Source organism: Lycium barbarum, chromosome 5, assembly GCF_019175385.1.
Source record: "Lycium barbarum isolate Lr01 chromosome 5, ASM1917538v2, whole genome shotgun sequence".
In the NCBI taxonomy this organism is placed as follows: Eukaryota; Viridiplantae; Streptophyta; class Magnoliopsida; order Solanales; family Solanaceae; genus Lycium; species Lycium barbarum.
In genome coordinates, this window is record NC_083341.1 from 5,844,577 (window position 1) to 5,916,665 (window position 72,089).

The 72,089-nt window shown below is 33.5% G+C and overlaps 3 protein-coding genes across 3 annotated transcripts; 2 read left to right on the forward strand and 1 right to left on the reverse strand.

Moving 5' to 3' along the window:
• The first annotated feature begins 14,915 nt into the window (after positions 1-14,915).
• LOC132642227 (F-box/kelch-repeat protein At2g43270-like) lies at positions 14,916-16,178 on the forward strand. The gene has a single exon (XM_060359485.1). The coding sequence runs from the start codon at positions 14,925-14,927 to the stop codon at positions 16,035-16,037; it is 1,113 nt and encodes a 370-aa protein (XP_060215468.1). The 5' UTR covers positions 14,916-14,924; the 3' UTR covers positions 16,038-16,178.
• A 20,531-nt stretch (positions 16,179-36,709) lies between these two features.
• Positions 36,710-40,901, reverse strand: LOC132640263 (uncharacterized). The gene is made up of 2 exons (XM_060356782.1): positions 40,592-40,901; positions 36,710-39,244 (listed from the first exon to the last, which is right to left on the reverse strand). The coding sequence occupies exon 2, from the start codon at positions 37,829-37,831 to the stop codon at positions 36,821-36,823; it is 1,011 nt and encodes a 336-aa protein (XP_060212765.1). The 5' UTR covers positions 37,832-39,244; positions 40,592-40,901; the 3' UTR covers positions 36,710-36,820.
• Positions 40,902-70,690: 29,789 nt separating this feature from the next.
• Positions 70,691-72,046, forward strand: LOC132642228 (F-box/kelch-repeat protein At3g23880-like). Its single transcript, XM_060359486.1, has one exon. It carries the CDS (start codon positions 70,701-70,703, stop codon positions 71,814-71,816), a length of 1,116 nt encoding a protein of 371 aa, XP_060215469.1. The 5' UTR covers positions 70,691-70,700; the 3' UTR covers positions 71,817-72,046.
• Positions 72,047-72,089: the final 43 nt, after the last annotated feature.

Sequence of the window (72,089 nt, forward strand, 5' to 3'; positions counted from 1 at the left end):
GATCTGAATATACCTAGGCTATGGCGAATGCACCTAATTAATATATATGATTGTGACTGACTTAAATATATATTGTGCACTACGGAAGTGGCGCCTGAGCTTCGTCGCGTTTGTTGGCTTGACATCTATGGAACGATAAACACAAAGCGACTTACCCGAAAGATTAGTTTTGCATCATATTTAGAGTTCAAGTTAACAGATAATCATTGCAAACTTGAAAAGTCGACGCATCAGTAAGATTTGTGAAGGAAAAGGCAGATGGCACTAGTGAGGAGGGTTACACTGTTTTCATCTCAAAGAAAAAAGGAGAGAGAGATAAAATGGAAGATTCTCACACCTTCAAAGCGATGAATGGATTTAAATAAAACTTGATGATTTTTTCAAACTTAGGTGAAAATGCATGGTGAAGTCGAAAAGAGGTTGATGGAGACAAGCAGCCCTGAATGGAAATCAGGCCTCATTGTTAAGGGCATTGATATTTGTCCAAATTAATATATAATTATTTCTATTTCACATGTTCGTTGTGTTTTTCACCTTCCCTTGAGCCGAGGGTCTTCGGAAGTCTCCCTACCTTCAAGGTAGGGATAAGGGTCTACGTATTTTTTCCTTCTAATGTTATCATGTTTTCTCAAGTCTCTCTCTCTATGCTTGCTAAAAGAGCCTCTTGTAATAAGTGCATGTTGTATGGTTGATTTTTTGTACCTTGTTTCGAAGTCAAAATAAGATGTTCCATCGATTTCTTCTTGTTAAATGACGTTCAGTCAAAATAAGTGCACGTCGTATGATTGAGTTAGATGAACATTAAAAACATAAGATAATGATTAACAACCCATGTAAATAATCCATAAATAATTTCACCAGAACCAAATCGAAAAGGATTTATTGATCATCATGTATCCAAACACAGACACATATATTACTTTTAAAAAAAGGAACATAGTGATAGCAACATATGTTACCAACACCTCTTCTTTAGTAACATAATAATAAGCAAGAGGCAAATTATTGTACGTAGTAGTTTTAATTAAGTCATGGTGCTATAACATATTCACCGTACCCGTTTTGCTCAGGATTTGAACCACTAGGAACATCATGAGCAGACACCATATATTGATGATTACTAGCATAATTAGTGGCTGATTTTTTGGGATTAACTCTAATTGTGGATCTTTCATTTGATGATAACGAACTAGCACGGAAATCGGTAGGACTAGCAGCTGAGATCATCCATGGATAATTCAAGAGTAGTCCTAGGAAGAAAAGAGGAAGAATAGTTGATTTTTCCATATTGATGAAAGTTGAATAATTAACCAAGGGAAACATGAAATCAACACCAAAATAACTTTAGGGGATCGATGAATATGATAAGTGAAGAAAGTGAATTATTGCTAGCTAGGTGAAAATGTTAGTGAAAAAAGACTCAAATTTATAGGACAAGAAAATCTATATGGTTAGTATGACAAGGACCGTAACTTACCAAGTCTTCAAAGCAATAAATATTGTGATTATGAAGAGTTGCAAAATTTTCTAATTAAGGAGAGATATGCATGAATATGGTCTGCATTCCTTTTATGGTATAAACTTATATACGTATTTCACTTGTTATACATAATTAAGTAATATGTATGCTCACTTTACTTTTTAACTATTGAAATTAAATTACTTAATTTGATATAAACATCGACGACAGATCGGGTAAGTAATTGCCTTCGTTTTAGCTTCCTATCTGGCTATTCTTGACATATGTATTCTAATCGGCAAAACTAACCACTTTCGAAAAGTGTACTGTAATTCGAAGTTGGTGTTCAAAAGTTTTGTAGATAACACTTGCATGAAGCTCATACTAAGTTTTGAGCTCATTTTTAGTTGAGTTGAAGGGTTGGTAGTCAAAATTTTGACTTGGTGCATCGAATAAGACGAGTTGAAGCGCGATAAAATTATGGGTATATCTCATGTATATATATGTATCCCGTCTATATATATGTATATATTTGCTCTGGACATCAGTGCATCTCTTGTATATCATGTATATTCCGTGATATCTACGAAATTCTTTTGTTTGATATATATGATATACACACTTGATATACATATACATTCTTGTATTGATGTTTTCCATGCCGATTCAGATCTGTAAATATCCAAACCGCCTTCAATCTTCCTCATTTTTTTGTAAATAACTTCACCTAGACATTTTCAATGAATTCCGACCACTCCCGCAGAAAATTTCTAGTAAATAGGATTGTTAGGTTAGTCGCTTCACTTGCAAACATAATTGTTAGTCTAGTCGCTTTATCATGCTTTTTTCCCTTTCGCTAGTTTCATTTTCATGTTGCTTTGAACTGCTTGCCCTTATCTGACCTTTCATGTTTTCTCTTGAGCCGAGGGTCTTTCGGAAACAATCTCCCTAGATTCCAAAATAAGGGTAAGGTCTGTGTACATTTTACCGTCCCCAGACCCCACATTGTGGATTTCACTGGGTATGTTGTTGTTGTTGTTTTAAAAATTCCAAAAAAGAATTTATATCTTGGAGAATCGATTAATTACAATATCTGATAATTAACTTAGCTATCATAATTATCATTGCACTGTTGTAAACTGTCCTAGTTTGATGCATTATTTTACTATAGTAGTAATTGTTTATCTTCTTCCCCGTTTTTCCATGACTTTAAGAACGTATACGTTCATACGTATGAACGTATGAGCTGGATCTGAATCTGTGATATTGCCTCATTCATAACAAGGTGTGTTTCGAAATGATCACCAAGTCATTTTCGATGATCAAAAGTCAATAATTTTATCCTTACAGACTTCTTTTTTCCTTTTGGTTATATTTATATTAGTCTCAAATTTCCAAATATGACATGCGTATTGACGTATAGGAACACATCAAATCTGTTTTAAATTCAGAGTCATTTCATCACGGTTGTTTATACATTCTTTTGAGTTAGAGTCTATTTTTGTTAGTATTAAGTATATATCATAACACTCCACTTCATTAATTGAACATACATTATTCAGTACTCATGATGACGTATCTTTTATACATTATAGGAGTAACTCTATGTATCTTGTATATAAACACATCCTACCCTAAGTTTTACTATAAAAACTTGACACACCAAGAACGCAGTTTCAACTAAATATTTCTTAAAGTAACAAGCAACTGCACAATTTTAATGTTCTTTTTTAGATTTAATATTTTTTCGCGCAACTTATGTGACACACTTGTCTTTTTAGCCTGCTTAAAAAGGAATGATACAATAGTAAATTTGAAAAGAATTAACTAAACATTTCTCATTTTATACTTAATAAGAATTTTTTATAACCATACATGATACTAACAGTTATGATATTTTTAAGGCCACAAGTTTCTCAAAATTTATAACTACACAAATGTTAATAGTATGTTTAAGGCCGTAAGTTGACAAGTCTTTATCCTTTTTTTAAATCTTTTATACCAATTCGAACTATGTCACATAAATTAGAACGAAGATAATCTTATTTTTCTTTAAATCATTTAATGGCTTTCGTCATACCGAATTGAGGTTAAGGCATTCCCCTAATTCAAGTCATTAGCATTCGGAATTACCATATTATTTGGTGCCTTGGTGGTATCTACTAAATTTTTTATTTTGCTTTATAACAATAAAATAATTTATTACTTCCTTATTTTCCAAGAGATCAAACACACTGGAAGCATATACAAAACCAATTTAGACCATATCACCTCATCCCGTTGAGTAACCATTTTGAAGATTTACTCTCTTGCCCAATTGTTATCATATTCTAATATCATACTCATTTATCTTTTGTTTCACCATACTCCACTTGTGGAATTACATTATATTTGCCTTCTGTTTCATTTTGATTTAGCCTTAGCCTATGCTCTTATTTTCATCATTAACATGTGGTGATTTCATGATATCTTTTTGTTTCTAACTTTCATTATACTCTCTTTTACTGGTTTTGAACTATATAAACCCTACTTTTTTCATGATAAACATTTTATATTCCTATATCCTAATTTATCCTTTCTTCCTTCTTGACACCCTCTTTTGTTTGCATCTAATTCTTTAGTTTTTCTTTTCTTTTTCCAAATGTCCATTTGATTTAATTCATTAAGATTATTCCCCATATCAATTTTGACCCGTTATTTCATAAAAAATTTAACACAAAATCAGCCTGAATAATGTTCAAATCCACATTGATAATAGGAGATTAAATTTAAATTGATCATGATCCGACTCTTTGGCAATTCTCACCACTTGAAATAGCTTTTGAGATTGAGTTAGACTTAAAGGTCCATTTTTGTTCACATTGTGTTAGAGTCAGGCTTATCCTAACTTTTTGTTAACGCAATGTTTGCCCCATGTTATATTGTTGACGCTCCAGTCCTGAACGTGTGAGAGGGTGTTGAAGTCCCACATTGATCATACGATGGTAAATTTGCCTCCTTGTATGATTCTGGCGCTTGGGCAATCCTTATCTTTCCTGCTAACTATTGAGGTTGAGTAAAGCTCAAGGTCAATTTTTCTTTACATAACATTTTTTTTATGGCTAAAAGAGATAAAATATTTAATAGAGCTCTGTAAAAATAATTTCTTATGGTCTTATAATTTTATAAATTAATAGATAAATATATAGAGTTGATCTAGTTCTGTTCTTTTTCTTAAATACCGAACCAAATGAAATACTGTTGATGTTTCTAAATTTAAGATTAAATTAAATCAGTCAAGGATGTGTCGATTCTTACGTCCAAGCCTAGCAACCGGTCCGATTTTACTGGTTCAAACCGGTAACTGGAACCGGTTTACCAGTTATGGTTAACCGTTAAAATATTACCGGTCCGGTTTTGTATTTTTGGGACCAGCTAACCGGTAAACCGGAACCGGACCGGTTAAACCGGTCAAAAAAGTTTTTTTTTTTTAAAGTAGTTGTTATTTAGTGGGCTGGACCGTTGGGCAACGGCTCCAAAGTCCCCTTTTGGCCCCCCAACCCCCCCCCCCCCCCCCCCAATTTTTTTTTTTTTTTTACACTTTAACTCATCGCCCATCCCTATATAAACCCCTCTCCATTTCCAATTTTAATCCACACCAATTCACTCTTCTCTTTCTCTCAATTATAGCTACTTTGCAACAATTAGTCACTTTAAATTTCTCTCAATTAAATATTATAAAGTTTTATTCTAGTTTTAATTATTAATTTTGCAATTATAATATTATTGGTGGAGTTGGTGATTTTGCAACAATCCGAAGTAGCTCTAAAGCTTTGGTGGGTTTGCAATTCTAGTCGCCTTCACTTTGTTGGAAATTAGTCCCGTAATTTGGTACCTTCGTTCCAACTCTATCTTTATTTTCCGCTATTTAATTTATGCAATTTAATTCTAGCAATTTATTTTCTTGTGATTTATTTGAGTGTGATTTAAATTAATTCTATTTAATAATGCCAGAAGAGATTGAGACGTGGTGGCGGTAGTAGCGGTATTGTTAGGGGTCGGTTTAATGAGGAAACATTTGTGAATGAAACACCTAATTTAGGTATTGATATTGGTGGAAATAATCCACTTTTAGATCATGAGGTAATGCAACAACATTATACCGACACTTTTAATGAAATTGATGATGATGATGATGAAACAGAAGCCCCCGAAAATCCCATAGGAGATACAGGTCCTGCACAATCACATACACAAGACAAACCACCAAGAACTCGTAAGCCAACCGCTAAAATTTGGAAATTTATGACTAAGAATAAGGAAAGACAAATAGCTAAATGTAATTTATGTAAACAAGAATTTGCTTTTAGGTAACAAACTAGTAAGGATGTTGGAACGGGTACACTAACGGGTCATATGAAAGCTAAACATAAGGATGTCTGGGGAGAGCAAACGGGTTCAAATGTGGGGGGGATTCAAATGACGATAGACCCACGAACCGGTAAATTTTTTTGCTATGACAAGAAAAAAGAGCGTGTAGAAATAGCTACAATGGTTGCTTTTGATCCTCTACCATTTTCCTTTCCTTCGGGTTTGGGGTTTGTTACTTATATTTAACGTTGTTATAATCTGTTATTTGAGGGTATTCCTAGAAGTACTTGTAGAGCGGATGTTATAGATTTGTATAAAAAAATATAGATTTTATTTGCGCCATGTATTTAATTCTTTAAATTGTAGTGTTTCTCTTACCGCCAATTTGGGTCTTAGTCTTAACAAGTTAGGTTTTTTTTTGCTATTACATGTCATTGGGTTGATGATAACTGGGTGATGCAAAAAAGAATTATAGCTTTTTTATATGATGAAGGGAAAGGTCGTCACGATGGAAATTTTTAGCGGATTCAATGTCTACTATTATGAGATTTTTTAACATTTATAGAAAAATACTTTGTATTGCTTTAGATAATGCTTCTAATAATACAAAGGCGGTTGGTCTTTTAAAAAGGGAATTAAACCCTCCGCTAAAAAATATTTTTCATGTGAGGTGTAGTTGTCACATTTTAAACTTGATTGTTAAAGATGGTCTTGAGTGTTTTGAAGATTCTATTCAAAAAGTTAGAAATGCGGTTGTTTTTCTTTTTTGTAATGCTAATAGGGCAAAAATGAGAGATTTTAAGAATTCTTGTGTGGAAAATGGCCTTAGACCTAAGAAAATTCAAGTAGAAGTTGACACTAGGTGGAACTACACTTACATTATGTTACAACAAGCATATGATTATAGGATTCCTATACAACAAGTTCACAACCATTTTAATACGGATAGTGATGATTGGTTAAAAGTTACCGATTGGGAAGATGTTAAGGAATGTGTTGAACTTTTAAAATTTTTATAATGCAACTCTTGCTTTTTCTAGATAATTCTATCCCACGGTAACCGGAATTTTAGCCTACTTAGCGGAAATAGCTAGAGTTTTACAAGAGTATAAAAATAAATCTGGTTATCAAGCGGCTATTTTTAATATGACAACAAATTTAATAAGTATTTTTTTCTCATTCAACTTTATTTATATTGGGTTCTCTTTTAAATCCTTATTTAAAAATGTTTTATACTAGAGCATTGGTTGGTCAAATTTATACCTTTTTAGAAATTGAAGAGGAAGTTGAAACATCTTTAATTGAAGCCGAGCTCGCGATTGATGCCGAGTTTAGAAAAGTTTTTAGTCGTTATTCTAATTTGGAAGAAAATGCTACACCCATTGCTCCACGCCCTACTACTTCTCAAAGTAGCAAAAAGGGCTTGTCGGGTTTGTCGCATTTAAAAGTTTTGCATTCACATCCAACTCCTTCTCATAATGCAAACTTTGATGAATATCACTTTTATTTGATGCAGCCAAATGTGGATATCAACCAACTAGATGATTTGGACGTCTTAGCATGGAGGAAGAAATACAAAGCGAGCCATCCGATACTTTCAAGAATGGCTCGAGATATCCTTACGGTTCAAATATCAACCGTGGCTTCGGAGAGTGCATTTAGCCAAGGAAGACAATAAATTGGAAACTATAGACACTCATTATCCGGATTTGGCTTGCAAGTACTGGTGTACATTCACGATTGGATTAGATCGGAGCAACACAACCAAAACTTAGAAGCAGTGGAAGGCGAAGAGGAAGAGATTGAAGATTTGATAGCAAGTGGAGTGGACCAAATGGAAGATTTTGAAGATATCTCCATGACCGAATATGATATGGCGGATATTAGCCAAATGATTGACACTTTTTGATTTTATTATTCTACTATTTCTTTGTAACTCATGTATTATTTGCAAGTTAAAAAAACTACAACTTGCAAATAAATGTTATCCATGAATGAATAAAATATATGGCTCATTGAGCTTTCTTCTATTTACTTGTGTTCATAGTTTTACTTATATTAAGTTAGGAATATACCTAGAATATACTTATAATATACATCTACTTAAATTAAAAACTAGAAAGTTATACACTTGAAAAATAACTAAAGTATACTAAGAATATACTTATAATATAAATATACTTAATTTATAAAATAGGAATTTATAAACTTAGAAAAAACTTAAGTTATAAATAACTTAAGTTATAATACATATAACTTAAACATTATATATATATATATATATATATATATATATATATATATATATATATATATATATATAACTTATAACTATATATATATAGTATACATATAACTTAAACACATATATATAAGTTATATAACCTAAGTATATTGATATATATAAGTATATTTTAGGTATATGTAGTATAACTTAAGCATATAACTTAATATATATAAAAAAAAAAGGGTTTTTTAATGTTTTGGATTGGTCTGGTTCCGATTTCCATGTTTGGAACCGGTAAACCCGAACCGGTTAAACCGGAACCGGCACCGGTTCCAGTTTTTAGACCAGAAACCGGCCGGTTTTATAACCAGTTACCGGTCCGGTTCCGGTTGAACCGGTTAACATGCTTACTTACGTCGGTATGATTTAATCTTTGGTTTAATTTGACTTTTTGAATTTCTTGAACACCTCTAAATTTACACTGGACCTACTGGAAGACTTGTCGAAAATAAAGCAACCATTTGAACAACCTTATTGAAAATTCTGCATTGGTAAACATGCTTACTTACGTCGGTATGATTTAATCTTTGGTTTAATTTGACTTTTTGAATTTCTTGAACACCTCTAAATTTACGCTGGACCTACTGGAAGACTTGTCGAAAATAAAGCAACCATTTGACCAACCTTATTGAAAATTCTGCATTGTTAAGAACCTTCTTGAAGTTATTTAACAATATAATAATTCATTTCAAAGCTGAAATCGATTAATAGATGCTCTGAACCTGATAAACCAATCTTTCACTCTCATTATCATAGGAAATTCACTGTGAAACCAGGTTGAATAGTTTTGGTTTAAGGATTTTTTGACCAAATCTAGCAAGTTGCCAACTAATGTCCATTTGTACTAATCTGTCATCAAGTACTTCACGTATATGAAAGTCACAAAGCCAGTTATGCTGTTAAGGACAGGCACTTACAATGAAAGAAGTTAAGCCTAGAGTTGGACCAATAGCTTGTTTGGTCAAAGCTTATTTTTTTCCAAAAGTGCTTATTTTTAAGGGAAAAGAGTAAAAAATATCCTTCTATTTTGTTTTAATGGATAAAAATATCCTCCGAACTAATTTTGAGTCATTTATGCTCCTGCTGTTATTACAGTTAACGAATATATCCTTCATTTAACAAATATATCCCAATAACACCATTGATTTCAGGCGATGGGTTGGGGCGAGTAAAATATGGGAGTGCGTCATTTTTTTGTGAAATCGCTTTATTTGAATCAATTTGGGAGTTTCCGTCAAATGAATGATATATTTGTTAACTTTCATAAAGTATGGGCATAAATGACCCCAAATTAGTTCGAAGGATATTTTTAGCCATTAAAACAAAATAGAGGGATATTTTTGACCCTTTGCTCCTTAAAAATAAACACTTTTGAAAAAAAATAAGCTGACCAAACAAGCTATTGGTCCAACTCATGTCTAGGCTTAACTTCTTTCATTGTAAGTGCCTGTCCTCAACAGCATAACTTGCTTTGTGACTTTCATAGACGTGAAGCACTTGATGACAGATTAGTACAAATGGACACTAGTTGGCAACGGGCTAGATTTGGTCAAAAAATCCTTAAATCAAAACTATTCAACCTGGTTTCACAGTGAATTTTCCTATGAAAATGACAGTGAAAGATTGGTTTATCAGGGAGGGGATTACTGCCATGTTGGCTGCCTAGGTGGACGACCACGTCAACAAATTTAACCCAGTTGGATTGCCATGTCAGCTCTAGTGACAAGGCTAACGTTTAAAAGACATTTGTGGTCCAAAACATAGATGGCAAGGGTATTTTTGGTACCAAAAACAAACGGAGGGTAAATGTGAGCTATTTCGAATAGTTCAAGAGTATTTTTAGCCCCTTTCCGAATTTAAAATAAAATGAAAAAGGGTCAAAACTGCCCCTGATCTGTTGAAATTGGTTGAAAATACCTTCCATAAACTCATCAAATTTAATGACCTATCCATCCCCAAAGAGCCAACCCATTCACATTGAAGAAGTGGAAGGAAGAGTAGTGAAAATCAAATTTTGCACCTACATACTGAACTGTCACTTGATTTGAATTTGACTCATTTTTACTTCCATGGACCACCATTGCTGCAGAGAAAAATATATCGTAGGTTTTGATTGTCTAGAAATGGCTTGCAATTATTGACTACCTTAGAGAACATTCTTGATATCACATTATGAAAAAGACAATTTAGGTTTTAATAGCAGAAACTGTACCTCAAAATATGAATTCTTGCCAAATCATTTTTCCTTTACTGTTTTCATCAAATCTAACAAGGAGAATTTGTTAAATATCTTATAGAGACAAAAAGTACTTATAGATCTATTTTTTATTTTATATAAATTATAAACTTATGGATCAAGTTTTACATTTTAAAAAGAATTGAAATCACAATTTGGGATCCCCGATCGTACTTTTTGCAGAATTTGGGATTTGAAATCATGATATGAAATTGAAATGAAAATTTTGTGCAAATTTCATAAACAAACACTAATTTGAAATCAAAATATGAAATCAGGCTCCCTAATCTTATGGAAAACGCCTACTAAGTAATTTTAACACGTCTGCAACAATATAAAAAGTGTCAGTATGTGTTCATAGAAGATAATTCGTTCATATAGGTACTGCTGTTTCACAGATAACAGTAATAGTAAAATAATGATTTGATTTTGGACTTTCCAAAATTCTGATCCAAAATAAACACGTAAAGACTATTTTGAAAATTATGTTCACACATGTGTCCCTATTATTAGTTTAACTAACGTGGTCTCACTATTTTAATTTAACTTTCTAGCAAGTCGACAGAGAAGCTTCATCAAAGGAGCAGCAACACAAACGTGGAGGTCAAGATTATTAATTCCTTATTTATATTTTAATTCTTCCTTATAATGGTTTTATTTGCATTTAATTTTTTTCTGATGAAGGTGACTTCATAGTTTAACATTAGAATCTGTATTTTAATTCAAATGCTTAATTTCTTAAGTAGTGGATTAATCGTATTAAAACATGTTATATAACTTAAAGATAAATAATTTTAACTTTTAATAAGTGGGCAAAGTGTATTGATGGTCCTGACTCCTTTTTCATGGTAAAACACTCACATAATCAAAGTGATGTGTATTGAAAATGATTAGTAAAAAGTTCAATGCGTAAAAAAAGTCTGTGAAAGAAAAGATGTGTTAAAAGAATTCTATTATGGGGGGCAAATTAATATGTTAAACTTTTTCACTTTATGAAAGGCCTGAATACTCTAGAAGAGTCAAAATATGCAATCATTTTTCCTTTTACCCGACACTTGATATTTGTATAATTGTATGTATTAAGATATTGGTCAATTCAGATTTACGTAGTGTAAGATTCATGTAAAAAAAAAAAAGGACTTCCAAATGAAAACATTTTTTTTAATATAAAAGACTTAAATTCAAAATTTCTAATTAAAGGTAGAGTAATTATACCTAGTTCTTGCTGGGTAAATATGCAATTACTTTTATTTAGTACCATTTGTAGAAGTACTTGTATCATTTTTAATATAAAAAATCGTGGTGGCGTTCGGCGCTCCATACTCGTGCATTAAGCAGGAATAACAAAAATGTCCTTACAGCGTGCAATCACGTGATAATATTAGGTCTATCAAACATTACATTTATTATTAATACTTACTTTAATATAATACAATACAATATGCTAATAATTCCAAACAAGTAAGCTAAAATTTGGGAGCTAACAACAGTGAATCATCCCTTATAAATACGTGAAAAGGTTTCTCAAATCACATTCCCCACTCATCAAAAAGGTTCAAACATGCCTAAAAAGATGCCATACATTCCAAGTGAAGTTATCTTTGAAATTCTCCTAAGATTGCTTGTAAAATCCTCTTATTAATACTTACTTTAATATAATACAATACAATATGCTAATAATTAAAAACAAGTAAGCTAAAATTTGGGAGCTAACAACAGTGAATCATCCTTTATAAATACGTTAAAAAGGTTTCTCAAATCACATTCCTCACTCATCAAAAAAGTACAAACATGCTTAAAAAAATGCCATACATTCCAAGTGAAGTTATCTTTGAAATTCTCCTCAGATTGCCTGTAAAATCCATTTTGAAATTCAAGTCTGTTTCAAAATCCTGGCTTTTTTTTACTATCATCCTCTCAATTCATCAATACTCATCTCAACTTTTCGTGAAAAGACTTCCCCCACAAACTCCTAATATTAGACTGTGACCAAATTTTATCTAAGAAAATATGCACCCTCTATTCCCCTGTTTCTTAAAAAAAAAAAAACTCTATCATCTGTGTTGATCTTGATTATGCTGTAAAATCCCCTGGTTGTAATATCTCAGTTTAAAATAAAACAAGAAAGGGTCAAAACTACCCCTGATCTATTGGATTTGGTTAAAAATGTCTTCCCCTAACTCATCAAATTAAATGACCTATCCATCCCTAAAGATAAAACCCATTCATATTTGAAAAGTAGTGAAAGGAAGAGTATCACAATGAAAGTTTGCACCTATACACTGAACTGTCACCTGATTTTTGTTTGACTACTTTTACTTCCATGGACCACATGGCTGCAGAGAAAAAGATATCCTAGGTTTTACTTGTCTATATATCCTAGGTTTTACTTGTCTAGATATGTCTTGCAATTATTGACCACCTTAGAGAACGTGCATGATTATGAAAAGGCACAAGATATCTTAGGTTTTAATGGCAGAAACTGTACCTCCAAACACTGTTTTAAAAGACGGGAGTGTGAGGCAGGAGCGTTTTACTTAATACGGGGCAAGGCATAAGCCTCGAGGCACGAGATGTAAGCTCCCTGAATCTTTAAATATTTAATTTATAATGTAATAAAATAGTATAATAACACAAAAATTATAAAGAATATATTAAAAACATGATTATGAAAAGGCACAAGATACCTTAGGTTTTAATAGCAGAAATTGTACCTCCAAATATGAATTCTTGTTAAGTTATTATTTTCTTTACTGTTTTTAGCAAATCTAATAGGCAGAATTCGTTAAATATTTATCGGAGACAAAAAATATATACTTTTGGTAAACTTAAATGACCAAAGTACTTTAAGGAACTACTTTAAAGTTTAAACTTACCCTAAACATAAGGGGACCATTTTTTCTAGAACAGAATTTTCAACGTTATTCTCTGGTAGAATCTTTTTTTCCTTATATTGTCTTTTTGTGCATTTTAATACTCCTTCCGGTCCAAAAAAAAATTGAGGATTTAGCCTCTAAAAGTTAGTCCAAAATAATTATGGTTTTTCGTCTATCAAGAAGGTATTTTTCATTCTATTTTTAAATTTACCCTTGACACATTCTTAATTCAATGAACAAATTTAATGCTCGTTATAATTTCAAAGTCTCTCTTAATTAAATGTATTTTAGTCACTACATCTCTTAATTTTTTAGAGTAAGTGAATTTCTTAATTTATGTACTCAGGTCTAAAACCTCAATTATTTTGCACCTGAGGGAGTAATAAGTATATTAACACATGTCTACAACAATATAAAATTTGTCGGCATGCGTCTACAATATAAGATAATGTGTGATTTCGTTCATATAGGTAGTGCTGTTTCATAAATAAATGACAATAACTCTAACAATAAAAGAAATGTTTTGATTTTGGACTTCTAGTAATTCTGATCCAAAATAAATACGTCGAAAATATTATAAAATTTTGTTCACATATCCATTGTGTCACAGTTATTAGTTTAACTAACTTGTTGTCACTATTTTAATATAATTTCTAGTAAGTCCACGGAGAAGCTTCATAAAGGAGCAGCAACACAAACGTGTCAAGATTATTAATTCCTTATCTATATTTTAATTCTTCCTTGTATATATTGATTTTATTTGTATTTAATCCTTTTCTGATGTAGGTGACTTCATAGTTTAACATTAGAGTTATTTTTTTTAATTCAAATGCTTAATTTCTTAAGTAGTGAGCTATTCGTATTTGGAACACATGTTATATAACTTTAAGATAAATAAATTTAACTTTTAATAAGTGGCCAAAGTGATTGATGGCCTGTACTCCTCTTTCATGATAAAACACCTGAGTGTCACATAATTAAAGTGATGTGTATTAAAAGTGATCAGAAAAAAAGTCAAATGTTTAAAAAAAACTCCGTCAAGAAAAGATGTGTTAAAAGAATTCTATTATGGGGGGGGTAAATTAGTATATTAAACTTTTTTACTTCATGAATGATGTATGAGGGCCTGATTATTACCCAAGAAAAAGAAAAGTAGGAGGCCTGAATCATCTAGAAGAGTCAAAATCTACAATCATTTTTTTGTTTTATTCTGGGCTTAATATTTGTATTAGGATGTTGGTCAATTCAGATTCACATAGTGTAAAATTCATGTAAAAATAATAATTTCAAATGAGTTTTTTTTCATATAAAAGACTCAAATTCCAGACTTCTAATTAAAAGTAGACAAATTATACCTAATTGTTGTTTGTTTATTTAGTACCATTTGTAGAGGTACTATCATTTTTGATATAAAAAAATTGTGGTGGCATTCGGCGCTCCATTCTCATGCAGTTAATAATTCACTTTATGAAATGATTTACGGCCACAAAAATATTCAAAATTTATTTTGAATCATAAATTTCAAAAGTCTTCACTATTTCTTAAAACAGAGGGTGTATTTATTATTAATACTTACTAATATAATGCAATATACTATGCTAATAATTCCAAAAAAGTAAGCTAAAATTTGGGAGCTAACAACAGTGAATCATCCCTTATAAATACGTTAAAAAGGTTTCTCAAATCACATTCCTCACTCATCAAAAAAGTACAAACATGCTTAAAATAATGCCGTACATTCCAAGTGAAGTTATCTTTGAAATTCTCCTAAGATTGCCTGTAAAATCCATTTTGAAATTCAAGTCTGTTTCAAAATCCTGGCTTTTTTTACTATCATCTCCTCAATTCATCAATACTCATCTCAACTTTTCAAGAAAAGATTTCCCCCACAAACTCCTAATATTAGACCGTGACCAAATTTTATCTAAGAAAAAATGTGCCCTCTATTCCCCTGTTTCTAAAAAAAACTCTGCCGTCTGTGTTGATCTTGATTATCCTGTAAAATCCCCTGGTTGTAATACTCCTCAGTTTATTGGTTCTTGTGATGGTTTGGTTTGTTTATTAGTCGAAAACTCGCTTATTTTGTGGAATCCCTCTACTAGAAAATGGAAAGAGATTCCAAAAGAAAAAACTCATCAGATAAGTCAAGATTATTATTGTACTTATGGGTTTGGTTATGACAAGTACAATGATGATTATAAGTTGGTTTTATTATATAGTTCTAAAATCAAGAATAGTGGAAGTGAAGTGAAGGTTTATAGTTTGAGGACTAATTCTTGGAAAAAGATTAAGGGGTTTGTTAGTGGTTATATTTATGGTAATTCTGGTGTTTTGTTGAATGGTATTGTTCATTGGGATACTCGTCCACATCATGATTTTAATGGTTGTTATAACTATATTGTATCGTTCGATTTGGAAACAGAGAAACAGGGGAAGATAGAGTTACCTAGCTATGAAAATGAAGATGTTCATTGGGATTTAATGTCTTCAAGAGATTCTTTATTTGGATTTTGCCATTGTGAATCTCAAGGAGAAGTAGATATATGGGTAATGAAGGAATATGGAGTTAAAGAATCTTGGACTAAATTCGCTTCGGTTGCCTACTATGTAATTCCGGGAATCTTTTATTTACCCCTGTATATAAATGAGGATGGTGAGGTACTACTTATAAACGGGCAAAGTTTGGTGCTTTTTAATACGAGAAATAACACGTTCAAGGATCTTCAGGTTCATGTACCCGATACTCAACTTAGAATTGATATGACTACCTATAACGAGACCCTTGTTTCACCGGTTTTTAATGATGAAGATGGATGCAGACTCTGGTAGGAAAAAGAAGAAATTTCTTGTAACGGAAAATCTCGGACATACTTTCGAAATTTCTCTTCTTTGTTGTTTAGAGAAGATTATAAGAGCTTTTGCAAGCTCTCTTGTGTGTTTCGTTCTAACTTTACCTATCAGAATTTTTTTTAATTTTTTTTTTGTACTTGATATGAATATCAATTCCAAATGCAATGAAATGTTTGGGATGTCACGTTCGATCTAGATATTTTTGTGTCTGGACCAGTAAATGTTTCAGTTCTGCAAGAAGCTATACTGAGGAATTTCTATGTTTACTTGTACATTTTAATTGAGTATGTATCTGGCATTGGTTGAGCTAGCAGAATTCTCTTTACTTGAGTATACAGGCCAATAAATCTTGGTGTATATCATTGGTCGGCTTGATCATGATTTGACCTTTTACTCCTTGGCCATTTCAACAATAAAAACCGCTTTCAGTCCTTGATTTGTACACTTAAGCACAACACAAGGAGGTCTCACTGACAGCTAGCACATAGCACAAAGTTCAGTGTTCAATTTAGAAGATATTTAAATGACTGAGAATTTGGAAGAGTGGCTGAATTTTTGGCTATCCTAGAGCCTTGTTCAGAATTATCAGATTCCACAGCTTCTCCGGCGACCACCGCCAACTCACTGGGCTCGATAGTGACTGCCGATCCATTAACGGCCTGAAATAATGGTGGACTATCAAGGTATGGGAGATTGGAGGCCAATAGCTTTCAACATCATTTGCCGGGACGAAATCCATCAGTGTTGCTTTCTGTGGTCGTCTTGGTGCTATTGAACTATGTTGTTTCTGTTGCTCAAAATGTCATTGGTACTCTCTCTTTCGACTTAATGGTTTGTATCCTCTTTTTCTTATGCTGTTAATTCATAAATTATTTCTGTATGATGGTACTTCTTGTAATATTTCTGTACTTGGGCAGGGAGAGTGCTTTGGGATACTGTGCAGACAGGCATTTGGTACTTGGCAAATATACATGGTATGGGTTTACACCCAACGTTTCTGATTATTCTACTGCTCCATAGCTTCATTTCTTGCTGATCTATATATTTTCAATTTTGGTACTTAAGCTGGCATGTGTGCGGTATATTATTTCGACACCAGTTCCTGCCTTGGCGTAACTGGTAAAGTTGCTGCCATGTGACTAGGAGGTCATGGGTTCGAGCCGTGGAAACAGTCTCTTGCAGAAATGCAAGGTAAGGCTGCGTACAATAGACCCTTGTGGTCCGGCCCTTCCTCGGACCCCGCGCATAGCGGGAGCTTAGTGCACCGGGCTGCCTTTTTTTTTTTTTTTTAAGTTTCTTCTCTGAAGGACATAGCATTTCATGAATATCCTCATAGTCAAGCTGCTTCCTAAACAAATTATGAGTCTTGTCTGCTATGCATTCCAAGCCATAGTACATATTGACAATGATCATAGTTCATGTAGCGGAGTTTTTGTAAGATTCTTACATAAGAGTTAACATTAGCATAACCAGATGCTTAAAAACTAACTTACAATGCCTATAAATGATATTCTTGTGCATGCCAGAAAATGCCTTTTTGAATCTCCTTTAGGTTCAAGGCTTCTTTCAAGAATAAATCCTTAAGCAATAATATAGTAGAGAAGTCTTCTTGAGCTTCTCTTGACAGAAAAGGATCGATGTCATAGTCTTAGATCTTTTTTGTGTGCATAGAAGATTCAATTGATAGATGCATCTAATTTTGATTTCACTAATAAAAAAAGAATCTGCTAGCTAAGTTTGTGGTACTAGAATAAAAGTCTATTCTTATTCAGAAGCTGAACATATTTCAAACTGTGCATTTAATTTGAAATTGAACATCAGATGTCTTTGGAACAATACATGTTTCAGCTCTGCAAGAATTTGTGCTGATGAATTCCTGTGTTTACTTTGTACATTTTAATTCAGTATGTGTCTTGCATTGATTGAGCTAGTAGAGTTCTCTTTACTTGAGGTTCGGGCCAATAAGTTTTGGTGAATAATCATTGTTTGTCGAGTAGATAGATGAAACCAACCTCTTGTAAGTTATAAATACATGTGGCAATTGGTATTGGAGCCAATTATTGTTTTTGTCCCCTAGTCTTCCTAGTCTATAACTTGAAAAAAACAATTGAAACACCATCGTTCTTGTGATATGGGAAGGGCTTGATCATGATTTGGTGCTATTTTTGTTTGTTCCCTAGTCTTCCTAGTCCTTGATTTGTACAATGTTTCACTGGGAACTGTTCAATTCAGAAGATATTTAAATGACCGATAATTTGGTATAGTGGCTGAATTTTTGGCTATCCTGGAGCCTTGTTCAGAACTATTAGATTCCATGGCTTCTCCAGCGACCACGCCAACTCACTGGGCTCGATAGTGACTGTCGACCCATTAAAAGCCTGATATAATGGTGGACTATCAAGGTATGGGAGATTGGAGGCCAATTGCTTTCAACATCATTTGCCAGTATGGAATCCATCACTGAACTCTCTGTTATTTCTGCTGCTCAAAATATCATCGGTACTCTCTTTTTTCGACTTCATGGTTCATATCCTCTTTTTCTTTTGCTGTTAATGCACAACTTATTTCTGTAGTATTAGTTTCTTATATGAGTACTTGTTATAACATCTCTCTAGTTGGGCATGGGGATTGCTTTGGGATATTGTGCGGACAGGCATTTGGTACATGGCAAATATACATGCTTGGGGTTTACACACGACAGTCCCGAGTATTCTACTACTCAGTGCCTTAATTCTCTTGTCGATCTATATGTTTGCAACTTTGGTACTTAAGAGGGCCACATATGTTGCTTTCGACACCAGTTTCTCCTTAACATTTCATTAATATCCTCATAGTCAATTAAGCTCCCACCTAAATAAATTATGAGTCTTGATGCGTTATGAACGATAGTACACATTGAGTTTATCATTCCTGACATCCACCCATTTCTTACAAGCAGAACAATGATAGTTGTTCATGTAACACGAGTTCATGTATGATTATTACATCAGAGGTACATTAGCATAACCGATGCTTCTAAAATATCATTTAAGCAAATTCTAGATGCCGCTTATTTTCTGAGATTCAACGATGATGAGACATAGGAGCAACCGCACAAGGGAGGAGAATTTAGAGGATCGGAAAGATGACTAGGCTGAGCGAGGATAAGATTATTTTTGTTTCCATTGCCTTTGCATATATTAAATGAGAAGAATTTTATCTAAACAAGAACCAAGAATATCTACTGCATGACCATCCTTGATAGGCTTTCGATAGCAGAAGGAAAAGATGTTAAGCTTCAACAAAAAATCATACCATATGGGTGGAGCTAGTCTCCAGCTAACAGGTTTCTCAAGGTTCTTCTATTTTGTTACAGTACTTATATATTTGAGTCTAATAGTCTATTGAGTCTAGCATTTGTGTAATTAGCTCTTGTTAGTTGCCAATACCGGTAGGAACAACAATTTAGTTTTTCCACCAATGGACTTCTCTGTTACTACTCCAGAGGAAACAGCGTGTGATGCGTTATTCTTGCATAATTAACTGCTTTTAGTTGCGAAGAACTGGATCCATTTCAGAATTACCCGGTCCAGGCCTTTGTCCTCAATCAAGGTACTGCTTCTCTTTGTGGTCTTTAAGTTCTTAATTATGTGGTAATTGTTATGTCTGTGAGACTGATGTAAGGACCAGCTCACATGATCGACTCCAGGAGTTAATTTAGCGTATTCCGCATATATATACATGACTTTCCTTCATAATTCTTGTTGTCTGATAACTGTAACTAACTTTTGGTTGCGAAGAGATGGACTTTAAAGCAAAGATAGCGGGCTATAATTTTAGCAGAATTATCACTTATATTCTTTTGGACGTGTTATGTAGGTTATATAGCATTTTTGTTATTGCACTTATAAAAGTTGCAGTGGTTTTGGTAACTTTCTTTGTGGGCTATATGTTTTGCAAAATCATCAGATAGCAATTTGCTTTCAGCTCTGGGATCTTCAGAGAAGCATTGGTAAATCTAAGTAATTGGTTTTGCATACGTGTCAAACTATTTCCTTATTAATTCATTAAAAAAAAAAGATATACTACCTTTTTATATTTGGAAAAGATTTAACTCTAAGTCCTCTTATTTTACACTTCATGGTATATTTTTATAACCATAGATATCTTATGGTATGTTCCAAAGATCCAAATATTTTTATTTCTTGTATTCAATAAAAATACGTCACATAAATTGAAATGGAAGGAGTTTGACTATTTAATTTGCAAATCCATTTGTAATTAGAGCAGAACTACTACTTAGGGGGATGGTCAAGGTCAGTGTTGCAGGCTGACTGAGTGGAGAAGCAACCATCAGTAATAAGGCACCAAAAAAAAAAAAAAGTTGTCCATATTATAATATCTCATCCCAGATTTTATATTCATATTGAAAAATGATGAGAAAGGGAGGCCAAACTTCAAAATAAGGGTGAAAAACGAAAACTTTCATCTTTGGTCCTAGTTGACTTGTATAAGGAAGGATAATATTAAGCATTTTTCAGTAATCTATATATCATATAAAGCTAGGCATAAACAAGGTGATGTGGCACCTCTCTATGATCATCATTTCTATTTATCTTTTTTCTCCTTTTTTTTGACCCTTTTCTCTCATTTTTTTTTACTATTTTGTTAAAAAAATCATCTTCATAACTCACATCTTCATAACTTCTATTTTAAATTGTTAATTAAGTATCCATAACTCCCAAGCCTTTCATATAATCATAACACCAAATGAATTAATGTGCAAATAGATGAGCACTTTATTTGTCCTCTAACGTGGAAATGTGACTTCAGATCTTCTGACCTTTCTTTGCTTATTAGAAAGTTCAGATTCTTTCCTTTTTTTTTATTTTAAAATTTTTTGAGATTCTCACTCTTAACTCATTTTTTAAAAAAAATTAAAACCTAACAGCCTATTAAACTCCAGCACGTTTGGTTTCTATAAGAAAACCAAAAAATCAGCCGTTTGCTTTCATATCAGTTACAAAATTGAAGTTCTTCAAATAAATTTCAAACCATTCAGTCATTCACCTCCCCTGTCCTATATATTTTCATAGCATGATAGGCTCCAAACTGAAATGAGGGGAGCTTTGGGTAAGCACCAAGCTGGGTACTATATCACTAAAGTTTATACATGCTTTCTCCATTTTCGTGGATTTTAGAGTTTCATCTCTCTGTCTCTTTTAGTTTCTGTACGTTTTTTCTCCTCTCAAGCAATATGATTTAGAGTCACAAGTATTCTGGAGTTGTTGTAAAATTACCCCAAGTTCATAATTTCTTGCACGAATGAAATGATTTTATTTCACACTAATGTTTAGTGCAAAAATTTGAAGAATGGGCAGAAAGAAATCAAATGACAGAACTCATTTACTGATGACACTAGCCATACATTGGATGTGGATTTGCCTCGGGACAATGTGTATTGAAAAGTCTCTAATGAAAGGAACTTCCATGAATCTCTGTCATATGATATCTACATAGTGATTGGGGAGACTATTATAGGGAAGGAAGAGCATATATATATATTTTGTTTATATTTGTTATCATTTGATCTTTCTTGATCATGTTTTACTTAGATTCACAATAAATAATTTCTGCAATCGGATTGACTTGTAAATTTATACTACTAATATTATTTTTAATTAATTTCTCGCCATGAAATAGTGTTTTTTTTTTTATATACTTTGGAAAGTACGAGGCATATTTTACACCTTGTCACTAGGTTAGTTAAGCATGATTTTAAGATGATTTTAAGTGCTACTATTGTTATTATTCTTTTAAGATAAGATGTTAATTGAAGGATAACTTGTACTCCCTCCGTTTCAATTTATATGGACCTATTTGACTGGGCACGATATTTAAGAAAGAGGGAAGACTTTTGAAACTTGTGGTTCAAAATAAGCCTTGAAAATTTGTGTGGCTGTAAATCATTCATAAAGTGAATTTGTTTCCAAATTAGGAAAGAGGTCATTCATTTTGGCACGAACTAAAAAGGAAATAAGTTCAAACAAATTGAAACAGAGAGAGTAGTATTTATTTGCATGTATCTATTTTAATTTCATTCATGCGTCATTTTTTTTATAGGTATAATTCATGCATTAGCTTTCAACAAAGTTGAAGTCTATATTAAGGGCATTATATTCGGCGTGAGAAGAAAACGAAAGGAAGAAAGAGAAAGAGAATGGGAGAAAAACAACCAATTTTTTTTTATTTTTTTTTTGTTTTTAATTTCTTTGTGTTTTTATCTAGCAATTGAAAGCCTTTTCTATGAATTTGAGATTTTGTTTTGGGCTAATTGGGTAGAAAGTTAAAGGAGAGAGATGTCAAACACTATGCCCTGGCTTTTATGTTTTTAGAAATTTTCATTCTTGCCCTGGTGTGAATGACCGAGTGAGATGAATCAAATAAAATTTAACCCAAGTACTATTAATTATTTTTGTGGAGTTTTCTTTGCCCAATACTTTTCTTTAGAAATATTAGTTGATCCTAGATGATTCTACATTACTATAAATAATTTATAAAATTTAGTTTGGATCGAATTGATCACTTTTTGGAAATTATTTTCAATAAAATTTGGTTTTTATAAATCTTTGTTTAATTTTTCTTCATCGTGCATATGCAATTAAACGTTTAATGCCTTTAGATGCAAATTTCTAATAACATTAATTTTATCTCATCTTATTTCACATTTATCTTATTATGAAGTGTGCCTGTCCTCCACTAAAGTTATGTTAGGTTTTTATAGATGGTTCTTTTATTCAAATCACAACTGATTTATATTAACTTTTTCACATCTCAATAAAAATTTCCGGTCAAATAATTTTTTATACACAACATTTTAATATTAATATTCATTCATATTTTGATTTATTTTTTAATGACCGTGCGAAGCGCGGACAAGTACACTAGTAAAGAGTAAATATAGTACTACTACTTTTCCCCTTATATATTAATAGTTCCAAAGCAGTGTGGAATCATCATCATTAGATTGTTTATAATCTATTGACAAAATTATGCTCGTTATTCGACCACTTCTCAGTCAACATAATTCTCACCATTTGAAATAGCTTTCGAGATTGAGTTAGATTTAAAGGTCCATTTTTGTTTTAGATTTAAAGGTCCATTTTTGCTCACATTGTGTTAGTCAGGCTTATCCTAATTTTTTGTTAATGCAATGTTTGCCTCATGTTATATTGTTGACGCTCCAGTCCTGAACGTGTGAGAGGGTGTTGAAGTCTCCACATTGATCATAAGTAGGGTTGTACATGAACCAGGTTGGTTCGGATTTTTCAAATACCAAACCAAACCAATTGTATCGGGTTTTTAAATCGATAAACCAAACCAAACCAACAAAAGTCGGGTTTTTCACTCTCGGTTTTTCTCGGATTTTTCGGGTTAGTCGGGTTTTTTCGGGGGTTTTTTTTTTTGGTTCAATACGAAGCATCTTATAATAGCATTTGCTTGACCAAAAATAAGCATCTTACCCTTCTATTTCTAAATATGTAAAATGAAAAATGTGTGGTGAATTCATTGACTCATTAAATAAAAAATTCATAACAATTGAATCAAATAAGTATAGAACATACATGTGATGTATAACTATAACAATCAAACAGAATGTAGTAACAAACAACTTCAATATTGTTCCGTAAAATGAGTTTTAGTTAGCTTTTAAACATTTACTTAAAAAGCCTATCGCTAAATGAACAAAAAGATTATAACTCAAACTTAGCTTTAAGAATTAATTATACACCACAAATACTTACAAGGAGGATCATACAAGAGGTGTTTGTTAGAGGTTCCCAGTGGACAACACTCACAAAAAAATTGGATGAGCTGATTTTCTAACCTTAGTCTACTAGTTTTATTTATTGTTTGAGTTGTTTTGATGTGATAAAGGCTAGTTTTGATCGCTGCTAGGCTGTTCTGCCATAGTAGTGTTTTGACATTGGACAACAATAGCTATTTGTAATGAAAAAGTCTCTTTTAATTGCCAAAAAAGAATTAATTATACAATCGGATGTGGTACCAATTCTTAAACGGATTGCATCACGAACGAAGCTGACTAATCAATGCTTAAAAGTGATAAAGTTATACACGTATTTATAAATTATATATGTATAAAAATATTTATAAATTGTATATATATAATCGGATCGGTTTGGTCTCGGTTTGACTTTTTTTAGTTAAAACCAAACCAAACCTATTATGATCGGGTTTTTTTATCCAACACCAAACCACTACTCGGGTTTTTTTTTCGGTTTGGTTCGATTTGTCGATTTTCTTTATACAGCCCTAATCATAAGAGTGTATATTTGCCTCCTTGTATGATTTTGGCGCATGGGCAATCCTCATCTCTCATGCTAACTATTGAGGTTGAGTAAAGCTCAAGTCAATGTTTGTTTACATAATTTCTTGTATGGCTAAAAGAGATAAAATATTTAATAGAGCTCTGTAAAAATAAATTTTTATGGTCATATAATTTTATAAATTAATAGATAAATATATAGAGTTGATCTAGTTCTGTCTCTTTTCTTAAATACCGAACCAAATGAAATACTGTTGATGTTTCTAAATTTAAGACTAAATTAAATCAGTCAAAGGATGTGTCGTTTCTTACGTCGGTACGATTTAATCTTTGGTTTAATTTGATTTTTTGAATTCTTGAACACCTCTAAATTTACGCTGGACCTACACTGGATGACTTGTCGAAAATCAAGCAACCATTTGAACAACGGAACCTTATTGAAAATTCTGCAATGCTAAGAGCCCTTTTGAAATTATTTGACAATATAATAATTGATTTCTGAAATCGACGAATACATGCTCTGAACCTAATAAACCAACCTTTCACTGTCATTTTCATAGGAAATCCACTGTGAAACCAGGTCGAATAATTTTGATCTAAGGATTTGACCAAATCTAGAAAGTTGCCAACGAGTGTCCAATTGTACTAACTTTGACGTCTATGAAAGTCACAAAGTAACACTATGTAGAAACTTTACTTGAAGAAGAAAAATTGAAAATTTTCTCTATATTGAATGAATAAATCTGTACAGGTGCTTCTCTATTTGTACAAATATAATCCGAGAAAAAGAAATAGAAAAATAAACTAATTTGTACACTTGTGCTCTTTTTATTGCTTACATCATAACAAACTTAATCATCACAATATTTCTTTCTATGTACAGTGTATTTCTTGTTGTACTATTTGTGGACATAGGCTAATTGTAATTAGGGGTGTACATAGATCGGGTTGGTTCGGGTTTTTTAAAGACCAAACCAAACCAATTGCATCGGGTTTTTAAATCTATAAACCAAACCAAACTAACAAAAGTCGGGTTTTTCAACCTCGGGTTTTCTCGATTTTTTCGGGTTGCTCGGGTTTTTCCGGTTTTTTCCGGTAAAGTCTTCATACTAACTTATACTTCAAATATTTCTTTAGTCCTAGTAAGATACAACGATCTAATTAAGATATTTATTAAGAAAATAACACAAAACGTGATGAGAGATGACATTGTACTAAAATATTCAACGAAAAAAATTAATGAAATTGCATAAAGTAAAATTATCACAATCTAAAAGTACTAAGTCATGCTACAATAAATACAACTAATTTATAAGGCATGTAAAAAATTATCATAATCAAAAAGTACTAAGTCATGCTAAAATAAGTACGGCTATTAAGTATTAATTACATGACTAAATATTAAAGAAAAATATAAAATTAAGTTATGCATTTTCACTTTCTAAACTAATATAAAACTAAAGAATAGATATCAAAATTATTGTCATTCCAGTGTTAGATATGAATTTCTTTTGTTAGCAATAGTATTGATTTGATTTTTGTTGAGTTTTATTTGAGCTACTAATATCATTGGGCTATAAAACTTATTAAACCATTCAAAAGTCTAATTCCAAGCTTGAAATAATATATTAAAAGACAAAAAAATATGAAAAAGTTAAAGAAACATTTATAAATTACATTATAAATAAATATTTCTATGTATAAAATGTGTTTGAAATTTTATAAATGTAATGTCGGGTTGGTTTGATTCGGTTTGACTTTTTTTAGTTAAAACCAAACCAAACCAATAGTATTCAGGGTTTTCATTTTAAAACCAAACCAAGTCAAACCAAACCACTAGTCGGATTTTTTTCTCGGTTTGGTTCGGATTATCGGTTTGGTGCGGTTTGTCGGTTTGCTTTGTACACCCCTAATTGTAATATTGGGCTTTGTCTGAATTTGTGTGTCGTGTTGGGTTGCATTTGTTGAATAAGCTAAAAGAGGCCCAAACTTTAATTTGCCTGATATTATGTAGTCCAAGTCCAAGTCAACATTGTTTTCCCTTGTAGATATCAAAGATTCCTCTTTTCCTTTCTTTTTCATTGAGTTCCTGCTTGTTCCCATAGCTGAGCTTGAATCCTTTGAATCCAAAACTCTAACACCCCCCCCCCCCCCCCCTCAAGTTGGAGGGGAACAAAGAGATTCCCAACTTTCCAAGAATCAATGCAAGCGAAGGACCCGACAAGGGTTTGGTAAATAAGTCAGCAAGTTGAGATTTTGATGGAACAAAATTAAGAGATATGAGTCCAGATAGAAATTGTTACCGGACGAAATGGCAATCGAGTTCTACGTGCTTCGTCCGTTCGTGAAAGATCGGATTTCGGGCGATGTGTATAGTCGCTTGGATATCGGAGAAAATTGGAACCGGAGTCGATGGTGTAATGGAGAGATTTGATAGAAGTCGAGTAAGCCAAGTAAGTTCTGCAACTAGACGGCGCATGGATCGATATTCAGCCTCCGCCAAAGACAATAAGATGAAGATTGTTTCTTCGATTTCCAACTGATCGGAGCACCACCCAAATTACTGAAGAAACCACTTATAGATCGTCGTGAGTCCTTGCAATATCCCCAATCGGCATCACAGAAGGCCAAAAGAGAAAAAAAAAAGTAGATGAGTTGAGAAAGAGAACTTGTTGAGGATTGTTTCTGAGATACTGAAGAACTCGAAGAGCAGCAGAAAAATGACCAACACAAGGACTTTGCATTTATTGGCTCAAAATCAGGACAGTGAATGAAAGATCCGGCCTTGTGTGAGTCAAATAGTTTAGTTTACCAACTAAGCGTCGATAAATAGTGGGAATGGCCAGAAGAGTGCCCCCATCTGCAGTTATCTTGAGTTGAGGATCAAGTGGAGAAGAGACCTTAGGAAGAACAACACAATCAAATTCCTCGAGTAAGTCCAATGTGAATTTTCTTTATGTAATGATGAATCATGTTGGTTCCCTTATAATTTCCATTCCCAGAAAGTAATGAATGTGGCCAAGGTCCTTGATTTTAAACTCAGAGTGGAGAAAATATTTTAATTCTGAAATTGCAACTGGATCATTACCAGTGATCAAGATGTCATCGACATAAACTGCTATAATAGTGACATTAGGACCTGAACACTTTAAAAATAGGGAATAGTCATTCAAAGAGGAACAAAATCCCTTGAAGCTAAGTGCACCAGCAAGCCGGGCATACCACTGCCTCGATGCCTGCTTTAGACCATAGAGAGATTTTCTCAATCGACAAACATGTTTAGGACTAGGAGGTGTAACACCTGCGGGGAATCTCATGTATAAGTACTCTAGCAGTTAACCATGTAAAAACACATTACTGACATCAAATTGAGAAACATCCCAATTCTTTTTAGCTGCAATAGTCAAGAGACACCTGATTGTGGTCATTTTCACAACAGGAGAAAATGTCTCGTTATAATCCACTCCTTCTCTTTGAATATCACCTCTAACAACTAACCTGGCTTTTAGCCTTTCAATTGAACCATCAGCATGTTGTTTAACCTTATATAACCATTTTGCAAGGCAAAGCCTTGTGTCCAAGGGGCAAAATGACCACATCCCAAGTGTGATTTGCCTCCAAAACTGCAATTTCAGAATCCATGGCCTTTTCCAACCCTCATGAGCACATGCTTGTGAATAGTGAGCAAGTTCAGTGATGATGGAAATAGAGGTAAGAAATGCTTGGTTGGTAGTAGAAAGATTAGTGAAAGGTATAGTAGGTGGAGTGGATGGACTGGAAAGACATGTAGTAGTGAGGTCAGTAAGAAAAACATTGTTGCATATAAAATCATGTAAATGACTAGGAAGAGTTCCTTTGTTAACTCTAGATGATATTCTAACAGGAATGGAGGGTTGAATAAAAGAAGATATAGGAAGAGGAAGAGGTGGTTGTGTGGAAGAACTAGAATCAGCATGCATAGTAGGGGAAGGAGATAAGTTAGTTGAACTAGATGGTGAAGAACTAGATGGTGAGGAAGATGTAAAAATGGAATGTGTAGAAGTTGGAGTAGGCAGAATAGGTGGAGATGAAAATAGAATGGCATTATCCTCAGGATGATCAGGAAAAATAGAGTGAATAGGTGGAAAAATAGAAGTCAGGATGTTAGAAGGAAATGAAACAAAAGGGAATATTTGTTCATGAAAGTGGACATCTGTGGAGGTGAAAATTTTCTTAGAAGCTAGATCCAAGACTTTATACCCTTTCTGCCCAGTAGGATAGCATAAAAAAATACATACAATTTCCTAGGCTTAAATTTATCTTTGTGATGTAGCATGGTGGATGCATAGCATAAATACCCAAAACTTCTAAGAGTGTGATAGGGTGATGACTGATGAAAGAGCATGTCATAAGGAGTTTAACCATTGAGAACTCTAGAAGGGAAAATGTTAATAAGAAAAGTGGCAGTCAAAATGCATTCCCCCCAATAACAAACAGGAACTTTAGATTGAAACATTAGCGCACTGGCAATTTCTAGCAAATGTCTATGCTTTCTTTCTACGATACCATTTTGTTATGGTGTCCCCACACAAGATGTTTGATGAATTATACCTTGTGATTGTAGAAACTGAGAAGTAGAGGAACATTTACCTAATTCTAAAGCATTATTGGATCGGATGGTTTTACATATATATATATATATATATATATATATATATATATATATGTGTATGTAAAATATTTGAACTGCCTCTCAACCATAGATAAGAAATATTTGACAACTGGAAAAGCATTACTTTTGGTAGCTAACAGATAAGTTCAGGTTCCCCTACTAAAATCATCAACTATAGTAAAAAAATACTTATAACCATTGCGAGTGGGAGTGTTGAAGGGACCCCAAGTGTCAATGTGAATTAAATCAAAATTGCTCTTTGTTTTGATGATATTAATAGGGAATGGGAGTCTGGATTGCCTAGCTAATGGGCAGACAGTACAAGAACATTCATTAGAGGAAGAAAAAGAGATAGAACTGATATGTTTCATTGCATTAAAAGGAAAATTCCCCAGCCTTACATGCCATAACATTATATCAAAAGGTGCTTTAATTGAAACAGGAACAAAAACAGAAGCTGAAACTGAGCTAGAAACATAACTCTTAGGTAATGAAACTACTAAATCTTTAGGTGGACTCTTAGGCCGGAGTGGAGTAGACTTCAAAGTGTAGAGACCTTGATTGACTTCACCAAAAACTTGTGGAGGGCTCTTCATGTAAGGGCCCTGCAAAATACATCCAGTTTCTATAAATGTGATGGCACATTTGAAAGTTTTACAGAGTTTATGCACAGAGAGTAGATTATACTTGAAGGATGGAATGTGTAGAACATTGTTTAAGACAAGACTTGAACTAAGAGAAATGTTGCTTGCATGAGTAACTATGACCTTAGAAGAATTAGGTAATTTCACAAGAACTGGCTTAGGTAATTTAGAAATAGAAAGGATGAGTTAGGATTAAAACACACATGCTGTGTTGCTCCTGAATCTATGATCCAGGAATCAAAGTTAGAATTATCCACTGAATAACATGAGTCTGAGTGTTCAAAAATTATACCAGTAGCTGAGTTTGCTGTGACTACAGAATTTCCTATTTGTCCATCCTGGAGTTGATTCAACATCTGCACCAACTGAGTATATTGTTGTGGTGAAAGTTGCTGAGCAAAATGTCCTCCTTCACTTACAACAGCTTAAGAACCTTCCTGGTTGTCTACAGAAACAGCAGAGTTGACTTTCACATTTCCTTGAAAATTTTTAGGCTTAGTGAACTGAAATCTGGTGGGTAAACTATAAGCCTGTAACATTTATCAATATTATGATTTGTCAATTTGCAATAGGTGCAGAATTTCTTTCCCTTAAATAGTTCATTTCCCTTAGGATTCCCAGATCTGTGCTTATTGAAATAGTTTCTAGTTGTATTTCTACCAACAAGGAAAGATGAACCATCTCCTAGAAATTGAGGATGGTGAATATCCCTTTGATTCTCATCCTGTAGTAAAAGGCATTTTTTCTGCAAGTCATCTCGAAGCTTTCAAACGCATCTAAGCAATTGGTATCCGCAAATCATAGGGGCTTTCAGGTAGTTTCTTTTGAAAAAAGTAGTCCAAAGTATGACTCCCTCTTATTGACCAGGCCCCCCTTTCTTGCCCGTTAGCGCTGTTTTTTTATTGCAGCTAGCGCGCTTGACTAATAAGATAGAAAGGGGCAGAATTGACACTTGGAAGAGGATTTATCATGAGAATATTGCTCCTAGCATGGGAATAGGTGTCATTCAATCCCATTAGAAATTGAATGAGTCTTTCATTCTCCTTAAACTGCACCATCTTAGTTTTTCCTTCACAAGTGCATACACAACTGCATAAGGTATTAATATTAAGAGCATCTAGTTCATCCCATAAACATTTTATTTTAGTAAAATATCCTGCAATAGCATTTGTTCCTTGCACTAAATCTGCTAATTTTTTCTGCAGATGATAAAGTTTTGCCCCATTGGGCTGACCAAACCTTTGTTCAAGGTCTGTCCAGAGATTTTTTGCTGTTTTGGAGTAAAGAACACTATCATCTATGTCCTTAGAGAGAGAATTCAGCAACCTAGATGTGACCATGTCATTGCATCCGTTCCAGATCTGAAAAGTAGGATCAGTGGAAGTTGGAGCAAGACAGGTGCCATCTATAAATCCTAGCTTATTATTAGCTGAGAGAGAGATGAGGATGGACCTTCTCCATCCAGGATAACCTCTTCCATTAAAAGAGGTATTGACCAGCACCATACCTATGCATCAGAAGCATAGAGATAAAAGGGACTGCTGGAATCACTGGCATTGTTACTGCCTCCAGCTCCAGTGGAAGAATCAGTTTGAGTCATGGCTCAAGTATATTGAGTGAAAGAGAAAACAGATTAAGTAGAAGAGCTATGGAAAAAATCCTTTTGCTCTGATACCATGTAGAAACTTTACTTGGAGAGAAAGAATTGAAAATTTTCTCTATATTGAATGAATAAATCTGTACAGTTGCTGCTCTATTTGTACAAGTATAATCCGAGAAAAAGAAATAGAAAAATAAACTAATTGTACACTTGTGCTCTTCCTATTGCTTACATCATCACAAACTTAATCATCACAATATTCCTTTCTATGTACAGCTGTGTATTTCTTGTTGTACTATTTGTGGACATAGGCTAATTATAATATTGGGCTTTGTCTGAATTTGTGTTTCATGTTGGGTTGCATTTGTTGAATAAGCTAAAAGAGGCCCAAACTTTAATTTGCCTAATGTTATATAGTCCAAGTCCAAGTCAACATTGTTTTCCCTCGTAGATATCAAAGATTCCTCTTTTCCTTTCTTCTTTATTGAGTTCATGCTTGTTGCCATAGCTGAGCTTGAATCCTTTTAATCCAAAACTCTAACACACTACAAGAAAGTATAGAAATAACAACAAAAAAATTAATATTTGGCAACAACTTAGTTTTATTGTTGGCAATTGAAATTTTTTGTTGCCAAACAATTTAAGTCCGTTGCCATAGTATTGATTATTGTTGCAAAAAGTACTTTTGGCAACAAACAAAAAAAGTTGTTGCACGCCGTTGCAATAACAACTTATGCAACAATATGTTTTTCTTGTTGCCAAAAGTACTTTTTACAAAAAAAATAAAAAATTGTCAAATATCTTTTTTCTTGTAGTGCTGCAAGTTGTGTTGTTTAGGACAGGCACTTACGATCAGGGGCGGAGCTACTCTTGCTTCAGGTTGTCAAGCGATCGACAGTCCTTTGCCGGTAAATTACATTGTATAGATAGGTAAATTTTTTATTTTATAGGTATATACATCATTGCTGACACCTCTTGGCACAAGCTGAAACTTCAATGCAGTGGTTAAGGGGTTGCAAAATTCCCCTTAGATTGCGAAACAAACAAAATATGAAGAAATAGGGATATTTTATTGATAACAGTGCGAGTATAATTCTATTTATTCTCTTGATTCTTCTCTCTCCTAAATTTACTTGAGGGCCGTTAGTTGTGTGTTTCTCGAGTGTAGGATGATTTGGACTTCCCTGTGATGTATTTGATTGCAGAGAATGTTGGTCAACAACTTTGAGAAAGATAGTATTTGATGCCTTAATCTCTTTGTGAATATCCAAGAATTTATGAGATATTCAAGATCTTGATTTCTTTATGAATACTCATGAGTTTATGGGATATTCGAGATGTCTTTTCAAGGGAATATGTCTTTATATAGGCGGAAGCTGAGGTTTAGGGTAAAGTAGCCTCCAAGAAATCCTAACGGGCCTTAGAGTTTGAAGATTGACTGGACTCGTCTTGTAGAGTCGGATAAAATTTCGATGTCTACAGTAATCTCTTCGTTATATTCCAGACAAAATCCTTATATTACTAATCTTTGTATTTGAATTTCTGAGTTAAACGACTCTTTAGAGATTATTACGTAGCTAAACCAAATAAGAAAGGTTTCAGATGGTCTAAAATTTTACTTTGAATTAAATAACCTGGGAGGATCACTTCCATAACAAGACTTATAGTTAAACCAATATTTTAAATAGTGACATTCTTCAAAAACTTTTATAAATTAGAGAAATTTTAGTTCTAGCTATTTGTTTTTTCACAAAGCTAATAAGGCAAGAGAGATATCCAACTAAATTAACAGTGGTGAACAGATCATAAAATTGAAATTATGATGTAAACTGGACTTCTTATCCGCCGAATTAAAGAAAGAATTTCTATATTAAGTAAGTTCTAGAAAGTCTTTCCATCAATAGTAAAATGACATGCTAAAAATATTTTATAAATAAAGTGTCATTCTATTTTGGTACCTACCAATGTTGACCTGTCATTTCATTAGCAAATTCACCGTGAGACCAGGTCGATTAATTTTGATTTTAGGTCTTCTTTTTGCAAATTTTCCAATTAGTTACCATTTTTGCACTAATCTGTCATCAATCCCCTACAAATGTGCCATCTGCGTATGAATACGTCAGAAAGGGGGGTGTGCTGACAACGACAGGAACCTATGAAGTAGTACGATACTATCTATATTTTGTTATGAAATAAAATTATGAAGTAAATACACAGAAGAAATATGTAGAGAGAGAATATGTAGAGAGATATCAGATTATCTTACTTCTGCTCTTTCAACATTGCATTTGTGCATCCTATTTATAGAGAAACAGGACATGAGATATTTTGAGATATTTTGGGATATTTTGAATATCCACTATTTGGGATATTTTTGACACTCCCCCTTGGATATCCATTAATAGATGATGTGTCTCGTTAAAACCTTATTAGGAAAAACCCTGTGGGAAAAAGTCCTAATGAAGGAAAAAGAGTGCGCATATCTAATAATACGCTTTGAGAGTTGCCTCATTAAAAACCTTACCAAGAAAACCCAATGGGACAAAACTTGGTTAAGGGAAAAAGAGTACAACACGTATTTCACTCCCCCTGACGAAGACCAAGATTCAGATGTCGGAGTCTTCGCATTCCAATCTTGAATATCATCTTCTCAAGAGTTGAAGTTGACAAAGATTTAGTGAACAAATCTGCAAGATTGTCACTTGAACGGATTTGTTGCACATCAATATCACCATTCTTCTGGAGATCATGTGTGAAAAATAACTTTGGTGAAATGTGCTTTGTTCTATCTCCTTTTATGAAACCTCCTTTTAATTGAGCTATGCATGCAGCATTATCTTCATATAATACTGTTGGTATTTTTGTATCACACTTCAAGCCACATCTTTCTCTGATGAAATGTATCACTGATCTCAACCACACACATTCTCTACTTGCTTCATGAATAGCGATTATCTCAGCATGATTTGAAGAAGTAGCAACAATGGACTGCTTGGTCGATCGCCATGATATAGCAGTACCTCCGCATGTAAACAGATAGCCCGTTTGAGATCGAGCTTTATGTGGATCAGATAAATAACCTGCATCTGCATAACCAACAAGATCTGTACTACCTTTGTTAGTATAAAACAGACCCATATCGCTAGTTCCCTTCAAATATCGTAATATATGCTTAATCCCGTTCCAATGCCTCCGTGTAGGAGAAGAGCTATATCTTGCTAGCAAATTAACAGAAAATGCTATGTCAGGTCTTGTAGCATTAGCAAGATACATAAGTGCACCTATTGTGCTAAGATATGGTACTTCAGGACCAAGTAGCTCTTCGTTTTCTTCCTGAGGTCGGAACGGATCTTTGCTCACTTCAAGTGAGCAAACAATCATAGGAGTACTTAAAGGATGCGAATTTTCCATGTAAAACCGATTTAAAACTTTCTCAGTATAGGCAGATTGATGGATAAAGATCCCTTTTGCGAAATGTTCAATTTGCAGACCAAGACAGAGTTTTGTCTTTCCGAGATCTTTCATCTCAAATTCTTTCTTCAAATATTCAATCGCCTTTTGGAACTCTTCTGGAGTTCCAATGAGGTTTATGTCATCAACATAAACAGCAAGTATTATGAACCCTGATTTTGTTTTCTTAATAAAAACACATGGACAAATGACATCATTTATATATCCTTCATTTATCAAGTACTCACTTAGGCGATTATACCACATACGCCCTGATTGTTTTAAACCATATAATGATCTTTGTAATCTGATTGAATACATTTCCCGAGACTTTAAACCAAATGCTTCAGGCATTTTATATCCTTCAGGAATTTTCATATAAATTTCATCAAGTAAGCCACATAGGCCGTGACAGCATCCATCAGTATAAATAATGTGACATCTTCTGTTGTTTGGACTGCTGGCCCAATAAACATTACGTCTACCAAGATGCATCATTTTACTTGGTAATTATTCTACGTCAACATGATTTAAGAGACGTAGAAATCAAATCCTCACAACCTTATACAATATTGCGCGCTATATTGTATATTGTCGAGAAGATATCATGTTGTATCGGTTCGCAATTCGACATAACTTACTGAGATCTCATCACTTCATTATTTTCAGGTACCTGAACCTCCCATAAGGTTTATGAAGTGTTATGTCGTAGCTCTTCAAGAGCACATTGCCTCCTTATTATGATCATTTGTTCCTCCCTTTTTCAAGGATTATTATATTTGGAACCGATTGGTCTACCATGCTCCATGCACGTTGTAGACTTTGTCCTTCAGGGACATTAAGAGCATATTTTGCAGATGAAATATGAAATAGTTGGGTCAGGAGGCATCCAATGCCAAACCAACTTAGATATAAACCAACATTATCAAGATGATTGTCTTGATTACATATTCTGAAAATTGTGCTTCCAACTCAATTATTTTGAGCAAGCAACTTTGTAAATGTCAAACTGCCAGTTGACAATAAACATACATGTGACCGTCTCATAGATGCATCTATTTAAGACATCACATTGCAGGTGAAGGGGCCCACACTCACCTTTTATATTTTTCAGAATTTTGGGGATTCAGTCCCAACATTAGCTGGTGTAATCAACTTATCATGAGAACAAGCAACACAAACAAATTCTTGAAGAATCTTCTAGTTCTTCAATATGTTTTTAATACTCAATTAGCACATCAGATTTAAATCAGGACGATCAAAATGGTCTTGTCAACTGATAAAATTATCTGTACCTGTAAACTTCAAGTTTACTATGACGAGTGCTATTTCTTTTAATAAACTTCTGGTTTGCTGTTGCATGAAATTTTATGTCAAAACTTCTGGTTTATTGTGACATGCGATCTCATCATGCTCGGGTAACGCTTTTGCACACGCGACCCTACCCGTAATAAGTTGGAGATATTCAATCTTCCAATCATCTGTAGTCTCAATATGATGACCATTTTTCTCGCTAGTAAACTTCAGGTTTATTATAATTTATTTTCCGATCGAAATAATTATGATCTGAGATGAATGTTACTATCATATATAAGTTTCTCGCTAGTAAACTTCAGGTTTACTATAATTTATTTTCCGATCGAAATAATTATGATCTAAGATGAATGTTACTATCATATATAAGCTCTTCGAGAGACATTAATTTGTTCACCATAATCATATATTATTTGGACACTGCTAGTGTCATGATACTTGTAAATAAATAATTAGCTCTTCTGGAGCCTTTGATCATTAATTTCTATTACCAAAAATTGTATTAATATTTCCCCTTTTTCTACGCAAGTAAGAAAAGTATTTCTCATCTTTGAATATAGCATGCGTTGTTCCACTATCAATTACACAAATATCTTCATGATTGGTCATTGATCCAAATAATATTTGAGGATTTTCCATATATTCTTCAAAACGAAAGAATAGGCAAAGTAAACACCGAAGTAGATATTTTGATTAGACAAAGTATTACACACACTTTATTACATATATATGGAAACATAACCACAATAGCTAATACAAACGACATGTATGAAATATCTAAGTTAATACAGATCCATCACCGATCAGATGGTCTATTTTTCCTTCAGGGAATTCAAAGAAATCTGCCACATCTAGATGCATAGGCTCAACATTATCTTCAGAAATAAAATTTGCTTCGGCATCCTTTTCTGCCCTTTTGAGGGAGGCTTGATATAGCTCAACAAGGTGCTTTGGCGTACGACAGGTACGTGACCAGTGCCCTTTTCCTCCACATCGGAAGCAATTATTTTCTGAATTTTTCTTTTGCACAACTTCATGCTTTTCATCCTTCCTTTTACACTGCTGGTGGTCAAGGGTATTATATGGTGCAAAACGAGAATCATGATTAAAATCCCTTCCTCGACCACGACCATGACCACGACTGGGGCCACGACCTCTTCCACGCCTAGAATGGCGAAAATTTGCCTCATTCACTTCAGGGAATGGGGCAGTACCAGTGGGTCGGCTTTTATGATTTTTCATCAATAATTCATTATGTTGTTCAACCACTAGAAGATGTGAGATTAAATCAGAATATTTTTTGAACTTCATCTCTCGGTATTGCTGCTGCAGGAGCATACTCGAGGCAGGAAAAGTGGAGAATGTTTTCTCCAGCATATCAAGATCAGTAATATTTTCACCACATAATTTCAATTGAGAAATAATTTTAAACATAGTAGAATTGTATGCCTTAACAGATTTAAAATCTTGGAACCTTAAATGGAGCCAATCAAAACGTGCTTGTGGAAGTATGACCATCTTCAGGTGATCATATCTATCTTTCAGATCATTCCACAGCGTAAGAGGATCTTTAACCGTGAGATATTCCATTTTTAAATTCTCATCAAGATGATGGCGGAGGAATATCATTGCCTTAGCACGGTTTTGGTTTGATGCCTCGTTTTTATCTTTGATGGTGTCTTCCAGACCCATTGCATTAAGGTGAATCTCGGCATCAAGAATCCAAGACATATAGCTATTGTCGGATATATCTAAGGCTACAAATTCACGTCTAGAAAGATTTGCCATTAGTAATGGAAAACAAAGAAATCAATACCTTCGAGGCTTGTAAAGTATTTGCTCGAGATAACAGAGTCTCGTGCTGATAACGTGTTATGAAATAAAACTATGAAGTAAATACACAGAAGAAACAAAATCAATTAGGACTTAAAGGGTTGTAATGTAGGCTTTTGGTTAAGGTAGGAACATAATTTGGAAATAGTGACTCAAAAACCTCCCTAAGCACTACAATTTTCAACAATCAAAGCACACTTCCTTTGAATTTTTTTTTCCACCCTTTTCTTCATTTTCCATTTCACCAACTAGTCTTCCCTTTATTCACAACTCTTCATTATTCCTTCCTTTTTTTTTTCTTTTTCAAAATAACAAGGAAGTTTCCAATTTTTTTTTTTTTTTTACTACTTCATTTTTTTTCTTTCACCTTAAAGTAACTCCCACATCACAACTTTTTTCAACTATCACCCCCAAACTTAGGCTTTTAGCCTACGTTTGCACTTTCAACGCACTTAAGGAGGTAGGGTACCAAAAGATGGATCAATGAAGAACAGAAGGTTAAAGCTTGTAATATGGTTGCCAAAGAAAAGGTTAAAGGCTCAAAAAGGGTTGACTAGGGAAAATATGCAAGGGTAGGAAATTTAAGGCAAAAACGATCCAAAGAAGGCCTAACATCATTTGTCAAACCAAGTGTAACCTAGAATTTCGCCTTGAAACACATTCCGGGCAAGTTCTAGACCACAAGTAATGTTAAAGAACTCACAAAAACTTCACCACGCATGGCACATGATAATCCAAGTAGAATATGTATCCAAAACCCAATTGAAACAAATGAACTAAAAGAAAATCACTTATAGCCTAAAGAGACTAATTAGTGAAAGTAAGAGCCAAAAATTGAGTCTAAAATTCACAACAAGAATCATTACTTCAATCTTTTTTTTTTTTTTTTTTAAATCAAGAATTCATATGCTAAGGTTTAACTAAGTTGGTACCAAGCAAGCCAAAATTGGCCAAGGAGCAAAAATCACATCCCAACACCATTCCTACAACTAAACTACGAAAAAAACTAAAGAAGCTAGTAATAAAAAAAAATCATACTAATATAAATGTCATAAAAAAAAATTACCAAAATAAAATCAATCTACCAAATTATCATCCATCATGACATATCACACCCCATCACAAAAATATCTATCAAAATAAAGTCTCCCCAACTTAAAATATTGCATTGTCCTCAATGTTACTATAGAATTAAAGCAAAAGTTAGGAGGAACTCCCTGAAAAAATGGTGTCATTGAGCTAGCAGCTATGCTACATCAAAAATCTCTTCCTCCATGACTTGATTTGTTCCTCCTAGAAATGCTTCTGATGAACTAGAAGTCTTTTTTTTTTTTTTTTTTTTTTTAACAAGTACCTGAGAACTTGCAACTGAGTAAAAAAAAATAACAAAAGAGATGTTGGGGTTCCCTTGTCAGTTAAGCACAAACACACTTCACCAAATATCAGATACAGTGCCCCTAAAACTTGAACTATCTGAACAACATTTAGACCATTTAAGTTCTCCCACAAAAGAGTCACAAAGAAACCATATTAAGCATGTTTAAACTACATAGAAGACTCCCCATATCAGGGTATTCTCCCAACAAAATCAATCATCAATAAAGCTCATTTAGTAAGTTTCATTGCGACATACCAAAGCACAAAAAGATGGAGTTACGTAGTCCATTCAAAGCAAGATAATGAGCACCCTTTTCATCAGCTCATTTTAGACCAAGTTCCAAACATAATGACACCATGAAAGCGTTTATGCACACGAGCTAGCTCCCAAATTGATTGAAACAAAATTCATGGTTGAATATTCACTCAAATCAATGGCAACTAATTCTGGGTCAAAAATGTTGTAAAAAAAAAAAAGATGATAATCCGATGAAGAATAACAGCAACACAAAGTATTGAATGCACCAAGTCATTTTCTTTATACCTAAAGTTCACTATCATACCCCATTTAACATTGTAAACAACTTCCATCATTATGCACCAAAGGAGTTTCAAAAATATTAAAGTCTCAACCCAGCAAGTTTAATCCATAAACACTAACCATAGAAAATATTGCAACAAGCCAAGCAAGGTTTAAGCTCACAAAATAAACTAAGCAGCACAATTGTTGAAAAACAGTTGGACTATCCCTCAGCCTATTCAGCTAGCAAATCATTTTTTTTTAAACACTTGGACACGCAGAATTCTTTAGGGGATAATATTGCAGTTACACAATGTATTAAACCGCTTGGCAGCTCACGTACACCCATTAAAATACCCGAGACAGTCGCATATGCAGTCCAAGGACATGATTGTACTCATTCGACACTAACGGATTGCTCAACTCGGGTGTAGACAAGTTTCAACTCAAGTAATCTGACCAAGCAGTCCAAGACCTGCCTAACTACCCAAAACTTACTCCTAATCGCGCTCGGTTACTCAGACTTCACCGCCGAATGAAATCGTCTCTCAGTCACTTTGTCGAACACCTTGCGGGCATCACCTTAACCAAGCTTTTTGTAACAATTAGACAATAGAATTACCCTCCCAATTTAATGGGAATTATAGTTCTATCCTATCTTCATCTCAATCAAACAACCAACACCAAAATTTTCAGAATTTGAGCTTTCAACTCAACACCAAACCAACCACATGAGAAGAAAAGCAGAAAGAGAAAAGAAAAAAAAATTGCCAAGAGAAAGCAAGGGAAAGAGAGAAGAAGAGGAGATAGAAGCGTACCTGGTAGCCGATGGTGTGAGAAGCGGCGTGTGCAGTGGGCGAGGGGTTGGGGGAACTGGGAGTGCGAAAATAAACTGGCAAGGGACTTTAGTTTTTAAGCTCAGGGCAGTATCTTGTGGTAACAAGGGTCTGGGAGTGGTCTTAAATATTCTAAGGCTTTAGTAGAAACATAGTAAACATTTACCTTAGGCTTACATAGACATTTATCTGGACCAAATACTAAGACACCCTATCTAAACCAAAAAATAAGGTGCTAGCTTCTTATAGCCAACTGTAAGCAAGCAATTTCTGTGTGCATATTTTGCACTGTCAAGCCACTTTAACACTAAATTAATTGCAAAAATTATGAAATTTGGTAGAATGATAAAAAATAATATGGTAAACTATTCTATAAAAAAAAAAATCCAAAATGAGTTAAAAGAAAGTTAAAACGATGGGTTGCCTCCCACCAAGCGCTTAATTTAAAGTCGCGGCATGACGTGAGTTAACCTTACCACTTTTCTCTCCACTTGGAGAATATGAATTTTCGCCCCAACTTTGAATCAAGTTTACGATGACGCTCATAGGGCGGTGGTAGAAAAACAAAGAGACCAACTATCCGGTATCGCATTTTGCACTTTTTGGCCTTTAAGTGAGGGATGTCATTTTGTCGTTTTGGCATGGCAAACTCCAAAATGAAAACGTCTTCGTCTACACCTCCAAAATTCTCCATAGGCTCGGTTAGTTCAACTTTCATTTCACTAACCAAGCATAATGTTAAAAATTGGTTGGAATGCGGTCTAAGGAGCTCCATTTTCGAATTCGCTCCATTTTTGACATGCTCACCCACAAATGAACTAGAGTCTTCCAAAACGATTTCATGAACTTTTTTATGCAACTCTAGTATCATTTCTTCAACTTCGGCATCATTCATTATTTTTGGGTTAGTCGGTTGGCAATTCACCATTAGCTCATGAAAATTAATTTTGACCTCTTCATCATTGGAAACCGACTCAAAACCACAATCCATGGCCTTTTGATATTGGGCATCACATGCCTCAATCTTTGCATTCAATTCGGCCTCCAATTTCCGGATAGTAATTTCAAGTAGCTCTACTTCTTGACTTTGCCCAACATGCATTTTTAGATATTCTTTCATCATCCGTGAAAATCCTTCACGGTGATCCCCATAGACTTCAAGTTGTTGAGCTTGATTCATTAGCCAATCTTGGCTCACAATATCCACTTTGTCAAGTTTTTCTTCAGGGTGAGAATCGTCCAAAGCTTGTAAAAATCCTAACATGGTGAAATCCATGTTTTGGATAGTTTCATCATCTCCATATTGAACTACTTCCCACCATTTGGCCACGATTTTTCCATATTTTTCATTTCTCCCCATAATGCCACTTAACATTTCCTCAATTTCCTCTTTTCGAGTATTGGAGATTTCTCCTTTATGACTTAGCTCATTTTCTTCAAGTTGAACCACTTCTTCAATTTCACAACTCTTGTTGTGGTCACAAGAATTTTCGGGCTCATCTTGTAAATTTGAAATCTCTTCTTCAACTACTTCATTTTGAGGAATAGGCACATCCATGGAAATTGAAAATTTTTCATCCTCAAGTGATTTGTTCATTTCTAAAATGGATTGCCCGATGAGTTCTCGCTCCTCCTCCCTTTCCCGGTCAAAGTATGCTTGGAGCAATTCCATGACACCTTCATATCCGGTACTTTGCCCTTCGTTTGCCATATCATTGTTCCTATCAAACTCAAAAGCACAACTAGTATTTTCATTAGAACAACTTGGGGGAGGGGAAAGAAAATAATTAGGACAATCACTCCAATGTCCATTTTGACCACCACATATATTACAAATATTCCCATCATAGGATTGAGACGGTGCACACATCTCTCTCCCGGGAGCATTTTCACAATCTTGCCAAAAGTGAGGTCCTCCACAATATGGACATGGGTCATCAAAGTATGAACAACTACCATCCAACCAATTTTCATTATATGATGCCATTTTTTTTTTTTAGCAAAAGCAAAAACTGGACAGTTTTGCAGAAGCAAAAACTGGACAGTTTTTCAGAAACTGGACAGTTTTGCAAAAACTGGACAGTTTTTCAGAAACTGGACAGTTTTGCAAAAACTGGACAGTTTTTTTTTTTTTTTTTTTTTTTTTTTTTATAAAGCAAAGAAAGTTTGGACCAAAGCAAGTTAGCTTAAATCCCAAACTAACCCAAATACGCCAAATTGTTCCCCGGCAACGGCGCCATTTTTTATAACGTCCAAATCCACCCTATTAATTAGAATGAGCACGGTCGTATGCAAATATAATTTACCCAACTATGAGTCGGGGTAAAATACCAACTTATCAGGTCCCCTGCAGGTCATGACTATTGGGGAAACAATACCATTTAGCATGTGTGTACACGGTTGAGATACTATCATTGTTGCATTGCATTTCATCGGACTTATATTATTCCTATTGATGGTTGTGGCTGGACTTATCTTATTTCTGTGTTGGCTAATTTCGGTTGATGACATTCTTTGGTTATGTGTTGTTGTGCCTATCTTATTGATTTTATGAACGTATGCATGATACTAATCTTAGTCTCCCTATGATATCTACCGATATATAGTGTTTGTACTGATACTACCTTGTTGCACTTTTTATTTGAGTGCAGATTGTATTCCAGAGACATCTTCCAGACCTCATATCTAGTGTGAAGGCAGTTTCCGATCAGATCCGAGGGTGAGCTCCTATGTAACATATCGTACCTTAAACTAAGTTATGTTCATGATTTGGGACTTAGGAAATCAGACGGATAGAAAATCAGACGGGAAGTATTGGAATTAAATTCGTCTCAGTTCAACAAAGTTCCATTTTATGTCCAGATATTCGGACCGTATATTATTATACGGCCCGTATTTTCAGATCGTGTTAGGTAGGTGGAAATTTTTTGCAACAATGTCAGAAAAACATTGTTGCATATAAAATCATTTAAATGACTAGGAAGAGTTCCTTTGTTAACTCTAGATGATTGTCTAACAGGAATGGAGGGTTGAATAGAAGACGATATAGGAAGAGGAGAAGGTGGTTGTGTGGAAGAACTGGAATCAGTATGCATAGTAGGAGAAGGAGATGGGTTAGTTGAACTAGATGGTGAAGAACTGGATGGTGAGGAAGATGTAGAAATGGAATGTGTAGAAGTTGGAGTAGGCAGAATGGGTGGAGATGAAAATATAATGGCATCATCCTCAGGATGATCAGGAAAAATAGAGTGAATAGGTGGAAAAATAGAAGTCAGGATGTTAGAAGGAAATGAAACAAAAGGGAATATTTGTTCATGAAAGTGGACATCTGTGGAGGTGAAAATTTTCTTAGAAGCTAGATCGAATATTTTATACCCTTTCTGCCCAGTAGGATAGCATAAAAAAATACATACAATTGTCTAGGCTTAAATTTATCTCTGTGATGTGGCATGGTGGATGCAGAGCATAAACACCCAAAACTTCTAAGAGTGATAGGGTGGTGACTGATGAAAGAGCATTTCATAAGGAGTTTGACCATTGAGAACTCTAGAAGGGAATATGTTAATAAGAAAAGTGGCAGTCAAAATGCATTCCCCCCAATAACAAACATGAACTTTAGATTGAAACATTAGGGCCCTAGCAATTTCTAGCAAATGTCTATGCTTTCTTTCTACGATACCATTTCGTTATGGTGTCCCCACACAAGATGTTTGATGAATTATACCTTGTGACTGTAGAAACTGAGAAGTAGAGGAACTTTTACCTAATTCTAAAGCAATATTGGATCTGATGGTTTTAACTTTTCCATTGAACTGCCTCTCAACCATAGATAAGATATTGAGGATGGTGAATCTCCCTTTAATTCTCATCATGTAGTAAAAGGGAGTATGCAGAATTGACACTTGGAAGAGGATTTATGTCACGACCCAACTAGGGGCCGCGACGGGTACCCGATACTTGTACCGAGCACCCCTTATCTCGTATCGTACTTTTACTACTAGGTGGGTCGTATAGACTATACCGTATCTTTTTTTTTCTGTTGCTTAACGCTAACATTAATGGCATAATTGTAGACATGGACTTATAAACTTTGCTAGCACATTATACAACGACGAGGACCACAAAAGTACAAAACATCTGACTGTACGTATCTGTCTACGAGCCTCTAAACAAAGTACATCTACATATACAAGAAGGACCGGTTCTACCGTGCCCGAATATGTACACAAAAGTAGTACCAAGAAACTGAGGCTCCGGAACAACTGGAGCGCTGCCACAGTACTGCTGATGGAGCTTCTAAGAGTCAAATCTGTCTACCTGTTGACCTGCGCGGCATGAAACGCAGCGTCCACAAGAAGGGACGTCAGTACGAGTAATGTACCGAGTATGTAAGGCATGAATAATAACATAAAAGAGATATAGCGCATGTCATGAAGTAGAAACACAACCTGTACATATAAGTGCACGTTGGCGGATACCATGCATGCTTAGCGCTGCGGAACGTGCAGCCCGATCCATATGTGCATATACTATAACGTATTGCTGCGGCACGTGCAGCCCGATCCATATACATATAATACTTTGCTTTCTTGGAAAACATTTCTTTTCATATATATATAACATAGAACATATCATATTGCCGAGGCGTCGGCTCCGATCCATTTAACCATATATCCCGCGTCCGGGCATCCCGCGTCCGGGACGATATCATGTACCATACTCCAACTGATCAGGTGGCTATGCGTCTATAGCGCCTTCTCTTTCCCAATCTTCCCCATATACATGTACATATACTTATCGTTCGATAAACGAAACAATTAAGAAAATCCGGGAATAACGGGCCCACCTCGGGTCAAATGAGGTGGCGTACACGATTTACATACGTTACATTTCATGACGTCACTTGTGAGAGTTTTAAGGTAGTCGGGTCCTATTTGTGCAAGTTCTAGATGTTTAGGCAATTTTTCAACATTTCATACAATATTTAATTCAATTCTACTGAATGAAAAAGGGGAAACTTTGGGTGCGGATTTCGGAGAATAGAGTTGTCCCCGAGGCTCGTATCCAACTTATTACGTTTAAGACATGCCATAGAAGGAAGGGTGAATCCTTACATACCTTTTCCGATTCATACACGTCTCCAAAATCAAGTTTCAAGTTCGCCAAAATCTACAATTTGGTCACAATTACCAAATGTTAATTGTAAGGCTTTAAGATTTCAATCTTAACCAATACTTGTCTACAAAAATTTGGGCAGCATCTCCCCTATAAATACACCATCCCCAAAATTCAACTTAGCCAATTTTTTAATCAACAACAATCCGGGAATTCAACCCGGCCAAACTATCAACACAATGACAACAACCATGACTACAAAACACAATATAACACAACTAGTCTTCTTTCCAACATAATGCAATAGCTTTCGTTCCAACTTCACATTTCCAAACCAATCTCAATATTTTTACATTCATTACTAATCAAGATCATTACAATCTAATTCGGAAGCATTTCATATCATTTCTACCAAATATTCACAAAACTTCTCATAACCACTTAACAACCAATCTTTCATGCCAATATGGACTATTATCCTTCCAAATTCACCAACTAACATAATAATTCACATTTAAAACTCCACTTCTATAATTACATAAAAACTTCATTAAAATCATATAATTTCCTATAACTATTCCCAATAATTTTCCATGCCAACTTGAACCATTTTCTTCCATTTCCAATATAAATTTCACCATAACCACAACTAGAATACAACATAAAATTCAACTCATATTATTTATACAACAATATACATATATGTCCACTTACATATATGCACACCCACTTTGTAAACTTCCATATTTCCATAAATTCTACTCATTTCTACATACTACAACATAAACCAACCTTCATAACATAATAAAAAGGGATTAATTCTTACCTTTTTCTACAATCTTCTTCACTTGACCAAGTTGTCAACTTGAAGAAACAAGTGTTCTTTCTTCCAAAATAATTACACCAAGTTGTAAAGGACCCTTTAATTGGTAGAAAATGATTTTTGAAAAAAAAAAATTTTTTTTTTTTTTTTGGTCTAGAGCTTGGCCGAAAATGACCTTCTTGTTCTTGCTCTTCTTTCTCTTGTTTCTCTCTTTCTCAATTGTCTTGAAACTTCTAAATGTTTCAAGACAATTTAATGATCCTTTATATTAATTATCACATGGGAAATTTATTAATTTTATGGGCTTGGGCCATAAGATGGCCGGCCACCCCTCTCCTTTGGGCCTTAATTCGTTTTTTATTTTTTGGGCCAACTCGGTTGATCCCGAGTTGGGCCTAGCCCACTGACCTTTCGACCTTAAAACGTCCATATCTCCATGTACCGATGTCACCTGGGAACCCACGACCTATGGTTGGAAAGCTAATTCAATTATCTACAACTTCTATTTCTTGGTATTTTCCAAATTCCAAACTTATAATACCGTTTTTGCCCCTATAAGTCAGATCACCCGAAAACGTTTTCTTAAAAATATTCGTTTGGAGGACTTCCACTTTGATTTGGCCCAAGGGTCCTTCTTGAGTTGTGTTTAACTTCACATATGTGATTCATATGAATTTTCAGATGTCCCAAAAAAAATCTCGATGTGTGGGCCCCACCTCAGCAAATAATCTGACGTTCAAAAATACGGGATATAACAATTTATCATGAGAATAATGCTCCTGGCATGGGAATAGGTGTCATTCAATCCCATTAGAAATTGAATGAGTCTTTCATTCTCCTTGAACTGCATCATCTTAGTTTTTCCTTCACAAGTGCATACACAAGTGCATACACAACTGCATAAGGCATTAATATTAAGAGCATCTAGTTCATCCCATAAACATTTTATTTTAGTAAAATATCCTGCAATATCATTTGTTCCTTGCACTAAATCTGCTAATTCTTTTTGCAGATGTTAAAGTTTTGCCCAATTGGGCTGACCAAACCTTTGTTCAAGGTCTGTCCAGAGATCTTTTGCTGTTTTGGAGTAAAGAACACTATCAGCTATGTCCTTAGAGAGAGAATTCAGCAACCAAGATGTGACCATGTCATTGCATCTATTCCAGATCTGAAAAGTAGGATCAGTGGAAGCTGGAGCAAGACATGTGCCATCTATAAATCCCAGCTTATTCTTAGCTGAGAGAGAGATGAGGATGGACCTTCTCCATCCAGGATGACCTCTTCCATTGAAAGAGATATTGACCAGCACCATACCTATGCATCAGAAGCATGGAGATAAAAGGGACTACTGGAATCACTGGCATTGTTACTGCCTCCAGCTCCAGTGGAAGAATCAGTTTGAGTCATGGCTCAAGTATATTGAGTGAAAGAGAAAACATATTAAGTAGAAGAGCTATGGAAAAAATCCTTTTTCTCTGATACCATGTAGAAACTTTACTTGGAGAGAAAGAATTGAAAATTTTCTCTATATTGAATGAATAAATATGTATAGTTGTTGCTCTATTTGTACAAGTATAATCCGAGAAAAAGAAATAGAAAAATAAACTAATTGTACACTTGTGCTCTTCCTATTGCTTACATCATCACAAACTTAATCATCACAATATTCCTTTCTATGTACAGCTGTGTATTTCTTGTTGTACTATTTGTGGACATGGGCTAATTATAATATTGGGATTTTTCTGAATTTGTGTTTCATGTTGGGTTGCATTTGTTGAATAAGCTAAAAGAGGCCCAAACTTTAATTTGCCTGATGTTATGTAGTCCAAGTCCAAGTCAACATTGTTTTCCCTCGTAGATATCAAAGATTCCTCTTTTCCTTTCTTCTTCATTGAGTTCATGCTTGTTGCCATAGCTGAGCTTGAATCCTTTGAATCCAAAACTCTAACACACTATAAGAAAGTATATAAATGACAACAAAAAATTTAATATCTGGCAACAACTTAGTTTTATTGTTGGCAAATGAACTTTTTTGTTGCCAAACAATTTAAGTCTGTTGCCACAGTATTGATTATTGTTGCAAAAAGTACTTTTGGCAACAAACAAAAAAAGTTGTTGCACGCTGTTGCAATAACAGCTTATGCAACATTTTTTTTTTTTGTTGTCAAAAGTACTTTTAAAAAAAAAAAATATTGTCAAATATCTTTTTTCTTGTAGTGCAAGTTGTGTTGTTTAGGACATGCACTTACAATCAGGGGCGGAGCTACTCTTGCTTAAGGTTGTCAAGCGATCGACAGTCCTTCGCCGGTAAATTACATTGTATAGATAGGTAAATATTTTATTTTATAGGTATATACATCATTGCTGACACCTCTTGGCATTTAAACTTCAATGTAATGGTTAAGGGGTTGCAAAATTCCCCTTAGATTGCGAAACAAACAAAATCTGAAGAAACAGGAATATTTTATTGATAACAGTGCGAGTATAATTCTATTTATTCTCTTGATTCTTCTCTCTCCTAAATTTACTCCGTGATTTGAGGGCCGTTAGTTGTGTGTTTCTCGAGTGTAGGATGATTTGGACCTCCCTGTGAAGTATTTGATTGCAGAGAATGTTGGTCAACAACTTTGAGAAAGATAGTATTTTCCTTCGTTATACAAAGTGTGATGAAGCTTATAATTTGGTAATTAAAAATAAAAAAAATAGATTTTATATATGCATCTTTTCTTCCTATAACAAATAAATATTATTTAAATGTCATTGCTGTTATAGGCGTTTAATAGTCATTCGTTATAGCATCCAAAAGATTTCGCTTCTTCGAACCCAACAATGCTATAGAGAGGCTTGACTGTTTAATTAAATGATGGCTCTAAGGGGTCGTTTGGCACGCGGACTAAATTATCTCGAGATTATAATTCGGGACTAATTTATCCCATCTCCATCCAAGGCTAGTGCGAAAAGGTGTGATATCCCATCCCAACGTTAGTGCGATATGGCGGGATATCTCATCCTTAAGATTGTGCTTCATTTTATACTTTGCTTGGTATAAGGTATAAATTTATACCTGGGATATCCCAGCTTATACCATGCACCAAACGACCCCTATAATAACCTTCGCAAAAAGAATAAATTGGAACTTTTCTAAAGTAACCTTCGCAAAAAGAATAAATTGGAACTTTTCTAAAGTAACCTTTGCAAAAAGAATAAATTGGAATTTTTACATGTAAATATTGGGCCCATGCTATGACTCGTCTAGTAATCTAATAACTAATGTGCGTTTTCACAACATTTATCGTAGGGACCGTGGACACATGATATAGGTTAGAATTAATGGCTACGATTTAATTGACTAAAAAAAGCTCTAATCATGATTTAAATAATTAGTATTTCATATATTTGCTTCCAAAAATTTTAGTAATCCCACAATCATAGCAACATATTATCTTGTCCATAAATATATTAAAGACCTCTCTCTCTTCCTACTTTTTTTCCCAGAACCGTTTTTATCTTCCAATTTTTTTCGAATTGATAACTTATAATTTGTTTTCCAGTTATAAATAAAATATACAAAACAAGAAGAAAAGTGAAGGAAAAGCTAATACGCAATTCATCAAGTTGCCCATTAGACAACATATAATAATTGAACGAAAAGAAGAATTTTGCAGAGAGAAAAGTGGCGTTCAAATGGAGGACTTTTTTCATAAATTGGCATGAGCAACCAAGATTTATTATTGGTTTTCCGAGATAATTAAATATGTGAGATAAAAGATTAACTCAAAATCGGGTAAATTGATGAGGAGCAAATAGTTATGTACTGAGTATGAAAAATCTGTAGGAAGAGAACAAAAATATATTAATATATTTATTTATGAACAAGTTATTAATTATCTAAATCATGATTAATTAGGGCCTTGATTTAGTCAATCAAATCTTAGCTATTAATTCTAACCTATGCCATATGTCCCTAATCCAAACTATAACTTGGGAGAAATGCGGAGAGAGAAATCGAGAGGAGCCGGATCTAAACTCTTCTTTCTACTACGTAATTTTCTTTTTCAACTCCTAGTTTTTTTATTCATCTCTGTTTATAAATGAGTATAGTGAAGTCTTATTGATAGCTGGAGTAAATTTCTCATTGGGTCACTCAATTATGTGGAATTATTTAGTAAAGTCACTTAACTCAGTTTTGTATCAATAAAATCATTCCATTTATGAATTTTATTTACAAAGTCACTCTATCTGAGTTTGTAATTTCCGGTCGTCAAAAAATCTTACTTGCAAAATAAGCTGATTTTTTATGCCCTGTAGATCTGGACCCACAAAGTCACTCCGAATAAATGGAAAACGTTTTCAATACAAGAAATAACATGTACAAGGATCTTCAGATTTATGTACCGAGCTAATACTCACCTTGGAATTGACTAGGGAGGACAACTTGGTTAAAGTCACGAAAATCACGAGAACGAGTAGAGCTAAAGTTTCACAAGTTCTTAATAGTCAAATGTTTTAGTCACTGCTTGGGAACTTGTAGATTTTCGAATTCAAGTATAAAATGTAAAAAGAAACTAAATTAAAATAAGAAAATGAGGCGATATTTTGGCATTGGTTGAGGAGGCCAACATCTAAGTTCCTTGAGTTACAAGAGGTTATTTTAGAGTTATTTGGATTTTTGAATTGAATACAGCCTAGAATGGTTTCCTGGCGCTAACCACCAATGTTTGAGTGTTGGTTTTGTGATTCCTATTAATCAAATTGTAATCTGGTTACATAAACTAAGAACAGTGTGTTTATTTCGAGCCCACAAAAAATTGTGTTTTCTTAAAGAATTTAATCCCCTCACAATTGCCAAAGGTTTGGATTAATTCTTCCCAGGATAGAACGAAATTCTATTCTGCAATACCGGCAATGGAAATTGCAGAATTTCAGCGAACCCAACGAATGGTAGTAATCACACGACACTTACTGATTTTTGGTTTTGAAAAGAATGCAGTATGAGGGGAAAGGAAATTGCGTTTTTCAGAGAACAAAAATGTTTTCAGTTTTTCAGTGTGTAAAAATGAGGCGAAGCCTCTGAAAATTTATAGCGAGTTATTTTGATCTGAACAGGTATGAAAGTGCCTGTTCGGTGAAGGAGATGACCGTTGGTCATCGTTATGTCCGTTGGAAAAAAAAAAATCGTTGGAAAAAAATAATTCCGCGAATTTAATGAATTAAGTTAATTTCGCGTGAATTAATTAATATCCGGATTAGAAACATTAAGTAACGAAAATGGAAATAAAATAAATTTGGTCCAAAAAGATTATCGATCAATCAGATCATTTGACCAAATCTGAATCCGAATCCGAATCCGAATTCGAATTCGAAGCCGAAGCCGAGCCGAGCGACGACGACGGCGCGAGGGGTGGTCCTCTTCTCAACCCTTTATAAGCTAGAGAATGTGTTGCTTAATATAAGCACACACATAACACTTTCAACCACCAATGTAGGAGAAGTGTTCACTTGAAAAGTTGTTTTTCAAACTTTCATTTCCCTCAATTTCTCAATTCATACTTCACCTTTAAAGTCCCTCACTTAATGCATTTGTGGACTTTAATCTTAATGCATTTGATATACTTCGTATCAAACTTAGAAACCATTAAAAAGCCTTTGCGCTTTATCCTTGTTCCTGAACATTGTCTTATCATGAGAATGGATTGAGTTTGACGACAATGTGGAAATGTCATTCATAACTTTGTTTGATCTCCTTGAACCTAGATCTTGGGATTTCCAGTCAGCTAGGCGGAGTTACCATTATTATGACTTGTTCTTGGCCATAATCCCACTCCCTTTGATGATTTATCAACCGCCTCTCTAGTTAGGCCTTTTATAAGTGGATCCGACACATTATCCTTTGACTTTACATAGTCAATTGTGATAATTCCACTAGAGAGTAATTGTCTAACGGTATTATGTCTTCGTCGTATGTGACGAGATTTTCCGTTATACATGACGCTTCCAGCCCTTCCTATTACAGCTTGACTATCACAATGTATGCATATAGGTGCCACTGGTTTAGGCCAAAACGGAATGTCTTCCAAGAAATTCCGTAGCCATTCAGCTTCCTCACCAGCTTTATCCAAATCTATAAATTCTGACTCCATTGTAGAGCGAGCGATACATGTCTGCTTGGATGATTTCCAAAACACTGCTCCTCCTCCAATGGTGAAAACGTATCCACTTGTGGATTTAACTTCAGATGATCCGGTAATCCAATTTGCATCACTATATCCTTCAATTATCGCAGGATATTTATTATAGTGCAAAGCATAGTCTTGGGTGTATTGTAAATACCCCAAAACTCTTTTCATTGCCATCCAATGAGTTTGGTCAGGATTACTTGTGTAACGACTCATTTTACTTATTGCACAAGCTATATCTGGTCGTGTACCGTTCATAATATACATCAAACTTCCCAACACTCGAGCATAGTCTAACTGAGACTTGCTTTGACCTTGGTTCTTTGTAAGAGCAAGGTTCACGTCAATCGGAGTCTTTGCAACGTTAAACTCCAGATACTTGAATTTTTCAAGTACCATCTTAGCATAGTGAGTTTGTAACAATGCTAGACCTTGTGGAGTTCTATGGATCTTAATTCCTAGAATTAAATCAGCAACTCCTAAGTCTTTCATATCAAACTTGCTAGCAAGCATACGCTTAGTAGCATTTATGTCGGCAATGTCTTTGCTCATTATCAACATATCATCAACATACAAGCAAACAATCACTAAGTGATTTGGAATGTTCTTAACATAAACACATTTATCACATTCATTAATTTAAAATCCATTTGCCAGCATTGTTTGGTCAAATTTTGCATGCCAATGTCTGGGTGTTTGCTTAAGTCCATAATGTGACTTAACAAGTCGACACACCTTCTTCTCTTTTCCGGGAGTTATGAACCCTTCGGGTTGATCCATATAGATTTCTTCCTCTAACTCTCCATTCAAGAAGGCAGTTTTCACGTCCATTTGATGGATATGGAGTCCGTACACCGCAACCAACGCTATCAACACCTGAATGGATGTTATCCTTGTCACCGGTGAGTATGTATCAAAATAATCAAGACCTTCTCGTTGTCTGAATCCTTTGACAACGAGTCTTGCCTTATATTTATCAATAGTGCCATCATCTTTCATTTTCTTCTTGAAAATCCATTTGGAGCCTAAAGGTTTGTTTCCGGAGAAAGATCAACCAATTCCCAAGTATGATTGTTTAATATGGATTCTATTTCACTATTGATTGCCTTTTTCCAATAATGTGGTTCGGAGGAAGACATTGCTTCCTTGAAAGCTTGAGGCTCATTCTCTACTAAGAATGTCAAAAAGTCTGGACCAAAGGAAGTCGATGTTCTTTGACGTTTGCTACGTCTTGGATTCTCTTTGTTAGGCATATTTTCCTTTGTTTCTTCCCGAGGTCGTTTAGGTCTTTTACTAGACGACTCACATTCTATTTTATACGGATAAATATTCTCAAAAATTTTAGCATTATCAGATTCCATTACTGTATTAACATGAATGTCGGGATTTTCTGATTTATGAACCAGAAAACGATACACTTTACTATTGGTGGCGTATCCTATAAAAACACAATCAATGGTTTTTGTTCCAATTTTTACCCTTTTGGGTTTAGGAATTTGTACCTTGGCTAAACACCCCCACACTTTGAAATATTTTAAGCTAGGCTTTCTACCTTTCCATTGTTCATATGGAATGGACTTTGTTTTGCTATGGGGCACTCGGTTGAGTATTCGGCTTGCTGTAAGGATAGCTTCGCCCCACAAGTTTTGCGGTAAACCAGAACTTATTAATAAGGCATTCATCATTTCCTTCAACGTTCGATTCTTTCTTTCCGCAATTCCATTGGATTGTAGGGTGTATGGGGCAGTAGTTTGATGAATAATTCCATATTCTAAGCATATTTCTTCAAAGGGAGATTCATACTCTCTACCCCTATCACTTCTAATCATTTTGATTTTCTTGTTCAGTTGTGTTTCGACTTCATTTTTGTATTTGTTTAAATGCATTAATAGCTTCATCTTTGCTATTAAGTAAATACACATAGCAATATCGAGTGTTATCGTCAATAAAAGTTATAAAGTACTTTTTCCCACCGTGTGATGGTGTTGACTTCATATCACAAATGTCGGTATGAATTAAGTCTAAAGGATTGGAATTCCTTTCAATAGACTTATAAGGATGCTTAGCATACTTGGATTCAACACATACTTGACATTTTGACTTATTGCATTCAAACTTCGGAAGTATTTCCAAGTTAATCATTTTTCGCAATGTTTTATAATTAACATGTCCCAAACGTGCATGCCATAAACTATTTGACTCAAGTAAATAAGATGAAGGAGAAATTTTATTCATATCAACTGAGATTACATTGAGTTTGAAAAGGCCCTCTGTGAGGTAGCCCTTTCCAACATACATATCGTTTTTACTAACAACAACCTTATCAGAAACAAAAACACATTTAAATCCATTCTTGACTAGTAGTGAAGTTGAGACTAAGTTCTTCCGCATTTCTGGAACATGAAGGACATTCTTGAGCGTCACAATCTTTCCAGACGTCATCTTCAAGGCAATGTTGCCTATTCCCTCGATTTTGGCAGTAGCAGAATTGGCCACGAAGATCGTCTCATTGGAGCCAACTGCATCATAAGAATAAAAGAATTCCTTGTTAGAACACACGTGGCGAGTAGCACCCGAGTCTATCCACCATTCTCGCGGGTTACCTACCAAGTTGCATTCGGACAACATGGCACATAGATTATCCACTTCATTATTCATTTCAGCCATATTGGCTTGACCTTTCTTCTTCTCCTTATCCTTTTTCGGAGCACGACAGTCTAAAGCCATGTGTCCAATTTTGCCGCAATTGTAACAACTTCCTTTGAATTTCTTCTTGCTTGGAACATTCTTCCCTCCAGAAGCTCGCTTCCTTTTCTTTGAACCTGTAGGGGCAGTTTCAACGATGTTTGCCCCCATTATTTCTTGTTTGCCATTGGCCTTCTTCTTAGCAGATCTGTTGTCTTCCTCAATTCTAAGACGGATGATTAGATATTCTAATGTCATTTCCTTACGTTTGTGCTTTAAGTAGTTTTTAAAATCCTTCCACAAAGGCGGCAATTTTTCAGTAAAGGCCACAACCTAGAAAGCTCCATTGACTACCATTCCTTCCGCAAGCAGATCATGTGTAATCACTTGAAGTTCTTCGACTTGCGATATGACAGATTTATTATCTACCATTTTAAAGTCCAAGAACTTCGCAGCAACAAACTTTTTCAACCTAGCATCCTCGGCCTTATATTTCTTGTCCAAAGCATTCCATAATTCCTTAGAGGTCTTACAGCCGCTATAGACATTATAAAGACCATCATCTAAGAACAGTGTGTTTATTTCGAGCCCACAGAAAACTGTGTTTCCTTAAAGAATTTAATCCCCTCACAGTTGCCAAAGGTTTGGATTAATTCTTCCCAGGATAGAACGAAATTCTATTCTGCAATACCGGTAATGGAAATTGCAGAATTTCAGCGAACTCAACGAATGGTAGTAATCACACGACACTGACTGATTTTTGGTTTTGAAAAGAATGCAGTATGAGGGGAAAGGAAATTGCGTTTTTCAGAGAACAAAAATGTTTTCAGTTTTTCAGTGTGTAAAAATAAGGCGAAGCCTCTGAAAATTTATAGCCAGTTATTTTGATCTGAACAAGTATGAAAGTGCCTGTTTAGTGAAGGAGATGATCGTTGGTCATCGTTATGTCCGTTGGAAAAAAATAATTCCGCGAATTTAATGAATTAAGTTAATTTCGCGTGAATTAATTAATATCCGGATTAGAAAAATTAAGTAACGAAAATGGAAATAAAAGAAATTTGGTCCAAAAAGATTACCAATCAATCAGATCATTTGACCAAATCCAAATCCGAAGCCGAACCGAGCGACGACGACGGTGCGAGGGGTGGTCCTCTTTTCAAACCTTTATAAGCTAGAGAATGTGTTGCTTATTATAAGCACACACATAACACTTTCAACCACCAATGTGGGAGAAGTGTTCACTTGAAAGGTTGTTTTTCAAACTTTCATTTCCCTCCACTTTTGTTTCCCTCCATTTCCCAATTTATACTTCACCTTTAAAGTCCCTCACTTAATGCATTTGTGGACTTTAAACTTAACAGGTTCTCCCTTGCTCGAAAACAACGATTGAGTTGGTTTTCATTCGCTTACCAACAACGATGTACATTAGTTTTCACTTGCCACCCAATAACGTTCGCCACACCATTAATTTTCTACCTAACTCTCACAAAAAAAATATACATGGTTACTTAAGTTGATCGTAAGTAAGAAGAAAAAAAAGAGATAATGGTCAAAAACACACCTTAAGTGTCACTTTTTTATGAGTTTACTGCCTAAACTATCGGGTGTTTGCGTTTCCTACTTGAACTATCACCAACTATTTAGCAAAACTCATCTCGACTAGTGTTGCTCCCAAATGCACACGAAAGTATACACGGTCGTACAAGTAATATAGGATTAAAGTCTAGATATCGTACTCACAGGGACTTATGATTAACTATTTACTAAATTAAACTAATGGTAATTATCTAAACGAGAAATAAAATCCAAAGATATTTATAAAATAACTAAAAATAAAAGAATGCAAATAATGAACTTCAACAAAAAAAGATCGGAATTTTTATCGGAGAAGAGATAGATCTAGGATTATGACTACCAACAATCCAATTGAGTCTTCCAATTGCTATACCTATTTTATTTCCTGGGTTACTAGTTGACGGGTTGATGTTAACTTTATGATATTCCTTCGAACTACTCACAAGCCTGTAGAAGCTACTCTTAACGTCTATTTTTCTATGATCACAAGAAGTAACAAGAACGCATTTATATTTCCGTATCCAACTAAGTAGGGCTAAACGAAATATTTCTATCCTCCGTAGCGAAACGATTAAATCGAACAAACTCTATTTATTCTTATTGCGTTCGTAAATTCCCTCTTTCAAGTCCAACTCACGCACCACAAATAATGTCTAAATTTTGGCCAAATAATCAAACAATTAAGCACAAGAATAAATAAGCAACCCAAAGATGGAAATTCAATAGATATAAACAATAATCAAAAGTCAACTTTCATGTTTGTGTCAAAGCCCTAGAACTAAAAAGTTTAGCTCCACGTATACATGGAGGAAAAATAACAAATCATTCGAATAAAAACGTAAAAACGGGTATTACAGATAAGAGCAGGGGCAGAGCCAAGTGTAACTGAGGCAGAAAATTACAGTGTATATTGAAGGTTAAAATTATTTTTTTTATGTATATATGGTAGGTGTTGAACCCCCTTGGCTTCTTCGTATGTTTACCTCTTCATATTTTTTAACCCCCTTACTGAAAATTCTGGCTCCGCCACTGGATAAGAGAAGGTAAAACCCTGTAACTATGGCCTTCACAGCTGCTCCAAGCTCTCTTTAGATCCAAAGTTATATCAGAACCGTGTAGAATATGTATTTATAGGATACCAAAAGACCTGGACTTTTAAAAATCAAATCCTAACTCAGATCGAGAAAAACTGCTGAAATAAGCCTGCCGCGACGCACTCGTTTATTTCCAGTGCTTAATTTACTCGGCTGCCAAGTACGTTCTTCATTCTCCAATTTCAATTCTAACTCTTTCGTCTTTGTCTATTTTCCTTCGGTGCTTTTTGCCTAACTTTTGCTTTCCTTTCCAGGTGCTTGTATCAATTCAAAGAGGTTCTTCAAAGGTAATTAGCCAAATTCCTTATTTCTTATGTCCCCACATCATTATATTATTTTAATTCATAGGTTAATGAGCACAACAGTTTTCTTGACTGCTCCGATAAATATTTTCTCTCCAGTGTATCTACAAAGTAAAAATGTAGTATAAGCACAAATCACTATAGTTAATACTCAAACAACAATTAAAGTACTAAAATGTGAGACAACTAATAGCTAAATATTTGCATTTTAGGCCGAACATCAATTAGTATTTGATGGTGCTAGAAACTAGCAAAAAAGTGATACTTCAGATGTATTTTTGACTATATTATCTCTTATTTTTTAAAATTTCTAATTCATTCCTTTAATTATCCACGTGGAGTGCCATTTGACAGCATTTTTAAATACATAAAAGAGAATGTACACCATATACCATCAGATACTAGTCGAGTCGGGTTTTGATAAATAGTTAGTGATTGTTTAAGGGGTGTTCATGGTCCGGTTTGACTCGGTTTTGGTTAAAACCAAACCAAATCAATTAAGTCGGTTTTTTCTAATATTCAAACCAAACCAAACAGTTAAAGTATAAATTCTATCGGTTTCGATTTTGTCGGTTTTATCGGTTTGGTTCGATTTTTGCAGTTTTTTTCGGATTTTAAGAATGTACTAACACAAAGAAATTTTGAATCAAATGGTAACTAAATACTGTTTTGACCGTGATCCATTCAAATCTAAGAATCCTCTTAATTAATTCATTAACTTTATATATGTATAGGCCTATGGCTATGGGTATAAGAATTACAAAAAGATAATATCTACTTTTCATGATTGTAGTTACCTCCCTACATATAGTCTTTTGATATTACGCAACTCCTCCGAAATTTTTATTATTTAGACTCATCGTGTTTGTGAAGCATTGAGAAGAAAACACAAAAGTTAAAACGGAAAATGATAAACAAAAGACAAGGTCATCTATCAAATCTTTCTAAATTCCAATTGCCATTTTCTTCCCTTTAATTTGTTACGGATAAAATGTTAGCTTATTAGTAGTAATTCAGATGCCATGTAAATGAGAGAACCGTAAAACTGAATAAGGGAGAAATTCTATTTTACCTTTAGCAAATTTCTTTTGTTTTACCTTAAACTTAAATGGGCTACACTTTTCTTTCTAATTATTTGAATTTGTATTGGACTTGGAATGAGCCAAAATTTTGAAGAATATGTGTATATATGTGTGTGTGTGTGTGTATGTATGTATGTATGTATGTGTATGTGTGTATGTATGTATGTATCGGTTTGGTTCGGGTTTTTTTTATTTAACACCAAACCAAACCAAACCAAATGTTATCGGGTTTTTTAAATGTAAAACCAAATCAAGTTAAACCAAGCCGGTTTTCGGTTTATCAAGTCGGTTTGACTCGGTTTACTGGTTCGGATCGATTTTTCGGTCTCATTTGAACACCCCTATCATATGAAGCGCAAACACCTAATAGTTCAGATAGAAGACTCACAAATGATACTTGAGGTGTGTTCTTAACCATTATCTGGAAAAAATAAAAAATAAAAAAATCCAGAAGGTTGTGCGCTTTGTTTCTGTTCTTCAAAGTTTCTTTTTTTAAGTGGTTCAGTGGTAGCACTCAGCTTTTGACTATTTTGTAAATTAAGTCAAGAGAAGATAAGATTTTCATATATATGCATGCAATTTAATAGTACAAATTGAATGCGTAAATCACCAATAAATTGTTTTTAGTTTGCTTCATCACCTTTCCTATCACTTATTATTCCAGATCCAGACAAAGAATCGACAATATCTACAATATAAAGGCAACAAAGGAAGTGATGTTAATTAGAACTAAAAACGTACTAATAAAACAATATTGTCGTTCACCATTGAATAATTCATCTCCGGTTTATAGCCTGTTTGACCAAGCTTCTAAAAACAGTTTATTTTGAAAAGTTTTTTTTAAAAGTACTTTTTAAAAAAGTATTTTTGGCTAAAAGCAGTCTGTGTTTGGCCAATTAATTTAAAAAACACTTTTGAGCAGCAATTAGTGTTTGACCAAGCTTTTAAAAAGTGCTTCTATGTGTATTTTTCTCAAAAGTACTTTTCAAAAAAATGTTTTTTTGACAAAAGCTATTTTTTTTAGATTCTGAAAAACTGCTTCTTTTACTCCCCAAAAGCACTTATTTTCTCCCAAAAGCTTGGCCAAACACCTCACTTTTTTTAAAATAAGCACTTATTGAAAAAATAAATACTTTTAGGGGAAAAATAAGCTTGGCCAAACAGGCTATTAATCATTTGAAAGTTTGAAACGCATTGATTGTAATCTTAACAATATCTTCATATTAGCAAAAAAAAAAAAAAAAAAAAAAAAAAAACAACAACAACAACAACAAAATCATCATATCTAGTTTCCAAGTGAAGTTGTGACTAGAAATATAATTTTTAAACTTAATTAAAGAAATACGTTTTTAAAAAGCTAAAAATAGGATCAACACCACCATAATGTGAATTTAAGAGATAACTCTGGTTAATCGCCGTTTATTAATCCAAACTTACCATGAGATTTAATATAAGCTTCAATAATCACAAACTTACGAAGTTTCTCTAACAACACACTCTTCGGTAAAATTTCCTAAACCGCCAATATAATAAAGGAATTTTTACTCACTTTATAACACTCTCTAAGTTTTTTCTTATGTATTTAAATTACATGAAACTTGGTTCTCATGTAACTAAGGTCTAAAGTCCAAACATATGAAGTTTGCTCAAGGTCTCCACTCCACGTAATAGTCGTGGACACTAATTTGTTACCTGTTCCCCATTCTAATCAAATTTCAGGTTTAAATATAAAAAGAGATTTTGATCTTCTAATGCAAAAAGATTTGATTTCAATTTTATTATTTTTCTTTTTCATCACTGAGAAACTTTAAACTTAGCCAAATTTTTTAATTATATTTTAGGATCTTATAATATGTACATGTGAATTACATTCAATCATTTCTTTGATTTTCAAATATTGAAGGAAGAGAAAATATGTTTTAAGGAATTTATTTTTCTTATTTTTATTAATAGGTGGTTTTCTTGGTCTTGTTTTCTTTTTAGGTTGAGTAAATTTTATGTAGTTAAATTGTATTTTCCAACATATTCCTCAAGTATAATTTAGAGAGTAAAATAAGAAGAATTCAAAGGAAAATAACAAAAAAAAAAAAAGGAAAGGAAAACACGATACGAACGAGTTACTCCCTCCGTCTCTGTTTATGTGATATAGTTTGACCGGACACGATGTTTAAGAAATAAAAGAAAGCTTTTGAAGCTTGTGGTCTAAAATAAGTCAAAGATATTTATATGGTTATAGATTATCTCATTAAGCGTAAAATGTAAAATTTAAAGTTAAATTATTATCAAATAAGAAAATGTATCATTCTTTTTGAGATAGACTAAAAAGAAAAAACTGTATCACATAAATTGAGACAGATGGAATAGTTTTCCCCCCTTAATTTCCCCTCTTTCCTTTTTCTTTTATTCTTGTTTGCCTACTTACAACTCAAATTATCACCTTTATTTGTAGGTGGAGTCGATGGAAGGATCAATTGGATTTACTCTTCTACAAGTCATACTTTTCACTTATTTCTAGAACTAGAATGAAAAAGGTCAATTTATCCCCAGTCTATTAAATTGGTATAAAAATGTTCTTCGTTTACCTATTGAGTCAAAAAAAAATCCCGCAATTTTTTTGACTAACAAATACCTTAAAAATTAAGGAAAAATTTAAAATAAAACGAAAAAGGGTCAAAACTGTTCCTGATCTATTGAATTTGGTTGAAAATACCTTCCATTAACTCATCAAATTTATTGACCTATCCATCCCCAAAGATTCAACCCATTCATATATTGAAGAAGTGTGGAAGGAAGAGTAGTGAAAATCAAACTTTGCACCTATATACTGAACTGCCACTTAGATTTTAATTTGACTCATTTTTTACTTCCATGGCTGCAGAGAAGAAGATATCGTAGGTTTTGATTGTGTAGAAATGGCTTGCAATTATTGACTACCTCATTCTTGATATGACATTATTAAAAAGACAATTTATGTTGTAAAGGGTCCGTTTGGTACGTAGATAAAATTATATCCGGATTATAATTTTGATACTAATTTATCCCATCTAGAAGATGGGATAAAATGATCCCAGGATTAATGGGATAAGATGGATATTCCATCTTTAAGATTGAAATGCACTTTATATTTTATTTGGTACAAGGTATAAATTTATTCCAGAATAAATTTATATTTTCTATCAAATATGGTACAAAATTAATCTCACAGTTAGTGTTGGAATATCCCACCCAATACCGTGTACCAAACGACCCTACCTCAAAATATGAATTCTTGCCAAATCATTTTTCCTTTACCGCGTTCATCAAATCTAACAAGGAGAATTTGTTAAACATTTTATAGGGACAAAAATTACTTACTTTTAACAAACTTAAACCACTAAAACTACTCAAGATATATATAAAGGACTACTTTAAACATACCCCAAACATAGGGGACCATTTTCGTTATCTTCTCCGTACATGGAGAAGTTACCCTCTTTCGGTTTCGGAGCTTATCTTTTCTACCATTTCTAGAGCAGAATTTTCTGCGTCACTGTCGAGTAGTATCATTTTTCCTTGATATTGTCTTTTTTTTTCATTAATAATACTGAGGTTCTGTTTGGGCATGATTTGAAATTATGATTTGGAATTGATTATTTGAAATCAGATTTGAAGTTGAGGTTTTGTTGGGAAATGTAATTTCAATTTCTTAAGTTGTATTTTTTCTCATAAACATGAAAACCCCACGAATTGTGAAAACTATCAAAACTTTCTCAATTCTTATGCAATCTTATCAAATGAGCAAACCATAGTTCATGATATTTTAATTCGCTATCAGAAGTGCCTTTCTTAAAAATACAAGATCTATTAATCGAACTTTAGTTCAATAAATAGAAAATTCAACATGAGTTAGTGTAACTACTCCTTAATATAATCCTCTCATATGATACGGACAATCTCTTCATGTTGAGCATGCATTTCCCGATCAGATGACAGAGAAGGCGAACCAACATTGTTACTTTGAGTCAAGTTTTACATTTTAAAAAGGCATAATATATAAACAGTCCTCAAACTTTGTGTGTGCACAAGTAGGCACCTCAACTTGTGTAAAGTTGAACACGTAAACACAAATGCTGATGTGGCACATAAAATTTGGAGGTATCTAGATGATTATTTTGTAAGTTGGAGTGTTCAACTGACAAAGTGGAGACAAGTTGAGGTTCATACTTGTGCACACTCAAAGTTGGAGGGCATACTTGCCAAGTGAGGCCAAGTTTTAGCGCTTGTTTATGTATTATGCCTTTTAAAAATATATCTACCAACTTATAGATCTTTTTTTTATAAACTATAAACTTATGGATCAAGTTTTACATTTTAAAAAAAAATTGAAATCACAATTTGTTATCCCAAATCATACTTCCTGAAAAATTTGAGATTTGAAATCATGATATGAAGTTGAAATGGAAATTTTGTGCAAATTTAATAAACAGACACTAATTTAAAATCAAAGTATGAAATCAGGCCCCAAATCTTAGTCAAACGCCTACTTAGTATTTTAAAACGTCTGCAACAATATAAAAAGTGTCAGTATGTCCTCATAGAAGATAATTCGTTGATATAGGTACTGCTAATTCGTTCATATAGGTACTGCTGTTTTACAGATAACACTGATAATAAAATAATGATTCGATTTTGGACTTTCCAAAATTCTGATCCAAAATAAACACGTAAAGACTATTTTGAAAATTATGTTCACACATGTGTCACTATTATTAGTTTAACTAAGGTGGTCTCACTATTTTAATTTAACTTTCTAGTAAGTCCACAGAGAAGCTTCATCAAAGGAGCAGCAACACAAACGTGGAGGTCAAGATTATTAATTCCTTATTTATATTTTAATTCTTCCTTATAATGATTTTATTTGTAATTAATCTTTTTCTGATGAAGGTGACTTCATAGTTTGACATTAGAATCTGTCTTTTAATTCAAATGCTTAATTTTTTATGTAGTGGATTAATCGTATTAAAACATGTTATATAACTTTAAGATAAATAACTTTTAACTTTTAAGAAGTGGCCAAAGTGTATTGATGGTTCGGACTCCTTTTTCATGGTAAAACACTCACATAATCAAAGTGATGTGTATTGAAAATGATTAGAAAAAAGTTAAATGTGTAAAAAAATCCGTGAAAGAAAAGATGTGTTAAAAGAATTCTATTATGGGGGACAAATTAATAGGGAAAATAGCTACAATGCACCTTTAACATTTGACCGGATTATTTATAACACATTCAGCCTTTACGGCGGGAGGGGGGGTGGGGTGGGGGCTATTATCTCCTGTACCTATTTATAGTGTGTTTTATTGGCCATTAAAATGTCACCCTTAGTTTTTTAAAGTCAGGTGCACCCCACGTGCCACTTGGGAGCCTCAAAATAAATCAACCCATCCCCCAATTTTAAACCTGAAAACCCAACCCTTAATACCCGACCTATAAATTTCTTTCTTTATTTTCTTGCATCTCTTTCTTCTTCATCAAAACAACATAACGTACAAAAATAACAACAATAGAAAACAAATGTAATAGGTTCTTTCGTCGGATTCTTTAATCGTTCATGTATTTGGAATATACGGAAAATTTGGAATCATATCCATTTAATTACACACAATTATTTTCAAATCTGAATGCCATACCCCTTTGATTTTTGGAACAAATTAATGGTGAAATTTGTAGTCCGCCATTGTTGACCAACAATGAAGCTTTGAAGGTACTCAAAATAAACAGCAGCAACTCCAAAAATCTGTCCTTTCCTCTTATCTATTTCACTTCCGAACCCAATTTCATCTCCGCCGCCTAGAACTCCATCCCCTCCGCTGACCGCCTTATCTCCGCTGTCACCTACTTCCTCCCTTTCTTCAATACATTTACAGATGTGCTTAAAAGGGTTGAAAGATTTGGAAAAGGCTAAGGAAATGATGAATTGTTTGGGGTTGTGTAAAGTGAACGAATTTGAGCTTGAAGGTGCATTCCGAATTAACAATAATGGGGAATTTTGGATGATGAGGGTTTGGTGTGGGAGGGCCAGGTGGCAAAAAAAAAGGGGTCAGCCGAGTTTAATATGCACCTTACACGCTCCTTGTGTGTGTCCTCACGCTCATGTCCAACTCACCACAAAAATGCCAATAAAACACATTATAAATAGGTACAGGAGGGCAATAGATCACCCGTGAAAATTGAGCGTGTTATAAATAATCCGGTCAAACCTTAGGATGCATTGTAGCTATTTAAATTGAACTTTTTTACTTTATGAATGATTGCACGAGGCCTGAATACTCTAGAAGAGTCAAAATATGTAATCATTTTTTCTTTTATCCGGCGCTTGATATTTGTATTAGGATGTTGGTCAATTCAGATTCACGTAGTGTAAAATTCATGTTAAAAAAAATGTACTTCCAAATGAAAACATTTTTTTTTCATATAAAAGACTCAAATCCAAGTCTTCTAATTAAAGGTAGAGAAATTATATCTAATTCTTGTTTGGTAAATATGCAAAAAAAAAAAAAAAAAAAAAAAAAAAAAAAAACTAGTAAATAAAGATTATATATTAGCTAATAGCAGTTACATGAGTAGTAGATGGCAGATCACTCTCGTTAGTGGAGGGTATACTAAGACTAGTGAATTTGTCCGCGCTTCGCGCGGTCGTACTTAAAAAAATATTTCATAAATCTACTTACAAAATTAATTCTATAAGTTGATCAAATCACCAATATAAGTATCTTAATTGACTTTAACTTTTCATGCTGCAATTTCCATTTTTCAAGCACCGTACATGTTGTATTTTTTCAAACTTCGATAAATGAGCTAATTAACATATGAAAAGTGGTTTCGTATATATTAATCAGTTTTATTTCTAAAAAAATGAAAAGAAGTTTGAATTGTTGTAGTAATAAATTAAAATTGGTAAATATAATATGATTTCATTGAGAAAAAAGAATATGAGAATTCACTATAGAACGGGGAGAAGAATCTTATCTTGGCTTATAATATGCCACATCATGTTGAGATCAACTTTGCAATACCTTTCTCACTTAAAGTATCTATAAAAAGAGCGTCCCATTATAAATTTCTATCATATTTATAAAATATAGATTTGAAACTTTCCAAGTTAATATGAAAGAACTCCTTAAATCATATAAATATTTTTTAATACGAAAGACGACAAAATTTAAAAAAAATATGAAAAATATATATATATAAAAAGAAGTAATAACGAATATTAAAAATGCATACCTAAGATGTCACCTACTTTTTTTTTCTTCCTCTAATGCCTAGATTACTTTTAGTATTTTGTTTCTTAGTATAAATTATGCACTATTATGTTTCATAATACTTAAGATCATTTTCATTCTGTCAAATAAAATTATAAGAAAAGGAAAAAGGACAAAAAAGAAAAAGAAATGAAATAAAAAAGGTAAAAGATAATATATGTGTTCCGTCTTTGATGGAATCAAATCCCTTAATTTCTAATATTTGCCTTTTTTTCCCCTTCCATTTATTTTTTTCCTTTCTTTAGTGTAATTTATTTTTTCAGCTTAACTTAAGAAATTATCTCACTTCTAAAGCATTTAAACAATAAAATAAAAAATTAATACTACAGAATAGATTTTTATATTTCAAGAATATAGTACTAATTACTAAGTAATTAACATAAAAATATATCCTGTCTTTTAAACAAAGAAAAATAAATTAGCTTGGAAATATTAGATGGCAAGAGAATGGTAAGTTATTTAAGATTTTGTTTTCCATATATATACATTATTGAAAGAAAAGAAAAGGAAGTAAAATTGAAAGGAAACCAAAATTAAAGGGAAGAAAATTTTGACTTCTAAATACCAGAACCCGTCAATGACGAAATTAATTTTGTATCTTCTATCTTACTCCAACTTCGTATACTTTCTTTGGTCTTCTTCTTTCTCTTTTTTTTTTTTTTTTTAATTTTTAATTTTTTATTTCCGTGAATTAGTGCTTCCATCTATATTCTTTTTCCTTTTCCGTTTGCTCTTTTCCTTATTCCCTCCCATCAATTCTGTTTTAGTTACCCAGGCAATTCCTGTTATTTGTCATCCTAATTTTCTGTAAAATTCCATAAATTATTTTCGTACCATTTTAGATATATTATACATTTTGTATATAAAAGAGGAGAATGAAAAGAACACAATTTGCAAGGAAACGTACAAAGTTTGTTTGTATTGTTCATCTTTCGTTGTTGGTAACTTGGTGCAAACTCCTTGCTTATTATAGACACTTTGATGTTGTGATAAAGTTCCTTTCTACTCCACCCAACCTGCAAGAATGAGCACATGACCATTAGGCCGTGAATAACTTTTAGCTATCATACTTTTTGGAATGTTTTATGATTCTCTTTCACTTTAAATATTTTTGCCCTTCAGATTGATCTTTTATGTAGAAGAAATAACTGTTGATCTCCTCACGTTATGAAGCAACTCTTTATTTCTCTTTTAATTCTTTGTCATTTTAATGTTGTAACTGTAGCTATTAAAAATGTTATAATTGTAGCTAAAATAATGATCTATTTTCTTTCTTTTATCTCTATGCAGAAAAAACTCAAAAAAATCCAAAAAAAGGAGAAAAAAGATAAATATGAATGCTGGCCATAGAGAGGTGCCACATCACCTTGTCTATGCCTAGCTTTATACTATATATAGATTACCTAGAGTACTTAATTTATTAGAGACATTAGTAGGTACTACTTTAATACATAAATATATCACATTTCATATGCAATTACTTTTATTTAGTACCATTTGTAGAAGTACTAGTAATATATGCCCGTGCAATATGTTATTCACTTTAATTAGCCAGTCTTTATTTTGAAAATAACTTTTAAAAACATTCTAATTGTTATTATATATATATATATATATATATATAGCAATATATAAAAAATGTATTTTATATACCATCACTTTAGTTATAATTAGAAAATGGAGTTTAAGATTTAAAAATATATGATGGAATTAAGTCTTTGAGATGGAAAGAGTCGGACGTTTTTCTCATTATCATGACAATGAAAGTTGTTCATCGATGTGAAAAAGATAATTAATAAGAATATGAGGGAAATTAATATTTTGATTCTAGATTTTTTAATTAATAAGAATATGAGGGAAAATTAATATTTTGATTCTAGATTTTTTTTCTTTTAAATTCTTTAATATCTTATATGTATACCGACAGGTTGATATTCATCTCAATTAACTAACTGTTCAGATCCAAACATAAGAACCATTGCTAATAAAATATTTCTATTAAATTAATTAAAAGATATATTATAATTTCTTATATTAGAAATTATAGATAAAAAAATTATTACAAAGAAATCAAAATAAGAAATATATATGTTATGTCGTAAATCACGAAATTTTAATTCCGAAATGAAAATATAAAGTAAGACATTTTATAAATGTAAAGAAACAATAATCAGAAAATGCAAAGGAGAGTAGAATAAGTAAAGTATTGACAAAGAAGGAAAATGGGGATAAAAGTCACTCACTCACTTTACTTTTACTTGTCCACGTTGACATATCAGGAGAAAGAAAATTTCTTCTTCTTATTTTACCCTTCACATTAAATACTCATTTTCAAATCATTTTCTAAGGCTATTGAGACTAGACACCAATAAATATGAATATTATAATAAAATATATGATTCATTTATTAATTCTTAAAGAACGTGAAAAGTCAAAAGTGGACAAGTAAAAGTGCACGGAGAGAATAAATATGTGTAGGAGAATTAAAATTAAATACTTAGTACTATGACATACGTCCAAGTGGATAAACAAGTAGTTGGTTAAAGTGTACAATGTATATAACTTTTGGTACAAGTTTGTATTGCTATTGTTCGTCCTCTCTTCCAGTTTAAAGTATTGACAAAGAAGGAAAACAGGGGATAAAAGTCACTCCCTCCATTCACTTTTACTTGTCCATGTTAACATATCGAGAGAAAGAATTTTTGTTCTTATTATTAATTTTACCCTTCACATTAATTACTCATTTTCAAATCATTTTCCAAGGCTATTGAGACTTACACCAATAAATATGAATATTATGGTAAAATACATACTCCCCCCATCCATATTACTTGCTATTTTCCCTTTTGCACGCTCCTTAAGAAATCATAAATAAAAGATGTATTTTACTATCTTACCCCTATGTCTCTCCAATAAATACATTCAAATCAAACTTGAATATTTTTCAAGAACATTTATTATTAAGAGTAAGATGGAAAAGATTTAATTAATTTTATCTTGATTTTGTAAATGAACAAGTAAATTGAACATATATTTTTAGTAATGTGACCAAGTAATATGAGATGGAGAGGGTAAGGTGGGAAATATTTAATTAATTTTATCTTGATTTTCTAAATGAACAAGTAATTTGGACATATATTTTTAGGAATGTGACCAAGTAATATGAGACGGAGGGAATACTTCATTTATTAATTCTTAAAGAACGTGAAAAGTTGAGAGTGAACAAGTAAAAGTGCACAAAGAAAATAAATATGTGTTGGAGAATTAAAAATGAAGTGCATACGTGTATACATGAGAACATGATAAATATTCAGTACCATGATATATGTCCACATGAGATAAAAAAAAGTAGTTTAGTAATGTGCCCTAATAATATGGGATGAAGGAGGTACTTCATTTATTAATACTTAAAGAACTTGAAAAGTTAAAAGCGAGCAAGTAAAAGTGCACGGAGGAAATAAATGTGTTGGACAATTAAAATTGAAGTGCATACGTGTATACATGAGAAGAAGATAAATATTCAGTACTATGACATATATCCACATGAGATAAAAAAGTAGTTCGTTAAAATGTACAATTTATATAATTTTGGGTATAAGTCTTTATTGCCATATTAGTCCCTCTTGGACAAATATATAATAGAAACTATCATTTTTAATATAAAAAAAATGGTTGTGGCGTTCGGCTCTCCATTCTCGTGCAGTTAAGTAGGAATATAAAAATGATCTTACAGCGTGCAATCACGTGATAATATTAGGTCTATCAAGCACTATATTTATTATTATTAATACTTACTTTAATATAATACAATACAATATGCTAATAATTCCAAACATGTAAGCAAAGATTTGGGAGCTAACAACAGCGAATCATCCCTTATAAATACGCTAAAACGTTTCTCAAATCACATTCACCCTTCATCAAAAAAAGTATAAACATGCCTAAAAAAATGCCATACATTCCAAGTGAAGTTATCTTTGAAATTCTCCTAAGATTGCCTGTAAAATCCCTTTTAAAATTCAGGTCTGTTTCAAAATCCTGGCTTTCTTTAATATCATCTCCTCAATTCATCAATATTCATCTCAACTTTTCAAGAAAAGATTTCCCCCACAAACTCCTAATATTAGACCGTGACCAAATTTTATCTAAGAAAAAATGTGCCCTCTACTATTCCCCTGTTTCTAAAAAAAACTCTGCCGTCTGTGTTGATCTTGATTATCCTGTAAAATCCCCTGGTTGTAATATTCCTCAGTTTATTGGTTCTTGTGATGGTTTGGTTTGTTTATTAGTCGAAAATTCGCTTATTTTGTGGAATCCCTCTACTAGAAAATGGAAAGAGATTCCAAAAGAAAAAACTCATCAGATGAGTCAAGATTATTATTGTACTTATGGGTTTGGTTATGACAAGTACAATGATGATTATAAGTTGGTTTTATTATATAGTTCTAAAATCAAGAATAGTGGAAGTGAAGTGAAGGTTTATAGTTTGAGGACTAATTCTTGGAAAAAGATTAAGGGGTTTGTTAGTGGTTATATTTATGGTAATTCTGGTGTTTTGTTGAATGGTATTGTTCATTGGGATACTCGTCCACATCATGATTTTAATGGTTGTTATAACTATATTGTATCGTTCGATTTGGAAACAGAGAAACAGGGGAAGATAGAGTTACCTAGCTATGAAAATGAAGATGTTCATTGGGATTTAATGTCTTCAAGAGATTCTTTATTTGGATTTTGCCATTGTGAATCTCAAGGAGAAGTAGATATATGGGTAATGAAGGAATATGGAGTTAAAGAATCTTGGACTAAATTCGCTTCGGTTGCCTACTATGTAATTCCGGGAATCTTTTATTTACCCCTGTATATAAATGAGGATGGTGAGGTACTACTTATAAACGGGCAAAGTTTGGTGCTTTTTAATACGAGAAATAACACGTACAAGGATCTTCAGGTTCATGTACCCGATACTCAACTTAGAATTGATATGGCTTCCTATAACGAGACCCTTGTTTCACCGGTTTTTAATGATGAAGATGGATGCAAACTCTGGTAAGGAAAGGAAACATTTATTGTAAAAGTAAAATCTGGACATGGTTTCGAAATCTCTCCTCTTTGTTGTATGGAGAAGATTATATGAGCTTTTGCAAGATCTCTTTGTCTGTTTCGTTTTAACTTTACCTATCAGAAAATGTATTTTTTTTGTTGTTGTGTAAGTTTGTACTTGTTATATGAATATCAATTCCAAATGCAATAAAATGTTTGGGATGTCACGTTCGATCTAGATATTTTTGTGTCTGGACCAGTAAATGTTTCAGTTCTGCAAGAA

Coding starts and splice junctions, on each gene's coding strand:
- LOC132640263 (XM_060356782.1), bottom strand. CDS start 37,831: ATGGCAAATCTTTCTAGACGTGAATTTGTAGCCTTAGATATATCCGAC.
- LOC132642228 (XM_060359486.1), top strand. CDS start 70,701: ATGCCTAAAAAAATGCCATACATTCCAAGTGAAGTTATCTTTGAAATT.
- LOC132642227 (XM_060359485.1), top strand. CDS start 14,925: ATGCTTAAAATAATGCCGTACATTCCAAGTGAAGTTATCTTTGAAATT.